Source organism: Crinia signifera, chromosome 1 (genome assembly GCF_055691185.1).
Source record: "Crinia signifera chromosome 1, ASM5569118v1, whole genome shotgun sequence".
NCBI classification, from domain to species: domain Eukaryota; kingdom Metazoa; phylum Chordata; class Amphibia; order Anura; family Myobatrachidae; genus Crinia; species Crinia signifera.
This window is the reverse complement of record NC_139217.1, coordinates 41,246,841-41,318,929: the sequence shown is the minus strand read 5'-3', so window position 1 is coordinate 41,318,929 and position 72,089 is coordinate 41,246,841. Positions and strand designations below refer to the sequence as shown.

At 48.2% G+C, this 72,089-nt stretch overlaps 1 long non-coding RNA gene across 1 annotated transcript; it reads right to left on the bottom strand.

The window, feature by feature from the left end:
* Window positions 1-55,525: 55,525 nt before the first annotated feature.
* On the bottom strand, window positions 55,526-64,955 carry LOC146025728 (uncharacterized). The gene is made up of 4 exons (XR_014454273.1): window positions 64,756-64,955; window positions 59,999-60,112; window positions 59,721-59,906; window positions 55,526-55,736 (listed from the first exon to the last, which is right to left on the bottom strand). It is a non-coding gene; the product is annotated as an uncharacterized LOC146025728 (long non-coding RNA).
* Between the last annotated feature and the right edge of the window lie 7,134 nt (window positions 64,956-72,089).

Below are 72,089 nucleotides of genomic sequence, written 5' to 3'. Positions count from 1 at the left end.
ACAATTAGGTTTTGAGGTGTGGGTACTGGTACCTCGTACAGGGACGGAGGTGGTACTGTCTCCGTGAATTGTTGTCAGTATAAGGACATCCCTCTTGTCCTTATATTTGACCAACAACATATTTTCGGTGGATTGTGCCCTGCTTTCACCCCTTCTCATTACTTGGGCAATGTGCGTTTTTGGGAGGCCTCTTTGGTTCTTGCGCACAGTACCGCAAGCTGCTGTACCTCTTGAACCAAGGGCCTTAAACAGGGGGATGCTAGTGTAAAAGTTATCCACATAGAGGTGATAACCTTTATCCAGGAAGGGGTGCACTAAATCCCAGACAATTTTTCCACTAACACCTACGAGGGAGGGGGGGCATTCTGGCGGTTCAATTCTTGAATCCTTCCCTTCATATACCCTAAACCTGTGAGTGTACCCTGAGGTGCTTTCACACAGCTTATACATTTTTATGCCATACCTTGCCCTCTTATTGGGAAGGTACTGGCGGAATTTAACCCTTCCTTTAAAATGTATAAGGGACTCGTCTATGCAAATGAATTTATCTGGGATGTACATCTCTTCAAATTTGGCACTGAAATGATCAATGACCGGCCTGACTTTGAATAGCCGGTCAAAGGTGGGATCATCTCTGGGTGGGCACTGTGCATTATCGTTGTAATGCAAAAATTTAAGGATTAACTCAAAACGAGTCCGGGTCATGGCCATACGGTAAAGTGGGGTGCTGTACAGAACATCTGTACTCCAATATTGCCTAATTTCTGGCTTTTTTACTATGCCCATATGAAACACCAGACCCCAAAACGTCATCATCTCTACTGCATCTACAGGGGTCCACCTAGCAAATGATGACGTTGGGTTTTGAGCAATAAACTGCTGGGCATATAAATTTGTTTGGTCCACCATTAAATTTATAAAATCATCAGAGAAAAATAATTTGAAAAAGTCAATTTCTCTGAGACCTGTGGAATCAAATTGGATTCCTGGGATGGCCAAAAACTCAGGAACCTGGGGCTCAAAATTGTCTGGTGGTGGGGTCCATACGAGATCAATTATTGGGGGGGGGGTCTCAGCTGCTCTACGGGGGCGTCTTTGAGGGGGTCCCTCATCACTAGAGGAGGAAGAGGAGCTTAAGATGAATCCTTCAAATTCCCCGCTTGCCTCACTGGCTGTGTCAGAGTCAGAGGCAAGCATGGCATATGCCTCCTCCGCTGAATACATTCTTCTGGATGACTGGGATGACATTTGGGATGACATTTGGGATGCCATTTTTATTTTTGTGTTTCTGGTAGTGAAATGTTTCAACACGTGTATAGTGTAGGGGGGGGTACAAACTTTATTTCAACACGGGGGGTATGTAGTGTGTAGTGTGTATGTAGTGCAGAAAAAAAAAAATACTTTATACAGGAATTTGATCCCAATAAAAAAAAAAAAAAATTGAAGGGGTTAAAAAAAAAAAAAATTGCGCCAAAAATTGAGCACAGATGTTGGTCAGTAACGTCCGTCACTGAACAACGCTCAAAGGCAACAGGAATTTGATCAAAAAAAAAAAAATAGATCAACCCTGTGCCGAAAAAGCTGATCAGTGATGTACGTCACTGATCAGCGCACAGTGGCCACAGGACACCCACAAAATCACAGTGTGTGTAAAAAAAAAAATTAAAAAAAGACCCCACAGCACCCTCAAAAAAAAAAAAATGTGATCAGTGATGCGACACTGATTACCAGTGAGGGGCAGCAGGTGCACAACCTTTGGTGCAACTGACAGTGCAACTGGCAGCAACTGACAGGTATATATATAAAAAAAAAACCTGCACCCCCAAAAAGTTGCTGATCAGCACAGATATACTGATCAGCACAAAAGGGGGGGTAGCAGACACAAAATATAGCACTCTCTATCACTCTCTGTCACTATCTCTCTCTATCTCTCTATCTCTCACTATCTATCACTATCTATCACTCTATGACACTGCAGCAGCAGCACTGACAGTTATATATATAAAAAAAAACCCTGCACCCCCAAAAAGGGGGGGTAGCAGACACAAAATATAGCACTCTCTATCACTCTCTGTCACTATCTCTCTCTATCTCTCACTATCTATCACTCTATGACACTGCAGCAGCAGCACTGACAGTTATATATATATATAAAAAAAAACTGCACCCCCAAAAAGGGGGGGTAGCAGACACAAAATATAGCACTCTCTATCACTATCTCTCTCTATCTCTCTATCTCTCACTATCTATCACTATCTATCACTCTATGACACTGCAGCAGCAGCACTGACAGTTATATATATAAAAAAAAAACCTGCACCCCCAAAAAGGGGGGGTAGCAGACACAAAATATAGCACACTCTGTCACTATCTCTCTCTATCTCTCTCTATCTCTCTATCTATAACTCTATCACACTGCAGCAGCAGCAGGAAGTCACAAGAAGTCAGATCCAGGAAGCATCCAGCACGCTACAAGCAGTGATCAGGTGATCAGGTAAGTATTTTGCAAGGATCAGGTCAGTATATCACGGCAGATAGGTACGGTGACCGCACTGCACGCAATTCCAGACCGGAATGGCGTCTGCAGTGCAGTCACCGTTAGTTTAAATCACCCTCCATGGCTGTGATTGGTCCGTCGGTCCGGCGAACCAATCACGGCCTTTGGGGGCGGGTGGGGTGAGGTGGGGTGACACCAGTGTCACCCTTACACCCCGTGGTGATTGGTGCTGTACTTTACAGCACCAATCACCACCGATCCCTGTGTCACCGGCGAACGTTATTCGCCGGTACACAGAAAACGCTGTAATTGGCTGTTCACATGTGAAGGAGAAAAAGCACCCCAAAATCTGTGCCCCAATTTCTCCCGAGTACGGCAATGCCTCACATGTGACCAAAAAATACCATTTGGGTGCATAGCAGGACTCAGAAGGGAAGGAGTGATTTTTGTATTTTGCAGCTCAGATTCTGGTGGAATTTTGGTGGGTGCTATGTCGCATTAGCAAGACCCCCAAAGCACAAATTCAGTGGAAGCCCCCCACAAGTGACCCCATTTTGCAAACTACACCCCTCAGGGAATTCATCTAGGGGTATAGTGTACATTTCAAACCCCCAGGGGTTTCACCAATTTTGATACAACTGGGCTGTGCAAATGAAAAATTGCATTTTTTTACACAAAAATGCAGTTCTGGCTCAAAATTTTTCATTTTCATAAAGTATGAAGGAGAAAAAGCACCCCAAAATCTGTGCACCAATTTCTCCCGAGTACGGCAATGCCTCACATGTGACCAAAAAATACCAGTTGGGTGCATGGCAGGACTCAGAAGGGAAGGAGTGATTTTTGTATTTTGCAGCTCAGATTCTGGTGGAATTTTGGTGGGTGCTATGTCGCATTAGCAAGACCCCCAAAGCACCAATACAGTGGAAGCCCCCAACAAGTGACCCCATTTTGCAAACTACACCCCTCAGGGAATTCATCTAGGGGTATAGTGTACATTTCAAACCCCCCGGGGTTTCACCAATTGTGGTACAACTGGGCAGTGAAAATGAAAAATTAAATTTTTTACACAAAAATGCAGTTCTGGCTCAAAATTTTTCATTTTCACAAGGAATGAAGGAGACAAAGCACCCCAAAATCTGTGCCCCAATTTCTCCCGAGTACGGCAATGCTTCATGTGTGACCAAAAAATGGCAGGACTCAGAAGGGAAGGAGTGATATTTGGATTTTGCAGCACAGATTCTGGTGGAATGTTGGTGGGTGCTATGTCGCATTAGCAAGACCCCCAAAGCACCAATACAGTGGAACCCCCCACAAGTGACCCCATTTTGCAAACTACACCCCTCAGGGAATTCATCTAGGGGTATAGTGTACATTTCAAACCCCCAGGGGTTTCACCAATTTTGATACAACTGGGCTGTGCAAATGAAAAATTACATTTTTTTACACAAAAATGCAGTTCTGGCTCAAAATTTTTCATTTTCATAAGGTATGAAGGAGAAAAAGCACCCCAAAATCTGTGCCCCAATTTCTCCCGAGTACGGCAATGCCTCACATGTGACCAAAAAATACCAGTTGGGTGCATGGCAGGACTCAGAAGGGAAGGAGTGATTTTTAGATTTTGCGGCTCAGATTCTGGTGGAATGAATGGTGGGTGCTATGTGGCATTAGCAAGACCCCCGAAGCACGGTGAAATGATGAACCTAATAATCCATAGATGTGTGGTATATTTTAAAACACTCCTTTATACATAGGCCGGGTTTGTCGGGGCAAGTGTCACACTGGAAAATAGTTTGCTTTCTTATTCCCTTTTTATAGCAAACTTTGCACCTTTTTTGTGTCCTGCCCTTTTTTCCAGTGGAGGGGATTTCATCAGGAAAATGCTGCCCTGGTACAATACGGGGGCCAGTACTAGAAGTACTGGGGCCCTCTGCCTGCTGGTTCCCAAATATTAGGCTCTTTATGACTTCCTCTTGAAAGTGCATAAATGTCCCCCTCTGGCTGGTAGAACGGAATAGCACGTAAGCGTTATACAGTGCCATCTGGATGATATACACGGCCAGCTTCTTGTACCAGATTTTTTTTTTCCGCAGGGCACTGTACGGCTTCAGTACCTGATCTGAAAGATCCACACCGCCCATGTACTTATTGTAATCCAGGATACAATTAGGTTTTGAGGTGTGGGTACTGGTACCTCGTACAGGGACGGAGGTGGTACTGTCTCCGTGAATTGTTGTCAGTATAAGGACATCCCTCTTGTCCTTATATTTGACCAACAACATATTTTCGGTGGATTGTGCCCTGCTTTCACCCCTTCTCATTACTTGGGCAATGTGCGTTTTTGGGAGGCCTCTTTGGTTCTTGCGCACAGTACCGCAAGCTGCTGTACCTCTTGAACCAAGGGCCTTAAACAGGGGGATGCTAGTGTAAAAGTTATCCACATAGAGGTGATAACCTTTATCCAGGAAGGGGTGCACTAAATCCCAGACAATTTTTCCACTAACACCTACGAGGGAGGGGGGGCATTCTGGCGGTTCAATTCTTGAATCCTTCCCTTCATATACCCTAAACCTGTGAGTGTACCCTGAGGTGCTTTCACACAGCTTATACATTTTTATGCCATACCTTGCCCTCTTATTGGGAAGGTACTGGCGGAATTTAACCCTTCCTTTAAAATGTATAAGGGACTCGTCTATGCAAATGAATTTATCTGGGATGTACATCTCTTCAAATTTGGCACTGAAATGATCAATGACCGGCCTGACTTTGAATAGCCGGTCAAAGGTGGGATCATCTCTGGGTGGGCACTGTGCATTATCGTTGTAATGCAAAAATTTAAGGATTAACTCAAAACGAGTCCGGGTCATGGCCATACGGTAAAGTGGGGTGCTGTACAGAACATCTGTACTCCAATATTGCCTAATTTCTGGCTTTTTTACTATGCCCATATGAAACACCAGACCCCAAAACGTCATCATCTCTACTGCATCTACAGGGGTCCACCTAGCAAATGATGACGTTGGGTTTTGAGCAATAAACTGCTGGGCATATAAATTTGTTTGGTCCACCATTAAATTTATAAAATCATCAGAGAAAAATAATTTGAAAAAGTCAATTTCTCTGAGACCTGTGGAATCAAATTGGATTCCTGGGATGGCCAAAAACTCAGGAACCTGGGGCTCAAAATTGTCTGGTGGTGGGGTCCATACGAGATCAATTATTGGGGGGGGGGTCTCAGCTGCTCTACGGGGGCGTCTTTGAGGGGGTCCCTCATCACTAGAGGAGGAAGAGGAGCTTAAGATGAATCCTTCAAATTCCCCGCTTGCCTCACTGGCTGTGTCAGAGTCAGAGGCAAGCATGGCATATGCCTCCTCCGCTGAATACATTCTTCTGGATGACTGGGATGACATTTGGGATGACATTTGGGATGCCATTTTTATTTTTGTGTTTCTGGTAGTGAAATGTTTCAACACGTGTATAGTGTAGGGGGGGTACAAACTTTATTTCAACACGGGGGGTATGTAGTGTGTAGTGTGTATGTAGTGCAGAAAAAAAAAATACTTTATACAGGAATTTGATCCCAATAAAAAAAAAAAAAATTGAAGGGGTTAAAAAAAAAAAAAATTGCGCCAAAAATTGAGCACAGATGTTGGTCAGTAACGTCCGTCACTGAACAACGCTCAAAGGCAACAGGAATTTGATCAAAAAAAAAAAAATAGATCAACCCTGTGCCGAAAAAGCTGATCAGTGATGTACGTCACTGATCAGCGCACAGTGGCCACAGGACACCCACAAAATCACAGTGTGTGTATAAAAAAAAATTAAAAAAAGACCCCACAGCACCCTCAAAAAAAAAAAAAATGTGATCAGTGATGCGACACTGATTACCAGTGAGGGGCAGCAGGTGCACAACCTTTGGTGCAACTGACAGTGCAACTGGCAGCAACTGACAGGTATATATATAAAAAAAAAAACCTGCACCCCCAAAAAGTTGCTGATCAGCACAGATATACTGATCAGCACAAAAGGGGGGGTAGCAGACACAAAATATAGCACTCTCTATCACTCTCTGTCACTATCTCTCTCTATCTCTCTATCTCTCACTATCTATCACTATCTATCACTCTATGACACTGCAGCAGCAGCACTGACAGTTATTTATATAAAAAAAAACCCTGCACCCCCAAAAAGGGGGGGTAGCAGACACAAAATATAGCACTCTCTATCACTCTCTGTCACTATCTCTCTCTATCTCTCACTATCTATCACTCTATGACACTGCAGCAGCAGCACTGACAGTTATATATATATATAAAAAAAACTGCACCCCCAAAAAGGGGGGGTAGCAGACACAAAATATAGCACTCTCTATCACTATCTCTCTCTATCTCTCTATCTCTCACTATCTATCACTATCTATCACTCTATGACACTGCAGCAGCAGCACTGACAGTTATATATATAAAAAAAAACCCTGCACCCCCAAAAAGGGGGGGTAGCAGACACAAAATATAGCACACTCTGTCACTATCTCTCTCTATCTCTCTCTATCTCTCTATCTATAACTCTATCACACTGCAGGAAGTCACAAGAAGTCAGATCCAGGAAGCATCCAGCACGCTACAAGCAGTGATCAGGTGATCAGGTAAGTATTTTGCAAGGATCAGGTCAGTATATCACGGCAGATAGGTACGGTGACCGCACTGCACGCAATTCCAGACCGGAATGGCGTCTGCAGTGCAGTCACCGTTAGTTTAAATCACCCTCCATGGCTGTGATTGGTCCGTCGGTCCGGCGAACCAATCACGGCCTTTGGGGGCGGGTGGGGTGAGGTGGGGTGACACCAGTGTCACCCTTACACCCCGTGGTGATTGGTGCTGTACTTTACAGCACCAATCACCACCGATCCCTGTGTCACCGGCGAACGTTATTCGCCGGTACACAGAAAACGCTGTAATTGGCTGTTCACATTTGAACAGCCAATCACAGCGATCGCCGACGGGGGGGAGGCATCGCCACCCCCCCTTGGCATGCAGGGACATGTCTGCTGTCAGGGACAGCAGACATGTTTAAACTGTCACCGTGTCTATAGACGCGGTGACAGTTAAATGGCATGACGTACATTTATGCCATGTGTCGGGAAGTACATCCCGGCCATGACGTAAATGTACGTCAAATGTCGGGAAGGGGTTAAGGGCCAGATGCACTAAGCTTCAAAAAGTGATAAAGTGGAAAGTGAACCAGCCAATCAGCTCCTATCTCTCATTTTTTAAACCCAGCCTATAACATGACAGGTACAGTAGGAGCTGATTGGCTGCTTATTTATCACTTCATTTTATCACTTTTTGTAGCATAGTATATCTGGCCTTAAGGCTACTAAACAGAAAATAAGGCGATTCAGGCCTGCTCGTTGAGCAGCGAATATGTGCAGCCTAGCAAGCAGGTCTGAATCGGGGGATGCGGGACACTTGCCCACCTTTCCAGTGGGCATTCTGAGTGGCGGGAGCCTCTCAGCCATTCCTGGAAGATAGGCAAGTATGCCTCCGCCTCCACCTCTTATAATAGGAAATACGCAATATAGGGGGAGGCTTATCAAAGCTTGAAGAGTGATATTATGGAGAGAGAGATTACCAACCAATCAGATTTGTCCATCTTCAAACCCAGCCGTTGTAATAACAGAAGCTGATTGTTTAGTACCGTAACACGCTCTACTTTATCTCTCTCAAAGCTTTGATACATCTCCCCCATAGTCTTGCATTTGGCACATAGTAAAGACAAGTATAAAAACTGGTGCTGGCCACATACCACAAGGATTACTTATAGGGTTGACCAGCGGTGCAGTCGTCATCGATGGTTGCCATCGATGGCTATTCTGCAATCAGCCATCGATAGTATTAAACTATTTGATTGATAACCATCGATAGTTTTAGCTATCGATGGTCATCCTTTATTTTTGACTGAATGGCCTGTGGGCCTATCAGAACTTGGGGGCGGAGAACATCGGTTCTCCTTTGCCATCGATATAGGGAAACCATCTGGTTTCCATCGATGGTAAAAGTATTCAACATCAGCCGTAAACCATCAATGATTTCAAATCATTGATGGTCGATGGCCATCCATAGTTACTTATTCATAACCATAGGCGTGCGCAAGGGGGGTGCCGGGGGTGCACAGGCACCTCCTAATGACCCCCAGCACAATTGCAGGCAGCATCTCCTATGACCGGCAGTGCTCCCTCCCCTGGCCGGCTAGAAGTTGCTGCGTTGGGCTGGCCTGGCTGGCTGGATTCAGCAGTTAGCACGAGTCTATTCAAAAGGGGGCGGGGCCACGGGGGTCCGTGATTAGGCCACGCCCCCTGTATTTTCCTGTGCCCGGGTGGACTCGAGCAGCAGCTGCAGGCTTAGCTGGCTCCTGGCTGAAGATGTTTGCAGAGAATGGGGACCAGTATGTAAGTGTGTGTGAGTGTGACATATATTGTGATCATAGGCGTGCGCAAGGGGGGTGCCGGGGGTGCACAGGCACCTCCTAATGACCCCCAGCACAATTGCAGGCAGCATCTCCTATGACCGGCAGTGCTCCCTCCCCTGGCCGGCTAGAAGTTGCTGCGTTGGGCTGGCCTGGCTGGCTGGATTCAGCAGTCAGCACGAGTCTATTCAAAAGGGGGCGGGGCCACGGGGGTCCGTGATTAGGCCACGCCCCCTGTATTTTCCTGTGCCCGGGTGGACTCGAGCAGCAGCTGCAGGCTTAGCTGGCTCCTGGCTGAAGATGTTTGCAGAGAATGGGGACCAGTATGTAAGTGTGTGTGAGTGTGACATATATTGTGATGGAGTGGGCTGTGTGTGAGAATGTAGTGAGGGGAACAGGGGGCCTAATTCAGGATTGCTCACTAAGCAGCAATCTTTTGCTGCTTAGCAAGCAGAACAGTGGCGTAACTATGCCTCCGCAGCCCCCGCCGTGGCGGGGAGGCGCATAGTAACTATGGGCACCGGGGGGGCTGCAGTGCTATAGTTACCCACTGCGCTGCTGCCCGGCCGCATCTGTGGTCACTGTCCCGTCACTCGCTCCCGGCGCCGGCTCCTGCTGATAATGAAAACTGACACTTAGAAAAGTGCTGCCCCCGTATTGTAGACAGTTTTGGCAGCCATTTTCTAAGAGTCACTTTTCATTGAACGGGACAGTGACCGCAGATGCGGCTCTGTCAGGTATGGGCATGGGGAGGGGCGCCGAGGGGAGGGGGGCGCCGAAACAGTTTGGCGGGGGGGCGCAAAATATATAGTTACGCCACTGAAGCAGAACACCGCCTGCCGAACCCCTGTGTAATGTGAATATGGGTCAGTATGTGCTAATATTATTCACTACGCTCTGTGTAAAGTGAATATGGGTCACTATGTGCTAATATTAGTCACTATGTGCTGTGTAATATGAATATGGGTCACTATGTGCGAATATTGGTCACTGCGCACTGTATAATGTAAATATGTGTCACTATGCGCAGTGTAATGTGAATATCGGTCACTATGTGCGAATTTTGGTCATTACATGCTGTGTAATGTGAATATCGGTGAATATCGGTCAATATTGGTCACTGCGCACTGTGTAATGTGACTATGGGCCCAAGCGCTGTGTAACGTGGCATTTACCGCTGCTCTGCCGGACCGATGATGTGGTGAGTAGAGTTAAATGGGTGAACAGTGTACAATGTGTGGGGCCCCCAGCGACATTTATGTGGTAGCATATGTAATAGCCATTACAGTGTGTGATATAATATGTAATGGGCATTATGGTGTGTGGCATAATGTGTAATGGGCATTATGGCACAATGTGTAATGGGCATCACGGTGTGAGGAGTAATGTGTAATGGACATGGCATAATGTGTAATGGGCATCACAGTGTGAGGCGTAATGGGCATCACGGTATGAGGCATAATGTGTAATGGGCATCACGGTGTGAGGCGTAATGGGCATCATGGTCTGAGTCATAATATGTAGGGGGCATCATGGTGTGAGGTGTAATGGGCATTACAGTGTGAGGTGCAACATGTAATGGGCATCACAGTGTGTGGCGCAACATGTAACGGGCATCACAGTGTGAGGTGTAAGGGGCATCACGGTGTGAGGCGTAATATGTAATGGGCTTTACAGTGTGTGGCATAATGTGTAATGGGAATTACAGTGTTTGGTATGTTTATTGGGAATTACAATGAGTGGCATAATGTGTATTGGGCATTATGGCATGTGGTATACTATGTAATGGGTGTGTGACGTGTAATAGGCATTACGTTGTAAATTTTTGGCATGCGCCTTTAGTACGCACTGTCCCTATTATCCCTATTTTACAAAAATTTGTCAACCCCTGGCATAATGTGGAATGTCCATTACTGTGTGTGGCATTATGTTTGATGGGCATTACGGTGAGTGGCATTATGTGTAATGGGCATTACAGTGTGTGGCATTATGTGTAATGGGCATTACTGTGATAGGCATTATGGTGTGTGGCATTATGTGTAATGGGCATTACGGTGAGTGGCATTATGTGTAATGGGCAGTACAGATGGTGTAATGGTTAACATTACTGCCTCACAACCCTGAGATCATGGGTTCAATTCCCACAATGGCTCTAACTGTGCGGAGTTTGTATATTCTCCCCGTACTTGCGTGGGTTTACTCCGGGTATTCTGGTTTCCTCCCACAATCCAAAAATATACTGGTAGATTAATTGGCTCCCAACAAAATTTAACCCTAGAATGTCTGTGTGTGCGTGTATATGTGTTAGGGTGTTTCTGGTGTGTCTGGTGGGAATTATTAATTCTGAAGCCCATATACATAAATAAGTCACCTTCTATTTAGTTTGCATTGGTGCCCAGTAGGCGTGATGTACACACCCCTCCAATGGTGCACCCCCTAATAAAATGGGCTGCGCACGCCTATGTTCATAACCATGTATTATATTAATAAAGAAGACCCTAGAAGTTGATGCTGCACAGGATTGTGGGCTAATAGACCACACCACTTCTTGTGAGGTCATACCCCTTTGTAGTTATGCACGGGGAGCACTGTTCCGGGAGGGCATGAGCGACTCGGGAAGCTGGCATTTAGGACAGCAGGTTTCTGGTTGGAGGTCTTGAAGGGTCTTGTCTTATGTAGGTTTACCCTCTATTAGTAAGGGATCCTGCGATATGGAAAATGCACTGTACTGTAGCTCCACATGTAAAGCCCAGGGTGACCTCTTAAGCAGACCTCTAGTGGCTGAGGAGCAATTAATGCGTATGACCTCCAGGACTTCCATACTTGGGGCAGCTACATCATGCTAGCAAGTGTCAATGTAAGTCAGACTTGTCTACCTGACGTTCTTCTTCAGGGAGAACATGCTCTGGTCCTGCCCTGGACTTCCCTGGTAATGTAGGATTGCCATCACCTGTGGTGAGCTAGGTAAAGGTGTTTCCCCACAGGTGATGCATACCTCCCAACTGTCACGATTACAGCGGGACAGTCCCGATTTTCGGGTCCTGTCCCGCTGTCCCACCCGCGGCAGGCATTGTCCCGCTGCGGGGGGTGGCAGTTGGGAGACCCCCCAATCTAATAGAATGGACGCTGTGCGCATGCGCACAGCGTCTATTCTCGTATGAAAATGAGGTTGTGACTAATTAGCATACGCCACTCCCTCATTTGCATATGCCCCACCCCCTTTTCGGACGCTCGAGTGTCCCTATTTCATCAACACAGAAGTTGGAAGGTATGGTGATGGCAATCATACATTACCAGGGAAGTCCAGGAACAGCTGGTTCTCCCGCATGGAGAGGGTCAGGTAGACAAGTAGGACTAACCTGTGAGTGCTAGAAGATAGTGTAGATGACCCTGTGACCAACATCCTGTGACATCATTACACTGCAGGACGTCTGTCACACTAGAACCACGGACCACAGATTATCTGCTACTGACCACATGAGCATGAGGTCACTGGCCACGTGTAGTCCCTGCCAACAGTAGCAGAACTTAGCGGCAAGGAATGGATGGTGTGATAAGAAATGTAGAAAGCCGCAAGAGTTGTCCTCATTACCTTCACCTCCAGTTTCCCCAGTACGGCGGCCAAAGCTAACAATAAGGTTTGCCATGATACAAGGCATAATAACGGCAATTATACACAATTGAAAACTTCTCTTCAGGAAGCGGCCAAATTAACTTTTGGATCCCTTAAGTACTTTTACGAGAAAAACAATAGGAGATGGAAGGGGGAACGGAGTACACCGCCAACAGAACATTTGTTTTGTGTTTAAGGCTGAGGTTCTGAAATAGGCAGTATTGGAAGGACGCACAGCCGCGGCTCATCCAGGAGTCCACATACAGCAACCACATATCAGCGTCTCACAGCACTGTAGGGGCTGCCGGATGCACTGCCAGTTCCAGAGCACTTTCTACAAAGTATTAAAACAGACATGGGGGCCGATTCTTGATCACTTGTAGTGAAAATAATTTGGCCCCTGCCCTTTTCTTAGCTTCAACTTTTAGAAAAATTTAAATTCCCAGTGAAGTGATTTGGGCTGTTTTTAACCAAATGTTGTCTTAATCCCAATCCCAAAATGAATCCTGGGATTGTAGCCGGTAATCCCAAAACCCCAGGATTTGTAAGGTATTTTGGGACTGGAATCCTTGCCCACGGCCCAGCAGGAATCTGGGGTAGCAGATCATCCTAAATCCCCATTGTATTTAATCGTAACTCATCAGAATGTGTGTACAGGTGGAGCAGCTCTCCTTAGCTCCTGACGATTCTATCGACATCCGCCGCTGCTGGCAATCCGCTAGAAGGGGGCGCGCGTGCACAAGAAGCACGCCTGCCCTGTTCTGCCGGAGCCTCCACCCTCCGCCGCCTCCTCGCTGCTCCCCTGAAGCTCCCCCCCCCTAACCCTGCCCGTCTCCCTGAAGCAGAGACCAGCAGGGATTCCGCCACCCGCCGCCGAGTGTAGAGGATTTGCGTGCGTGTGAGACGCTTGTGCGTCCCCCTCAGATGCAGCACCTTTACGAGCTCAGGGAATCTGTCGATACAGTAGGATTACTGATATAGATTTCAGCCAGTTCAAAAAACAAACAGTACTGTATTTAAGGGCCCCATAGTTCTGGGCCCCATCCACCCTAGTTACACCCCTGCTTGGTGCACACACACACACACACACACATCATGCTTACACACTCATTCAATAACGTGAAACAGGACCTGGCTAAATCCTACATATGTGACACCTATGGATCTGTGTTTGATAAATTATTTAATAAAAGCTCAGGACGGTCTGTTACATACAGGTTTGGAACCCCGGGCAGCTGTTCCTCATCCCAGTCTTTCTTCTTAATAAAACCGGCATCTTTATTGGTTCTCTCCTACACTTATCATCTCCGTCACCTTTATAAGACAAATACAGAACAGGTGCAGCCGCTTAAGTGTCCCCCCGAACTGTTATCTGTAACTGCAGGGTGAACGCTCTCAGAGACCGCTTCACGCCCCATCTCCCTGGCTCCAGGCGGGGTGATTAACTGAAATAACAATTGTTTAGGAAGTTCAACCTTTACTCTAACAATAACTGGAAATCTCCAGTCTTTGTTCTGCCCCATCTGGAAGCCATCAGCCCATAGTTTCAGTGGAACCAACACCATTCCACCAGAAGTCATAAATTAGTTTAACTGGAAGGGTGTCTAGAACTCGGTGATACAGTATAGTATATTGGGACACGGGTCTCCACAAGGAATAGAAGAAAAGTGGACATTTAGGAATTATAACATTGATTATGTCAGGGTGTTGTTGGTACTGGGATATGCAGATTTAGGGGGAGCAGATGCAGGCAAACATGTTCCCTGTTCAAATTCAAACAGGGAATACAAACCAACTGCCAGTGAGTCCTGGACGGTGATGTGTGGCAGTGACTGGGGTAGCAGTTGATGTGGCTCCCCAATGTGAATTTTGGACAAGCAGCAGCAGCCTTTGTTTCCCATGTACCATTTTTATACTTCTTCCCTTTGACTCAGTTTCCATAAGTATTCGATGCAGGAAACTGCGATACAATAGAACATGGGTCTCTTTTGACCTATTAGTATCTCTACGGAGACCATATTACCAACAGGGATGGTATGCAGGCAGGAGGTGGTTTGCAGGCAGGAGGTGGTATGCAGGCAGGCGGTGGTTTGCAGGCAGGGGGTGATATGCAGGCAGTAGGTGGTATGCAGGCAGGGGGTGGTATTTAGACAGGAGGAGGCATGCAGGCAGGAGGTGGTGTGCAGGCAGGAGGTGGTATTGCAGGTAGTGGTTGGTATGCAGGCAGTGGATGGTATGCAGGCAGGGTGTGGTATGCAGGCAGGGGAGGGTTTGCAGGCAGGAGGTGGTATGCAGGCAGTAGGTGGTATGCAGGCAGGGGGAGGTATGCAGGCAGGGGGTGGTATGCAGGCAAGAGGTGGTATGCAGGCAGTAGGTGGTATGCAGGCAGGGGGAGGTATGCAGGCAGGGGGTGGTATGCAGGCAAGAGGTGGTATGCAGTCAGGGGGTAGTATGCTGGCAGGAGGTGGTAGGCAGGCAGTAGGTGGTATGCAGGCACGGGGAGTATGCAAGCAGGAGGTGGTATGCAGGCAGGGGGTGATATGCAGGCAAGAGGTGGTATGCAGGCAGGGGGTAGTATGCTGGCAGTAGGTGGTATGCAGGCACGGGGAGTATGCAAGCAGGAGGTGGTATGCAGGCAAGGGGGTGGTATGAAGGCAGTAGGTGGTGTGCAGGCAGGGGGTGATATGCAGGCAGTAGGTGGTATGCAGGCAGGGGTTGGTATTTAGACAGGAGGAGGCATGCAGGCAGAAGGTGGTGTGCAGGCAGGAGGTGGTATGCAGGTAGTGGGTGGTATGCAGGCAGGGGATAGTATGCAGGTAGGAGGTGGTATGCAGGCAGTAGGTGGTATAAAGGCAGGGGAGGTATGCAGGCAGGGGGTGGTATGTAGGCAAGAGGTGGTATGCAGGCAGAATATTAAAGACTAAGCTGACCTCTTCCCACCCTCCTGCATAAAACCTGACAATCTCTCAACCTAACCTGTTTAAGCTCACTTCTTCGCCTTCTGTGTCACCCCAGTCTGTCTAACCCTCCCCTTTTAGAATGTAAGCTCTCACGAGCAGGGCCCTCTCTCCTTATGTGCCTTTCTTAGAATATATAAACCTCTGCCACCCTGATAATTGCTTCAGTGTCCTGTCCCCTGGTGCAACTATCCATATTAACCATGTACTTGTCCTAAACTGTCTTGTACTGTAATTTGTTATGTGTTTTTGATTATAACTATGCTCTGTAAAGCGCTGCAGAATCTGTGTGCGCTATATAAGAAACTGTTAATAAATAAATAAATAAATAAATGCAGGAGGAGGTGGTATGCAGGCAGCGGGTGATATGCAGGCAGGAGGTTGTATGCAGGCAGGGGGTGGTATGCAGGCAGGAGGTGGTATGCAGGCAGGGGGTGGTATGCAGGCAGGAGGTGGTAGGCAGGCAGGAGGTGGTAGGCAGGCAGTAGGTCGTATGCAGGCAGGGGGTGGTATGCAGGCAGTAGGTGGTATGCAGGCAGGGGGTGGTATGCAGGCAGTAGGTGGTATGCAGGCAGGGGGTAGTATGCAGGCAGGAGGTGGTATGCAGGCAGGGGGTGGTATGCAGGCAGTAGGTGGTATGCAGGCAGGGGGTGGTATGCAGGCAGGGGGAGGTATGCAGGCAAGAGGTGGTATGCCGGCAGGTGGTAGTATGTAATCAGGGGGTGGTATGCAGGCAGGAGGTGGTAGGCAGGCAGGAGGTGGTATGCAGGCAGAAGGTGGTATGCAGGCAGGGGGAGTATGCAAGCAGGATGTGGTATGCAGGCAGGGGGTGGTATGTAGGCAAAAGGAGGCATGAAGACAGGAGGTGGTATGCAGGCAGGGGGTGGAATGCAGACAGGGGGTGGTATGCAGGAAGGGGTGGTATGTAGGCAGGAGGAGGCATGCAGACAGGAGGTGGTATACAGGCAGGGGGTGGTATGCAGGCAGGGGGCGGTATGTAGGCAGGAGGAGGAATGCAGACAGGGGGTGGTATGCAGGCAGGGGGCGGTATGTAGGCAGAAGGAGGCATGAACACAGGAGGTGGTATGAAGACAGGGGGTGGTATGCAGGCAGGGGGTGGTATGTAGGCAGAAGGAGGCATGCAGACAGGAGATGGTATACAGGCAGGGGGTGGTATGCAGGCAGGGGGTGGTATGCAGGCAGGAGGTAGTATGTAGGCAGGGGGTGGTATGCAGGCAGGGGGTGGTATGCAGGCAGGAGGTGGTATGTAGGCAGTAGGTGGTATGCAGGCAGGGGGTGGTATGCAGGCAGGAGGTGGTATGCAGGCAGGGGGAGGTATGTAGGCAGGGGGTGGTATGCAGACAGGAGGTGGAAGGGAGGCAGTAGGTGGTATGCAGGCAGGGGGAGTATGCAAGCAGCAGGTGGTATGCAGGCAGTGGGTGGTATGCAGGAAGGGGGTGGTATGTAGGCAGAAGGAGGCATGCAGACAGGAGGAAGCATGCAGGCAGGGGTGGTATGTAGGCAGGGGTGGTATGTAGGCAGAAGGAGGCATGCAGACAGGAGGGGGTATGCAGGCAGGGGATGGTATGCAGGCAGGAGGGGGTATGAAGGCAGGAGGTGGTATGCAGGCAGGAGGTGGTGTGAAGGCAGGGGATGGTGTGAAGGCAGGAGGAGGCATGCAGGCAGGGGGTGGAATTGTAGTAGGCGGGGCTCTTGGGGGACGCAGCCTAACATTATACCACACACCGTAATGCCCATTGCACATTTTAGCAAACTTTATAATACCCATTACACATAAAGATGGGGTGGGGGGGGGGGGTTTGGTGAGTGAGGGTTGAGAGAAAGAGAGGTGGCAAGTCGGAAAGAGTAAGGAGAGAGGAGACAGCGGTAGGGGGGTGGACAGCAGGGGAGAGAGAGGGAGACTGAGCGGGTGGGAGAACAGGAGAGAGAAAAGGGAAGAGAGCGAAAAAGAGGAAAGATGGTGTGGTACAGAGTGAAGTGCCAGAGGGCGAATAAGTAAGCTAATGGAGAGGTGAAAGGGGGTTAGGTGAGAGGGGGTGAGGCGACAGGGGAGTGATAGGGAGGGTAAGGTGCTTGGGGGGGGGGTGACCAGGGGTTACTTGAGAGGGGGTGAGATAACAGGGGGCAATAGAGAGGGTGAGGTGGTGGAGGGGCTGTGATAAGGGGCAAGAGGGAGTTAGATAATTGGGATGAAATGACAGGGGAACAGAGTATGGGAGGCAAGTCTTCTCACCAGCATCTGTGGGTCTCCTGGTCCTCAGCACCAGCCACTGCTCAGCTACTGGTCCGTCCACTGGCCGCTGCTTGCCTCATTATCCCCTGCTCCCCAGTGCCAGCCCGCCGCTTGACTGGGGGGGGGGATCCGCTGCTTTGTTTAGGAGGGGGGGAGTGTCAGGCAGCGCTGCCCGCACTGTGGATGTTCCGCGTCTGCACTCTTAGCAGAGCTGCACACGCTGTGGCTTAACTGAGTGGGGTCGGGCAGCGCTGCACTCCTGGGAGCAGGGGCCAACGCAGGGTTTTCATGGGTGGGTTTCTGTACATGCACATAACTATAGATACACAGATACCCACACACATCATGTACACACACACATAGCATACACACATTATGTACACATACATACATACATAATACATACCATTCACACACACACACACACACACACACCATGTACATACACATACATGACCTACACACACACACACACACACACACACACACACACACACACATATACGATACATACCTGCACACATCATGTACACATACCATCCATTATTTACACACACAAACACACATATAGCATACATACATCATGTACACACATACCTTACATACACATCATGTACACACATTATGTACACACATAGCATAAATGTACACAAAAGACACATGCAAGCATACAGTACATACATCAGGAAAACACACACATCATGTACACACACATACCATACATACACATGCACAATATGTAAACATAGCATACACCCTCCACCCTCAAATAAACATCAGGACAACCCCTGAGCCCCCCAGCATAAACCATCCTCACGGCAGCTACTTCTCCCCTCTCCTGGCTTGCTTGCTCTCTCACAGAGCACAGCCACGGAGCACTGCCTGGGAGGAACTATAGGCTGCCTCTGTAAACAGCGCCACCTACCTTCAGCCAGCCCAGCAGCACCCTGTCACTCAATCTAACAAGACGCAGCTCCCGCCACTGGCAGCCAAACAGACTGCACGGGGCTGTGAATGGTGTCAGGCAGCGCTGCCGCTGCACTCATAGGTGAGGGGGGAGGAGTGGGGTCGGGCAGTGCAGGGAGGGAGCGGGGGAGCGGGCTGCACGGTTCCGGCGCCATTTGATGTCTCTGCGCCCGGAGCTGGTGCTCCGCCGGCTCCACCCTCCCTACACCTCTGGGCAGGGTGGTATACAGACAGGAGGTGGCATGCAGGCTAGAGGATGCATGCAGGCAGGAGGTGGTATGCAGTAAGGAGGAGGCATGCAGGCAGAGGATGGTATGCAGGCAGGAGGTGGTCTGCACGTGGGCGGGTTTCCGATTACCCAGAAACTTTTTTTTTTTGTATAAGAAGCTTTCTTGTCTCTGCAATAACTCCCATAATTCAGAGAGAAGGCAACATGATGTCTGTAGTATCATGGCAGACCAAGTAGCACTGGCTAACTGCCTCTAACAGTGGTGAGGCACGGCTAGATTAAGTCCATGTCACTTTAGACAAGGGGGGGCTCCCATTTGTGATTATTAGCCGCAAACTGCATGGGAGAATATTACACTGTCAAAACACAGAGTAAAGGCAGCATACACCTGGTCAATGGGTAACTGACAGGCTCAGAGCTGCCTCTGATTAAAAACCCTCCCACATGGTGGGAGAATAAAATAGTGTACCCGAAGCATGGCGAGTGCAGCGAGCCATGCAAGGGGAAGCGGTGGTACGTTTTGGTGTCCATGTCGACATGACATGTACCGACAGGCAGTATTTCATGCCCTACCATCCACTAGGGAGTGGTGGGAGAATTAAATATTATGCAGAGAGCAGCGAGGCCCTGAGCCTTGCGAGGTGAGTATATGTCACAGGTACCCCGCGGATTTTCTACTGGACAAGGGAACCGATCCTTCGGGCCTAGGTAGGTGAATAGAAGTATAAATGGGCCCCGGATGTACAGTAATAAAGTTTTATTTTTCAGGTGTGTTTGTGTTTTTTGGGCTATTGGTTCTGCTGTAAAACTAAGAGTCCCAGCTGGCCCATTAATGCCCTGTATGCTGGTTCTTCAAGTCCCATCATGCAGGGGAGGCTTGCTGGGTCTCATAGTTCCACAGCAGAACCCAATAGTTAATGATTGTATTATTTACACAAATGGAATCAGGCGGGTGCCCACCACCCAGTGGCACCAGTGACAGCCTCAGGCTTCAGCCCAGGCAGGGGGGAGACCCCTTCATTGGGGGAGGGGTCTCCACTCCGCTAGGGTCCTGGTCTGATGACCAGCCAGAGGTTAATGCTTTGGCTGAGGGACCTAATGTCCAAAGTTTCCACGGCTGTAGCATTAGCCTCCTGGCTGTTTGAGCAAAATATGAAACCCCTACTCCTTTTGTCCCCCATATTTTGGGAAACAGGGCCAGGCCAAGAGCTCGGTGCTCGTTTCAGAAATTCAGGTGGACCCATCTTCTTTCCCCCCCTGAATTTCTGGCACTAGGACTGGCTCTTTGAGCCAGGGGCTGGTGATGGCCGGGGGGATGCCGCATGTCAGGTTTTTTTCTTTCTTTATTTTATCTTTATTTTACACACTGAAGCCTGCACAAATCTGACTGATCCATGCAGGCTTCACCTAAGCATGCCTGGAAACTGAGGAGTATTTTCCAGGCGTATTTTTGTGACCTATACCGGCCGTATTTTACATAGGGTTGGTTAGTAAATTAGGAATCACCATTCATCAAAGCACATTGCTATCAAACATCTTTTTATTAAAGAACTTGTTGAGAACAAGTTATATACAGTGAACTATATAATAGTTAATGAGCAAAATATTGCCGATATACCCACAAAAGTACATTTTCAGAAAAAATGCTGACTGAAATATGACGAATGATGTTTTATTATTGTTACAAGAAGTTTTGGGAATGTTTGAGGTACTGTATTTTTTAACTCATAAGAGACATCTCTGAGGGGGGGTTGTTGATGTGTCGCTAAATAGGTCAACGCAACAAACTGTCTCTTAACTGAGTGTTATTTTGCATCTCATCTTCAGGGGGTGGTATGGGGACAACTGTCCCAGGACCAGCCTCTGACAGAGGGTAGGGCCCGGGCATCAGCCCACCAGCACCCCCTTCAACCCCCCTTCACTGCAGCCACCCGAGGGTCATCTGGCCACCATCCCCCACTACACAGCGGCGCGCCGTGGGTCCTCTGCAGCCCTCCGCACATACACAGTCCCCGGCACGGCCGGATCCTCCTGCTGTCTGGGGATGTTCACAGGCAGTGTAGTGGACAGCAGGAATGCTGGGAGCCCGCACAGTGCGATTATGTCACATCACGTGTGCCAGATGCAGGAGGAGGACAAGCCTGAGGAGGACAAGCCTGAGGAGCCAGTGCCACCATCCTGACGGGGCCTCTAAAGGTTTTAACTATTTATTATAATTTTAATATACCAAAGGGGAGGGGCCCGGAATTTTGTCAGTCCCGGGTCCCACAATTTCTGATGGCAGCCCTGCTCATTATGCATAATAACATCACGTCTGTGTTATTGTGCATAACTCATCATCCTTATTAAAATCACGTGTCTGAGCCATCAGAATTAAAGGTCAGGCTGATTAGACTGCAGGTGAATGTTGTTTATTTGTCTCTATAAAATAGTCTGCATATGCCAAAGCTTGTCTCTCTGTTATAGGAGCATCATAGTCCTGATGGTTGTACAGTACTTAGCTCAGGAGAGATTGATGCTGTATTTTATTGACTGTTTATCTTCTATCATCAATCTTGCAAAAACTTACTCTGGTTTGGAATCAACATATGGAGTAACCTCCTTAATTGCATCCACTATGCACCTACCGACTTGTAGGCATCTGTTAATAAATATACCTTATTGCCAGCCCCGTAGCTTATTTATAAATACACTGTAAATTGCCAATTAATTGGTCATAATTTGAAGAATGCATTTTCCATTTTGATCAATGGGAGCTTCAGAGAATATCTGTCAAAAGCATCTTCTTTACAAATACCCACCAACATGTGTGATGACCCCATGACAAGCAACTCATTTGTCAACCTTTAACAGAGCTCTGCAGCTTCGAAACTCTAATCAATTTCTGGAAATTAGTTAATCACAATTGTCAACGTTAAGGTGAAACCTGCGGAGAGATGAACACGAAAATAAACTGGGCCACATACATTACACTGATAAAGACTAGAAGAGTCATTTGTGAAGTCCATAGATGTCATTACCTAATAGCCGAGATTTAAGAGCGCAAACAGAGACATTACATCACTGTAACGATCCTCTCTCTTCCATTTGGCAGAACACTCCCGTCACCGTTTCTCTTGTCTTTTATCAGAATTAATTCCATCCTGCTCCATTGTAGCAATCATATGGAACACTTCAGGACACCTCCCGCCACCTTACTGTCATATCATACTGTACTGTATACGCAATTACGCACAGTGATGGCTAGCCAAGGAGACAAATGTATAACATATACAGTACTGTAATAAGTAGGACGCTCGCATTCCGATGCATTATTCACAGTTTGGCCCATTCCGAATTTCTATACTTTCCGAGAAATATAGCACTTGGATTTAATGTTTATAACTGGTTGGATGATCAAGCATATTGAATTAGCGGGAGGAATGACAAATCCAGAGACCACCCAGACAGTTAAAATAAGGAGGCTTGTTTTAGCCATAAAGCAATTTAGCCAAGTTAGTTGTCACAGAGAAAACCCACAAACTCATTACAGATTCTACATTCTACCTCCTGTGTACTAATGTGTAGGTCTTTGTGTATCATCTTGCCTCTCTACCCCCAAGAGGTTGCCACGCGAGTAGTTTAAATATATTTATGCGTGTGTGTGTGTATATATATATATATATATATATATATATTTGATTGTTATGATTATTTGTTATTAACAATAGAGACCTTTTACCAAGTCACGCACAGGGCATGTTTACACCGCAGACTAATTATTATTGACCTGCATCTTAGAAAGCTATAAAGCCCCGCTCGGTCACTGACTTGACTTCTTCGCACATTTTCTGTCTTAAATTTATTATTGCGTTCAAGATCTAAGGCCAGCGAAGGTTTATTTTTCTTTTGCATGAAATATTCATGCAGTAGGTTTTCGGAATTTTTACCGGAATTATCATAAGTTTTTTTTTTTTCATTTCCAGCTCCAGAACCTTTACATTAAAGAGAGTTATTTATTTGTTTGAAAAGCGGTTATTACACGCCATTTGTATTTATTTATCCGTACGGACACATCTGGCAGAAACGTGCTGCGTTGCTAATATGCATAATTGTGTCTAGATGCTCACAGATTGCGGCGTTTGCGTCTAGACAGGACAAATGATTGTTGTTTTTTATGATTTTTTTTTGTGGGGGGGGGGGGTGGTGGTTAAGACAGGATATGATATTAAATATTGTTTATTACAAAAAAATTAAGACTAAAAATTAAATACAAATAAAATAATCATGTACATTATGCCACAATGCCTCTGTTATACTGTTTCCCGGGATTCTAGCAAAACGCAACGTAATTAATGTTCAAGTTGAGCCTGGCTCTAGGATAGATGTGTTACCATTCACAGTAATCCACTTAAATACCTTCCCTACCTATACGATGGCAGTACATAGGGTGGTGGACATACCAAATACATATTTTTAAATAAATACATTGTCAGGGCGTTAGTACACCATCGCACACATCAGAAAAAATATTTAATAAAGACAAAATAAATGCAAACCCTGTGTCCTTATACAGTTGTGCTCATAAGTTTACATACCCTAGCAAAATTTGTGATTTTCTGTCCATTTGTCAGTGAATATGAATGATAACTCAAAAACTTTTCTTTCACTCATGGTTAGTGGTTGGGTGAAGCCGTTTTTGTCAAACAACTGTGTTTACTCTTTTTAAATCATAATGACAACAGAAACTACCCAAATGACCCTGATCAAAAGTTTACATACCCCAGTTCTTAATACCGTGTATTGCCCCCTTTAACATCAATGACAGCTTGAAGTCTTTTGTGGTAGTTGTGGATGAGGCTCTTTATTTTCTCAGATGGTAAAGCTGCCCATTCTTCTTGGCAAAAAGCCTCCAGTTCCTGTAAATTCTTGAGCTGTCTTGCATGAACTGCACGTTTGAGATCTCCCCAGAGTGGCTCAATGATATTGAGGTCAGGAGATTGAGATGGACACTCCAGAACCTTCACGTTATTCTGCTGTAGCCAATGTCAACTTGGCCTTGTGTTTTGGATCATTGTCATGTTGGAACGTCCAAGTATGTCCCATGCGCAGCTTCCGGGCTGATGAGTGCAAATTTTCCTACAATATTTCCTGATAACATGCTGAATTTATCTTGCCATCAATTTTGATCACGTTTCCAGTGCCTTTGTAGCTCACATGTCCCCAAAACATCAGCAATCCACTTCTGTGTTTCACAGTAGGAATGGTGTGCCTTTCACCATAGGCCTTGTTAACTCCTCTCCAAATGTAACGTTTATGGTTGTGGCCAAAAAGTTCAATTTTGGTCTCGTCTCTCCAAATGACTTTGTTCCAGAAGTTTTAAAGCTTGTTTCTGTGCTGTTTGGAGTAGTGTAAGCAGGATGCTTTGTGGCATTTGTGTAGTAATGGCTTTCTTCTGGCGACTTGACCATGCAGACCATTTTTCTTCAAATGCCTCCTTATTGTGCATCTTGAAACAACCACACCACTTTTTTTCAGAGAGTCCTGTATTTCAGCTGAAGTTACTTGTGGATTTTTCTTTGCATCCTGAACAATTTTCATGGCAATTGTGGCTGAAATTTTTGTTGGTCTACCTGACCGTGATTTGGTTTCCACAGAATCCCTCATTTTCCACTTCTTAATTATAGTTTGAACACTGCTGATTGGCATTCTCAATTGTTTGGGTATCTTTGTATATCCCTTTCCTGTTTTATACAGTTCAATTACCCTTTCCCGCAGATCCTTTGACAATTATTTGTCAGTGCAGCACTGGATGAAAGATGCAAGGGTCTTTCAGAAGACCAGAAACTCACTGACCTTTTATACACACACGCTGATTACAAGCAAACAGATCACAGGTGAGGATAGTTACCTTTAGTAGCCATTCAAACCCGTTGTGTGCATGTTATCAGGCCAAAATCTGCAGGGTATGTAAACTTTTGATCAGGGTCATATGGGTAGTTTCTGTTGTCATTATGATTCCCCGTTGTTTGACAATAAATGGCTTCACCCAACCACTAACCATGAGTGAAAGAAAAGTGTGTGAGTTATCATTCATATTCTCTGACAAATGGCCAGAAAATCACAAATTCTGCTAGGGTATGTAAACTTATGAGCACAACTGTATATATCCTAAACCTTATTCCACGGCAACACCTCTCTTTTGTCACATTCTTCACCACCATTAATGAATACTTGGCACCACCAGAGTAGTGCTCACCAGTGCCCAGTTTTGGCCCTGCCCCCATACATGTGCCATCACAGGGGTCACTGGCTGGTGAAGTGTTAAGAGCTGCCTGTATCAGCACTGAAGATGCACTACATGGCACAGAATGCCTTTCCAGACACCTGATTAGCCAGATAGAGGGCAATTGTACTAGTACTGTACTGTACTAGTCCTAGGCGAGAGCACCATTCACATATTCTTCCCTACGGCCATGGTTATCAATGTATTTTCCAGGACTCAGATAAGATTGTTTTGTGCTTGATCTGTTTCCAATCTCCAACTAGCAGAAGAAACCGTATAGAAACAGGACAAGAAAGTGAAAATAAAAAACTTTATAGAATGTACTTGTTACTGTAAGTGGTTGTGTGTCTATGATCACTTGCACAAAGAGAGTTGAAGTTGGGACAATTCCACATTTAAAGGGATATTCAATTAGCTGCGGATGCACACCGTTGCTATTTGGACCTATTCCATCATTGGGGATTGCCCCACATGTGAATCCCCGATGGGGACTTTGCCTCACAGCTTCATGAGCTGCAAGGTAAAAGTCCACAAGGAAATGGCACTATCATGGGTTCCACGTGGGGAAAATCCAATGATTCCACAGTTTAGCCGGAATCAGTGGGATTCTGCTTGGTAATTCCTAATTTTGATCTTGGGGAAAAAGGTTATTTAATTGAATGCCCTTTCCCCGTGCCATGGGGCAATTAGCCGGCAATTAACTGCACGGTAACCCCAGCGGCTGTATGAATATGTCTGTTAGAGTCTGACTTTGAGTTGGATGGATTTTGGTCTGATATATGTCTTTAGAGGCTTTTTCTCTGGTTTTCTGTACGTCTCTAGAGCCTTTTTCTATGGCTGTGCTGTATGTCTGTTTAGGCTTTTTATCTGGTTTGCTGTATGTCTCTAGAAGATTTTTCTATGGCTGTTCTGTATGTAGAGGCATGTCTCTGGTTATGCTGTATGTAGAGGCTTTTTCTATCATTGAGCTATATGTCTTTTTCTCTGAACTGTATGCTTATGGAGCCATTTTCTTTGGATGTGCTGTACAGTATATCTCTAGAGGCTTTTTATCTGTTTGAGCTTCATGTCTCTAGAGGCTTTTTCTCCAATTTTGCCGTATGGTGAGGATTTTCTATAGTTGATTTGTATTTCGAGTCTGGAGGCTTTTTTTTCTGGTTGAGTTCTATGGGCCAGATGTACTAAGCTGGAAAAGTGATAAAATGGAGAGCGATAAACAGCCAGCCAATCAGCTCCTACTTGCCATGTCTCAGGCTGTTTTTGAAAAATGACAGGTAGGAGCTGATTGGTTGGTGGTTTATCACTCTACATTTGAATACTTTTCAAGGCTTAGTACATCTCACCCTATGTCTCTAGAGCCTTTTTTCCCAGTTGTATAAACTGTATATTTCTAAATACTTTTTATTTGGTTGTGCTGTATGTCTCTAGAGCCCTGTTCTTTGATTGTGCTGTATATATGTAGAGGCTTTTTTTCTGGTTATGAATAATGTCTCTAGAGGCTTTTTCTCTGGTTGTGCTGTGTGTCTATACTGAGTCCTGTCCTCTGGTTGTGTTGCATGTCTCTGGAAGCTTTTCCCGTGGTTGAGCAGTACTGTATGTCTGTAGAGCCCTGTTCTCTGATTGTGCTGTATGTCTGTAGAGCCCTGTTCTCTGATTGAGCTGTATGTCTGTAGAGCCCTGTTCTCTGATTGTGCTGTATGTCTGTAGAGCCCTGTTCTCTGGTTGTGCTGTATGTCTCTAGAGTCCTGTTCTCTAATTGTGCTGTATGTCTATACTGAGTCCTGTCCTCTGGTTGTGTTGCATGTCTCTGGAAGCTTTTCCCGGGGTTCAGCAGTACTGTATGTCTGTAGAGCCCTGTTCTCTGATTGTGCTGTTTGTCTGTAGAGCCCTGTTCTCTGATTGTGCTGTATGTCTCTACAACCCTGTTCCTATTTGTGCTGAATGTCTCTACAGGCTTTTTCTCTAGTTGTGCTGTATGTCTATCCTGAGTCCTGTCCTCTGGTTGTGCTGTATCCTGTATGTCTATACTGAGTCCTGTCCTCTGGTTGTGCTGTATGTCTATACTGAGTCCAGTTCTCTGGTTGTGCTGTATGTCTATACTGAGTCCTGTCCTCTGGTTGTGCTGTATGTCTATACTGAGTCCTGTCCTCTGGTTGTGCTGTATGTGTCTGGAGGCTTTTCCTGCGGTTGAGCAGTACTGTATGTCTGTAGAGCCCTGCCCTCTGGTTGTGCTGTATGTCTATACTGAGTCCTGTTCTCTGGTTGTGCTCTATGGCTCTGGAGGCTTTTCCTGCGGTTGAGCAGTACTGTATGTCTGTAGAGCCCTCTCCTCTGCTTGTGCTGTATGTCTATACTGAGTCCTGTCCTCTGGTTGTGCTCTATGGCTCTGGAGGCTTTTCCTGCAGTTGAGCAGTACTGTATGTCTGTAGAGCCTTTTCCTCTGGTTGTGCTGTATGTCTATACTGAGTCCTGTCCACTGGTTGTGCTCTATGGCTCTGGAGGCTTTTCCTGCGGTTGAGCAGTACTGTATGTCTGTAGAGCCCTGTCCTCTGGTTGTGCTGTATGTCTATACTGAGTCCTGTCCTCTGGTTGTGCTCTATGGCTCTGGGTTGAGCAGTACTGTATGTCTGTAGAGCCTTTTCCTCAGGTTGTGCTGTATGTCTATACTGAGTCCTGTCCTCTGGTTGTGCTCTATGGCTCTGGAGGCTTTTCCTGCGGTTGAGCAGTACTGTATGTCTGTAGAGCCCTGTCCTCTGGTTGTGCTGTATGTCTCTAGACTAGAGTCCACACTTTATATTGAAAAGGGTACTTATGTAGTATCTGGGCTGCCGATTTTTTGATTGTATGCCTTAAGTTAAGGCATACAATTAGATGCGATGCGATTCGATATCGCATCGCATCGCATACGACCATGCGATGCGATGCGATGACCCGATTTTTCCATAGGATTCAATGTTAAAATGGACTGAGTCCATTTTAACATGGAATTCAATGGGAAAAAGGGGTCCTTTTCATACCCCTACTATCCAAGTGGGCATGGAGTTGGATATAAACCTGTGGCGAGCGTAGCAAACCACCGAGCCCGAAGTGTGGCGAGCGAAGCGAGCCCCGCGAGTGGACGGTATTCTGTGTCCCCTCGCGGGGCTCGCTACGCTCGCCACGCTTCGAGTTTGGTGGCTCGCTACGCTCGCCACAGGTTTATATCCAACTCCATGCCCACTTGGATAGTAGGGGTATGAAAAGGACCCCTTTTCCCATTGAATTCTATGTTAAAATGGACAGAGTCCATTTTAACATTGAATCCTATGGAAAAATCGGGTCCATCGCATCGCATCGCATTGCATGCGATATGGTCGGGTGCGATGCGATGCGATGGACCCGATTTCAAAATCGGCAGCCCAGTTACTACATAAGTACCTTGAAAAGCTGATTATACATTGATGAAAGTTATTTAACTTCAGTTTGTTAAAAAAAAAAATTGGCTTAGCTGACATAAGTTTACATTTACATATTGTAAATCACATTTACAGGATGCGACACTAATTGCTACAAGCTGTCAGTTCTCCGCCCATAGCCTCTAATGTTACCTCTGCAGTATATACACAATCACATACAAAAGGTGATGTTCTTAAGTGTGAATACTATGTAGAGAACACAAACAAGTATTAATATACACACACACAGGCCCTTATTCTGATTGAGTCGGACGGATGCGTATTTTCGGATGGCCACCCAGTGTTCTTAGCCCCGTCTACCGTACGGATCGATCACGCCGTCCGAATGCGGTAGGACGCCAAGCGAATGGACAGCGAGTGGATGTTTCATGTGAACACCCATTCGCTGGCCTGTGGGAACCTCCCCCATTCTCCGGTGGTCGCCGACCATCGAATGATGGACCGAGCGGTCAGACAGCTACGAGTGCTCCAGATCACTCGGGCATTTCTCCGTATAAAAGCAGGGATATGGGCGGGCAGCTGACATCCGGCTATGTCAGCTGTCCGCCTCCCACACGTGCGTCACGGCCGCATTACCATACGCACGCCCAGTGTTTTCATGGGATCGCCCATGGAACGCGGGGCATACGCATATGGTAATGAGCTCAAATAGCCCTTCACGACCCTCTCTACCCCCTGCTCGGATGGGTCTGTGTTCGGGCGTGCGAGGCGTTCGCACATGCGCAGAAGCGCCTCTACACCTGCGCACACACAAAACATCGGCCGTCCGTCCGCACACGCAGCCGCCCGACTCATTCAGAATAACCCCCATAGTAACAAACAAGGAGAAGTGTAGAATGTTAAATAAAAGTAATTTTACTTCCAAACAATAAAAGCATTCACATAGGGAATTGTGTTATAAGAATTTAACATGATGAGGGATAAGGCACAGCAACTGTCACCGTCTTCCACTTACAATATACGAGGTATTGATTAATGTTATAGGTGTATTTCATTCTCAATTAACATCATACTTGTCTACTTTAAGACTCCCCTCAGCCTTTTCTGTAAATGACATGATTCGTGGCTCTTTGGAAAGGGGGAGGTACTAAATAATGTGATTTGTGTAATTTTAGCCCCGCCCCCTCTCCAAAGACCTGCAAATGCCTGTATTTGACCTGCAGCGGAAGGGGTTGTGGGGGCTGATGCGGGGCCCCGCTAAATGCGGAAGATTTGCCCACCTGATTTTCGGAACCCTATTGTCTATCCCAGGAGGGTAGGTAAGTATGATTAACTTGTGTTCTGTGTTTTTAATGTCCTTTAGCTGGGACTTTAAATCTTTATGGTACTAGCAGAAAACAATTTAAATTCATGAAACATTCAGTAATTCATTCTGCTATTAGCCTTTCTAATATTGTGTTCTTATTTAGCACATGATAACAAATGATGAGTGCGGTGACAAGCAGACGCTATGTAAGTGGAACCTTGTCTGACATTATTCCTCCGGCCTGCTTGGTCGCTTTCTGACATCACAATAGGGATGGTGCTGGAGCTACAACATCAGTCAGCAAGCTGAGCTGTAACTGACAATCAGCGCATTACGCAGCTCACACTGAGGACAATGAGTTCCTTGTGGTCATTTAACTTTATCATGATCTAAACTTTATTTTCACCCTTTAGGAGCCAGATGTGTGCGGATACCGGCCCTGATTTGTAGAAAAATTGTTTTATTCATGTGTGAGAAAATCTAAATAACAATCTTTTCATAGGGGTGCATTTAGTGAAACAGTCTTCCTATATTAGTTATCTGGGCTGCTGGGGGACTCTCTTACTTATGTGGCTTTCTGCTGCCTTCATCCCCCTCCTTACATCAGGTCACTGCCCCTGTCACATGCAGCCCTGTCCTCACTGACACATCACTCATCTCCTGATATTCTCTGTGCTGCTGGGGACCCTGCTCCTCCCACTATATAACTCTCAGTCTGTGGCTTCCTGCTGCCTCCATTCCCCTCCTTACATCATGTCATTGCCCCTGTCACATGCAGCCCTGTCCTCACTGACACATCACTCATCTCCTGATATTCTCTGTGCTGCTGGGGACCCTGCTCCTCCCACTATATAACTCTCAGTCTGTGGCTTCCTGCTGCCTCCATTCCCCTCCTCACATCATGTCACTGCCCCTCTCACCTGCAGCCCTGTCCTCACTGACACATCACTCATCTCCTGATATACTCTGTGCTGCTGGGAACCCTGCTCCTCCCACTATATAACTCTCAGTCTGTAGCTTCCTGCTGCCTCCATTCCCCTCCTCACATCATGTCACTGCCCCTGTCACATGCAACCCTGTCCTCACTGACACATCACTCATCTCCTGATATACTCTGTGCTACTGGGGACCCTGCTCCTCCCACTATATAACTCTCAGTCTGTGGCTTCCTGCTGCCTCCATTCCCCTCCTCACATCATGTCACTGCCCCTCTCACCTGCAGCCCTGTCCTCACTGACACATCACTCATCTCCTGATATACTCTGTGCTGCTGGGAACCCTGCTCCTCCCACTATATAACTCTCAGTCTGTGGCTTCCTGCTGCCTCCATTCCCCTCCTCACATCATGTCACTGCCCCTGTCACATGCAACCCTGTCCTCACTGACACATCACTCATCTCCTGATATACTCTGTGCTGCTGGGGACCCTGCTCCTCCCACTATATAACTCTCAGTCTGTGACTTCCTGCTGCCTCCATTCCCCTCCTCACATCATGTCACTGCCCCTGTCACATGCAGCCCTGTCCTCACTGACACATCACTCATTTCCTGATATACTCTGTGCTGCTGTGGACCCTGCTCCTCCCACTATATAACTCTCAGTCTGTGGCTTCCTGCTGCCTCCATTCCCCTCCTCACATCATGTCACTGCCCCTGTCATATGCAGACCTGTCCTCACTGACACATCACTCATCTCCTGACATACTCTGTGCTGCTGGGGACCCTGCTCCTCCCACTATATAACTCTCAGTCTGCGGCTTCCTGCTGCCTCCATTCCCCTCCTCACATCATGTCACTGCCCCTCTCACCTGCAGCCCTGTCCTCACTGACACATCACTCATCTCCTGATATACTCTGTGCTGCTGGGAACCCTGCTCCTCCCACTATATAACTCTCAGTCTGTGGCTTCCTGCTGCCTCCATTCCCCTCCTCACATCATGTCACTGCCCCTGTCACATGCAACCCTGTCCTCACTGACACATCACTCATCTCCTGATATACTCTGTGCTGCTGGGGACCCTGCTCCTCCCACTATATAACTCTCAGTCTGTGACTTCCTGCTGCCTCCATTCCCCTCCTCACATCATGTCACTGCCCCTGTCACATGCAGCCCTGTCCTCACTGACACATCACTCATTTCCTGATATACTCTGTGCTGCTGTGGACCCTGCTCCTCCCACTATATAACTCTCAGTCTGTGGCTTCCTGCTGCCTCCATTCCCCTCCTCACATCATGTCACTGCCCCTGTCACATGCAGACCTGTCCTCACTGACACATCACTCATCTCCTGACATACTCTGTGCTGCTGGGGACCCTGCTCCTCCCACTATATAACTCTCAGTCTGCGGCTTCCTGCTGCCTCCATTCCCCTCCTTGCATCATGTCACTGCCCCTGTCACATGCAGCCCTGTCCTCACTGACACATCACTCATCTCCTGATATACTCTGTGCTGCTGGGGACCCTGCTCCTCCCACTATATAACTCTCAGTCTGTGGCTTCCTGCTGCCTCCATTCCCCTCCTCACATCATGTCACTGCCCCTGTCACATGCAGCCCTGTCCTCACTGACACATCACTCATCTCCTGATATACTCTGTGCTGCTGGGGACCCTGCTCCTCCCACTATATAACTCTCAGTCTGCGGCTTCCTGCTGCCTCCATTCCCCTCCTTGCATCATGTCACTGCCCCTGTCACATGCAGCCCTGTCCTCACTGACACACCCCATATCTCCTGATATACTCTGTGCTGCTGGGGACCCTGCTCCTCCCACTATATAACTCTCAGTCTGTGGCTTCCAGCTGCCTCCATTCCCATCTCAAGTCATGTCACTGACATTGTGAATGATGACTTGCCATCAGTGGCGTAACAAGAAATTTTGCTCCCCCAAGCCAAAAAAATTCTGGTGCCCCCCCCCCCCCCCCCCCAAGGTCTAAAATGAAAATCATAATACAAATAAATATATGTTATACACACGTGTGTGTGTTTGTACCACTCAATCTCTCCTTCCCTGCATCTCTCTGCCCCAGTCAACTCTCATTCCCTCCCTCCCTGCAACATGCTGTCCCCTTTACCCCTGCACCTCCCCCTGTCCCCGCTGCACTTTTCAATCATGTCTCTGCTCACTCTCTCCTTATAGCCACTTCTCAGTCCCCGTCACCCCCGCATCTCTTACTTCTTCCTCCTCCTCTGTTCCTCTCCATTCCTCTTGCACCTCTCAGTCCCCTTTCCTAACTGATGATCGCTGCCCCCGATCCCCACTGCACCTCTCCGTTTCCCTGTGCACAGCTTCATCCCCTGTCCTATCTGCCCTTGATCCGCCCTACACCTCTCCATCCTCTGTTCTACCAGAACCACTCTGCCCCCGATCTCCCTGCATCTACCCATCCCTTCATCCTCCCCTGTACCTTCTATCCCCCATCCTCCTGTCCCCCTGCACCTCTGTCCCCAATCCCCCCCCCTTCACCTCTCCATCCCCCCCTTCACCTCTGTCTCCCTGTTACCTCTTCACCTGTCTATCCCCCTGCCCTCCCTGGATTTTCATGGGGGGGTTTCCAGATGGAGACATACAGTATGTAGATAGATAGCTAAAATGCCCTTACCCCCACGACGTGGAAGGATTCAGACCGACATTCAGAATTAAAGAAAACTTATTTTAATTCTTCAGCTTTGAGTGCCAGTCTGAATCCCTCCATATAGTGGGGGTAAGTGCTCTTTGTATTTGTTATGGACCTGGTAGCATAATCGTTATTTATTGAAATGGAGGGCTGTCGGTTTCTATATTTATCCTTACGATAGGGTGCGGTTGACTACGAAAGGTTGAAAAAGAAATGTATACATTTTAAAATCATGAATTGCTGTAAGTGATTTGCCTGTCTTGGAGACATCACACTGGGCTATTATGCTTACTTTAAATACATATACACAGCATACACACACATAGTACACACACACACACACATATATGCGTACACACATATAGCATACATACATATATACACACACACACACACACATGGATTTTCACACATACACGCAAACACACATATATATATATATACATACACATAGACATACAGTATGTACACACATACTTACACACACATAGCATTAACAAAACAGCTGCCCCCATCCAAAAGCTGCCTACACAAAAAACTGCAAACCTACTTTGTTACAGCCTAATACAGCCTGTGTCCAACCTGATAACACAACACCCCCCCCCTCCCCCCCCCATGTGATCGATGCGGTACCTGTGAGAATGGACAAGACAGTCACTGTCTCACTTTCAGGTTACCCCCTTGCCGCTACCCTGCACGCAGCTCTGTGTAGTAATGCGCACCTGAGAGTCTGAGCTGCAGCTTCACCCAAATGAAGGCAGCGCTGGAGATCACGCGGGGGAGGAAGAGTCCCCGCGCCGGGGGAAGGTGGAGGCCGCATGTTGGGAATCGTGGGGGGTGGAGGGGGTCCCCGTGCTGGGAATCACGGGTGAGGAAGAGAGTTCCAGGCCCTGGGTATCGCAGGGGGAGGAGGAGTGCAGCTGATGTTCAGTGGGGCGGGCAGAGGAGGTAAAGTGCCGCGCTAGGAACGGCAGCCACAGTAAGTACAGAGCGTGTTGTGTGGAAGGGGGAGTGACAGGCAGGGAAAAAGGGGCAGGGGCTCTCTGTCTTGCTGTGTGAGAAAGCTCACTGACTCGCCCGCGGCACACCCCATGGGGCGGGTCAAAGAGCGTCCTCACCTAAAGCCAGGGACGAACAAGAACTCAACTTACTGCAGCGCAGCAGCCTCTGGCTCCGTGACCCTGCGCCCTGGTGGCGCCGGTTCCCCCCGCCATCGCTGGGGCTGCGGACCCTTAGCTACGCTACTGTTCGCCATACCACCGCACCCACGCAGACCTGAATGGCCAAAAATCTTGCAGATATTTTATCTATACTCCAACACTCAGTGACCATCTTCGTCTGCATACTCATCTCCATCATTGGCATCTAGCCTCTAGTTGTATGTTGATTGAGTCCTCACTACTTACATTTAAGCTGTAATGTGTATTGATCTGTGGCGCTCTTTATTTGTACTGTATTTTTGTTATTTATTCAATGTTATGCCAAGCTTTGTCTCCCTGTATTGTTCCTTTGTACGGCGCTGCGAAACACTTGTGGCGCCTTATAAATAAAATGATAATAATAATAATATTGACCCAAAAAAATATTTGAGCCAATATCGCTATTATTGCTCAAGAGACGTCTATTTACTGAGCCTTGGGTGAGATAAACTGGCCGGAAATAAAGTACCAGCCAATCGACCAACTGTCATTTTGACAGTGACGGGGCAGATGTATTGATCATTCACTTTAAAAAGAGATAAATGCAAGGATGATAAAAAGCGAGAAACATCCAGCCAATTGGCTCCTAACTGCCATTTTCAAGCACAGCCTATAATATGACAGTAAACAGCTCACCAGCCTTTCTCACTCTCCTCTTCATCTACAGCCAAGGCTTTAGTAAATTAACCCCTACAAGTTTTTATTTTGGGGCTTTGTGTTAAGTGGTTTCTGACTTGTGTTATTGGAATATTGAACTGAGAAGCTGTGAAGCCGGCGTCTGTTTATAGACCGAATACCCCATATGAAAGCAGCCTGATTATGTTCCTCGTGGTCACTGACGCTCGGCCTGGCATATACAAACACATCCTGCTTATAACATCCCGTTCAGAGGTAATTCCATTTACAGCTTTCCTTGTAAACAGCGCTGGGAATACGGAATGATTATTGGAAACAGTTGCTTCAAAGAATGTTGTTTAAACGAAAGTTGTTTGTGGGTCACATTCTGATAACGGATCGCTTGGGGAACGCACAAGAAGAACCGCGCAGAATACGGCGGCTGAGAACAGGCTTAATGAAAGTGGCATATGCCTGAGACAACATGGGGCGGGGTGTGTGTGTGTTTACAGTCAGAGGTTTGCTGATGTAGCAACGTATAACTCGTGATGGTTGATTGATAATTGAGAACTCCTAATATAGCTGCGGGTCTGTAATTAGTCATGAACTATCCTGCGCGCTCCGGCGTCGTTACCATTACCCGAGGCAAATGAACAGGGGGATTTTATAAAACTGAGAGTACAGGTCAATGCATGGAACACTGGAGCTGCCTAGGGTAAGTGTAACTAGCGGTAACACAACCAAGAGGACAGAGGGGCCACACACCGCATATGCTGCATCCATTTTTTCAGTACTCACTTATCCGCGGTCTGGCATCATCAGGCCAACACAGACAAAAGAGCATGGCGGCCATTTTACCAGCATAGTGGGAAATGCTATATATTACTATTCACGCTCAGGGCTCTGGGAAAATGGTGTGGCTGCATTGGGCGGGAAATGCTAGGGTCTGTTATTCATGTGTAGGGGTTATTTTCCCGGAGCCCTGCACATGAAGAGTAGATGCTAGCATAGCACTGGGGTCTACTATTGGCTTCCAGCAAGAGAGAGGAGGGGCCTAGAAGGAGTCACAGTCTAAAGCCGCTCAGACAAAATGGAAGCTTGACGTATGCGGTTTGGGGGGAGTGCCAAGGCCTGGGTTTCCGTCTTCAAAGTGGATGACACATGCTTACAAGAGGCGTCTTCTTATACCGGACACTGTCAGCAGCCAATTAGGTGACCGGTATGTTTTTTGAACCTGGAGCACTTGGGCCCTTAGTCAGATCTGTTTGCAATACAAATTTGTTTGGAAAATGGGCAAAACCATGTGCACTGCAGGTGGGACAGATGTAACATGTGCAGAGAGAGTTACATTTGGGTGGGGTGTGTTAAAATGGAAATCTAAATTGCAGTGTAAAAATAATACAGCCAGTATTTACCCTGCACAGAAACAAAATAACTCCCCCAAATCATACTCTCTCTGCACATGTTACATCTGCCCCACCTGCTGGGTACATGGTTTTGTCCATTTTCCAAACAAATTTGTACTGTGATCAGATCTGAATAAAGGCCATGGTGTGGCAGAGACAGCGTCTCCCTGCATGAGAGTAATGTGCCGGACCAGCTTTTGGAGCAGCAGCAGAAACAAGGTTGTGTGATCAGCAGCACCTGTGATCTCCTGATATAAGTGTTTCCAGGGCAGAGTGCAAATGCATGGTGGATTAGCTGCCCAAGCGATAGGCCGGGTGTGGGCTATGCTAGGGACCACTGGAGATCAAGAACTTCATTTGAATCCCGTGTGTGTTTTCCTTTTCACAATGGGGAGAACATACAAACTCCACACATACACAACTCTAGCCAGAATCAAATCCATGATCCCATTAATGTGATGCAACACTACTGTGCACATCAATCTGCTCTGAAGCCCATACCAGCTGTATTCATGCACCTTAGTCTTCACTTGCCTCTACTCGGCCCCTACACTAGCATTCCTTTATCTCTATCAAGGTCCTTCAAGTGTTTGCTGATGGATCCCATTGCCCCCCCTCCATTGCTCCTTACGTGCTAGAGCTCAGTGAAAGCTGGGATGCAGTACAGGAGGCCCAGCTTCTTCTCATTGATGTGGAAATATAATCTCACCACTCTGTGCCTGACTTTCTCCCTGTTTGCCAAGAGACGGCTCGCAGGTTGATATCATAAACGTGATTATGCTTTGTGGTTTCCATATTGCCTATAATATGTTTAGGTTCGCGGATGACTGCTCTACGTCTCGTGAAAGGACATCTGTTCTTGTTTGTTCCATCTTCAACAAACAACAATCAGCAGCTCAGATCTAAAGCAGACATCAAGAAGAAGAAGAAGAGGATCCCCTCCAGGGCAAGTCCTCCTAAAACAGAAACCCTAGCCAGTGGTGGATACCAGTCCAATTAGGCGATGGGGGCTTTGAAGAATGTTATGGCTTGTGGTTTCGATAAACCTTCGGCACTGAGGCTCCGAGGACCTGTAGGGTCTGCAGTCTCACCCTACTCTCTGATGACCTGCCAATGACGATCTGACCTGGATCTCAGCGTTACTGGTTAGAGGATGTGGCAGATGTAAAACAATTACCAGTTTATCCATATTTAGATAATCGGGTTTCTTTGGTTATAACAAAGGAAACGTGGAAACCTAGAAAGCGTGACGTATCATGGCGAGTACACATAAACACGTTTTATTTTCAAATACTGAGACGAGCTGGAATCTCCGTCTCCTGGAGGAACATTACTTTTACTCAGTGACCTTCCACCTTTGGTATATTTAGCAAACTGTTCTGTAAGTTCTGCGATTACCATGCCCGCGCGCACGGAGTGTAATGCACATGCGTGAGGCCTACCTGTGATAAAATCCAGCAGTTGGGAAGGCTCAAACAGGAGAGCTCTGGGCTGGGAGTGCATAGGTTACGGCGAATAGAAGTCAAACAACGGCCTATACTAAAGGGGGAATTTTAACCCATTGAGTGCCAAGTGCCTGTGTCAAAATAGTTGTGAAAATTGCCAAGCAACCATTTTTATTCATCACCATGACCTGTAATGTTACTTTATATAGGAAATATAATTTATTTTATTTTTTTTCCACATGTTTTAATTTGAATTTGTATAACAAATGTGAGCGACGCTTTAGCGGATATTTTGAACGAAGAAGGGTTAACAACTAGCGCTAAGATAGAAAATAAGTAAATACTGTAGCATTTCTTTTGGCCTTTACAAATGATAAAAGCAAACAGGGTGAGCGCCCCTTTAACGCAGGACCCTGCTGTATAAATAGCTCGTTGGTCACAATGGAAATGTTTCTATTCACCTTCCATGGAAGAAGTAACAGGCAACGCCGGGCCGCGCTTCCGCTACAGAAGCTGCCATTTTAATTTTAAGCACAAAGACAGACGCGGGCGACCGCAGCCAATTCTTGTTTTAAAAGGCTTAGCACCTTCTTTTCTTTGAATGCTTGATGCACTTATATTGCTGCCATCCAACACCAGATCCCCAGTTTTAAAATAAGGTTCCCTTGTTCTCCGCAGTGTGTCAGCGTCCTCAGAAGTGCGCCGACGATGAAAGTGAACTAATGACTTTCACATGAAGGAAGCAGCCACAACCAGCGACGGTTACAGGCACTACAGACCTACAGGGCCGGGCCTCAAACTGTTCCCTTTGTGCGCTGCTAATGAGAATGGACATCTGGAAGTAGCAGCGCACATAGTTATATATTGTGCATGCAGTTAGGGGGGGGGGGGTGTTGGAACGGGCCTCTCATAGCATTTGTTGAGGTTACCTTATATTACATGAGGATTTGGGCTGGTCAGAAGTTGCGGATCGCTCCACAACCACATCGTGAATGTAGTATTGATGGGGAGGGGGGGGGCATTATGGCTGAGTGATGGCACAGACAGCCGCTGTGACCCTACCTACGCCTGGCTTAGCAGCTAGGTTGCACTGTGGACAGTACGAGGGCATTGCTGTATTAAGAAAAGTACTCACACAATAGCGCTTACACAATAGTGACGTGCCATTGCCCTGTCTTGCCCCCCCCCCCCCCCCCCCTTGCAGGCCCATCATCTGCAAATATTATTGCTTTTCCAGGGCAGGTGCATATGTGTGTCTCTCTCTGTAAGTCTGTGTGTGCTTAAAGCTGCAATACGTGCGCTAGTGATTCTAGCGCAGGACGTCCTAGCAACATTTCCTTCCCTCCAGCAGATGCACACTTCCTCTAGATCCCTCACAACGACTAGGCACAGGATTGCAATTCATATGATTACACTATACCTGCTGTGGCTTGGCTCCCAACGTGCATTATGGTTGGCTGCCTGTTCTATTACAGTGCCGAAAGCTGCATTACAGAATATTACAGAATACTTAACACTGAAGTTCAGATATCTTGGTCTACTGATCTGTTCCTGGTTTCTTGAATCCCAACCTCTCTTCCCTTGCTCTCTCAATTGCTACTTGGCCTGCTGGTCATCACCTAATTTGGCTTTTTAAATCTTTAATTAAAATCGGCGGGAAGGCGCTCTCGACCATCGGTCATTTTAAGGTACAGGTGGTCACTGTGCGGTATTGCCCTCCTTTGATGGCTGGTGAGTCCTGCCTCCGCGGGGGGACGTTGGCCACTTCCTGGAAGTGTCCTCGCCATGCCATAGAAGGGGCGGTAAGTTCGTCACAGCGTTGGCTGCGCCTTAAATTGATGGGGGTGTTTCATCACCCAGGTTATAAGTTGGGGCGTTGTAGTTGCCGCCAATATTAACACCTTTTGACCGGAGATGGTCTCCAAGCGCTTTCCTGGACATCCCTTTACAATAGGGTGATACCATTTAATAACTATCCATGACCTTTTAACTTATGCAGTTGTTGTCCGTGTCATTATTTTTAGTATAAGATGTGTCCGTGTGAGTTATTTCTAGGGGAAATATAGAGTTAAGGTTAAATGTCAATCATTATAATTCAATAGGCGCCTTATCACTCTCCATTTTATCAGATTTGAAGCTTAGTGCATCTGGCCCTGGGTTAGAAAAATGACAGTTAAGAGCTGATTGGCTGGTTGTTTATCACTTTTCACTTTATCACTTTTTGAAGCTTATTACATCTGGCTCAATGACCGCAACCTCTGGCCTCTTATCCGTTTTGCCTCTTCCTAGTTACATATGGAAGTAGCGCCATTTTTATCGCTTTCCACATTATCATTATTTTATTTCTAAGCTTAGTACATCTGGCCCTAAGTGAGTGTCTGCTTTAATAATTAGCAGTGATGAAGGTTATATCTCATGTGCTGTCCTACCAAATATGGCCTCCGTGGCTCCTCTTCAGAGGATTCCTGTGTAATTCATAGAGGCCAGCAATGTTTCCCCTAATAACCAGTAGTATAAACAATATTAAATGCTTCTTTCTCCAGTGCCACAAAGCACTCCGAGACCATCATTATCCCTCTGAGGCTCTCTCTCTCATAAACACCCTCACGCGTTTCAGGCCTAAATAAAGGAGGTGCGTAATGGCTGGCAGACTCTGACAAGCTCCTGCACGCCCCGGAACGTGCCGAGATCAGGCTGATGGAGTAAAGTTCCTTAAACCTGCGGATTACAGGGATTCATAAACTATGTTCAGAACAAGGAACTCTAATTAAAGTGTAATTGCTACAGTGTCAAAAATGTACCGCTCTCAGCAGTTAATGGACTGGGGTGAGATCATCGTTGAAGCCTCCTTTAAATAGTCTCCAGAGGGACAGATATGGAAATGTTGGGCCATTAGTGCCCAAAGTGTTCTTGTCATTTCTCATGGTAGTTGAAAAACAAAAGATAAAGAGATTATGGAAAGCATCTGAGGTTGGCCTCTTCTCTCATCGCAGGGTGTTAATATAAACACCAAATATTGTTAAATACGTCTCTTCTAAATGAGAACTTCCATTCTGTTGGAACGTTGACAGTGGCCCAACGCCAACCACCTCCAACACTAGGGATTAACAGTGACTCTTCCCGTCCATGAATGGTAATATGCAAGACAAATGCCTAGCCTAGTATTATTTATTTATTTACAGTTTCTTATATAGCGCAGCAGATTCCGTATGCGCTTTACAACTAGTAGAAGGAAGGCCATTAAGGTGCCCACACACGCACCGATCCCGGCGGTGCAATGCTGTACGATGGGGTGCGCGCTCCCGCGGCACCTCATCGCACAGTACAAAAAGTATGTGCTGCACATACTCTTTTTACTAGCTTTTTCTAGCATAGCATCGCATGCACATCGTATGCACAAGGCATACGATGCAATGCTATGTGTGCTAGTTAAGCCCACAACGCACGCCAGGATCGATGCGTCTGTGGGCACCTTGACCTATACTTATTCCTAGAGGATGCATACAGTATAGGCAGGGATGCCGACAGGTCCCCCCCCGCCCCGCTAAAAATAGTCATGCCCCAGTGAATAAAAAATTGGTACTTGTTTCCTAGCACGGTGCCCGGGTACCATTAGTTAAGGTATGCGATGGGACCCGATCAGACCCGATATCGGGCTTTTAAAACGGTGTTATACAATTTTAAAATCACGTCGCATTGTATGCCATTACAATGGCATACGATGCGATGCGACGCGATTAGACCCGATTTTACATTGTACAGCCACCCTGATGGCTGATTACAATGAGAAATGCACCCACAAACCCGATTTTTAGTTGTACACCCACCCTGATGGGTAATTATGTGAAATGGCCCCCCATTGTTAACGCCACCCCACTATCAATGTGAACCCGAAGCGTGGCGAGCGCAGCGAGCCCGGTCGGGGCTCGTTGGCGTGGAGTTGATTTTAGATAGTGTGCCGAGTGCAGCGAGCCACCGAGCCCGGCGAGCGCATCGAGCCCCGCGAGGGGACGCGGAATACATGTGAAGTAATCTGCGTCCCCTCGCGGGGCTCGCCACGCTTCAGGCTCAGTGGCTCGCTATGCTCGCCACACAATATAAAATCAACTCCACGCCGACGTGGATAGTGGGGGTATGAAAAGGTCGGAGGATGCGTACCGCCGCCCCGCACGGGTACACTGCGTTTGCCACGCTTCGGGTTGCCATTAATAGTGGGGTAGCGTTAACAATGGGGGGGGGGGATTTCACATAGTAATTACCCATCAGGGTGGGTGTAGAAAAAAAAATCGGGTCTGGGGGGGCATTTAACATAGTATCAGCCATCATGGTGGTTGTACAATGAAACATTGGGTCAAATCAGGTCGCATCGCATCGCATGCAATCTGGTCGCATGCTATGCGATGCGACACGATTTCATAGACCCGATGCCATAAGATCAAAACCAGTGGCACCGTGCTAGGAAACAAGTACCAAAAAATTTAGACGGAAAGGGATGACAGGCAGCCGCTGCAGCTGCCTCTCTCCCCAGTTCAGCTCATAGAATGGAGCAGCGTGTGCTAGGCTGAAGAGAGAGGCTGTGCTGCGGCCTGGTTCCCTGCAATGGGGGAGAAGGGAGCGGTACTCAGGTTTTGTGGGTGTCATCTGCCCATTTTCTTGGAGTGTGTGTAAAAACACAGGCGTGCCCAGGTGTTCTCAGGGAGGGTCTGTGACATCCAGGGGTGGATTGGCCCACCGGGAAACCGGGCCGTTTCCCGGTGGGCCGGCATATTTTTAATTAATAGCGGCCGCCCACCCTCCCAGGCTGGGTCGCGGACCGCCGAACCGCCATCTCCGCGGTTACCGGCCGCAGCAAAATGCTCTAATCAAAGATGGCTGCGGCCGGCTTCGGCTGTGACCATATTTAAAATGCAGCAGCACCTCCCGCGGTGCTTTCAGCCCGATTCACAGAGCTGAAAGCTTCGGCTTCCTCCTAGTGCGGCTGTTCTCATGGCTGACAGCAGGGGGAGCTAGCTGCGGAGGCAGCGTGCAGCTCAGCTCCTCTCAGGCTGTACTCCTGCCAGGACACCACAGGCTGCTCCCCCTGTATAATTATACCAGGACAGTCTTGGTACAATTATACAGGGGAAGCTGCCTATGGTGTAAGGTATAATTATACAGGGGGAGCAGCCTGTGGTGTCCTGCCAGGACACCATAGACCTGTGGTGTAAGGTATAATTATACAGGGGGAGCAGCCTGTGGTGTCCTGCCAGGACACCACAGGCTGCTCCCCCTGTATAATTACACCAGGACAGTCTTGGTATAATTATACAGGGGGAGCTGCCTGTGGTGTAAGGTATAATTATACAGGGGAGCAGCCTGTGGTGTCCTGCCAGGACACCACAGGCTGCTCCCCTTGTAAAATTACACCAGGACAGTCTTGGTATAATTCTACAGGGGGAGCTGCCTGTGGTGTAAGGTATAATTATACAGGCGGAGCAGCCTGTGGTGTCCTGGTATAGTTATACAGGGAGAGCAGCCTGGTGTATCCTGTTCTTTTAATATAGGGGGTTCTTGTTATTGTGCGGGGGGAGCAGCCTGTGGTGTAACGTATAGTTATACAGGGGGAGCAGCTTGTGGTGTCCTGATATAATTATACAGAGGGAGCAGCCTGTGGTGTCCTATTCGTTTATTTTAATACTGGGGGGCAGCCTGTGGTGTCCTGATATACTGAGGAGCAGCCTGCGGTGTCCTGTTATTATACAGGGGAGCAGTCTGTGGTGTCCTGTTATTATACAGGGGAGCAGTCTGTGGTGTCCTGTTATTATACAGGGGGAGCACCCTGTGGTTTCCTGTTATTATACAGGGGGAGCAGCCTGTTGTGTCCTTATTATGTCGTTATTGGTGTCGTTATTATCTTTTTTTTCTTAATACATATTTTTTTACCGCATACCACCTCCCACTCTGCTTCCCCCCCCTCCCTACCTGAATCCTACACCACCACACATCCTATGCCACGCTGCGTCTCCCCTCTGTCACCCTATGCCACCCTGCGTTCCCCCTCCCATGCGCCTATTCTGCAGCCTGAGGGGCTGGGGACATAGCCAGCAGTTCAGAGAGCCACTAGCCATGCCCCCACAGCTGTGAAAATGGGGGCGTGGCCTTGTTGAAATAGGCCACACCCCCATACCACTAGGCCACGGCTCCCAAAAAAGCGCGACTTTGGCGCGCAACAGGTTGCCGTCTCCCTGGGGCTGCTTCAACATATTTCCCCGGGCTGCTTTTAATTCCCAATCCGCCCCTGGTGACGTCAGCTCCGGCCTCGATCAGCCTGATTCTATCAGGTCCTTGGCTACGCACAGACTGCACTGCACACTGGGAAAATCATTAGATGAGGAGTCAGTTGCGGATGATCGCAGGGCTCTGCTGAGTTGCGCTGCAGCAATCGGTCTGAATAACCCCTTATGTCACTCCAGCTCCTCTGTCATCTGTACATGCAGCTCAATCTGAGCATATTGCCAGCGACAGCTATACTCATGGATGTAGCCACTGATGGTATCTTTTGCAAGGTTACACAGTGTGTACGCACTATGGTAGGGACGTAGATCACCGATAATTGCTATTAGGGGCATTTTGGCCGTCTGCGCATGCAAAAAATGTTACTGCAGTCTCAGGGATGATAGGAGGGGTGGCGATGAAGCGGCGATGCTGAGGTGAAGATCGAGCAATACGGGGGCATGGGTCGGACAACACGGGCATATTCCCCCCCATTTGGGGAGGGCATTACCCACAGCCACTGTTACCCAAACTATGGTGACTCTGCACCTGGATTGGCAGCTAAGCTGCTCAGCCAGGGTGGTACTGGTGATATGCAAGCGCTTCGCTGTGTATCGAAGCATAAGCAAAGTAGTGATGCGATAAAATGCAGCACCTAGATAGTTACATCGCCAAACAGCCATTGTCGTTTGTACAACAATACCCTCCAACATGTGAAGGAAATTCGGAAAGGGGCGTGGCTACGGGTAAAAGTGCGTAGCCACGCCCCTCTTCCTATACTTTCAATGGACAGTTGGAGACCTAGAAAAACTAAACAAAGCCCATTTTGGCTGGTAAAGATCATAAAATATGGTACTGTACCACCTACAAGGGTACAGTGGGAGCGTATGTACTCATAGGCATGCGTACAGTGCACAGACACACCCTAATGCACATGCCCAGCACCGGCCACAAATTTTAAAAACCATGTCACACCCGCCGCTGTCACTCACATGGAGTCTGATGCTGCTACTCCGCCCAGCTGATCTCCTCAGACTGTGGCCAGGCCCCCAGCCAACGCTCCGCCCAGCTGATCTCCTGAGACTGTGGCCAGACCCCCAGCTGACGCTCCACCCATCTGATCTCCTCAGACTGTGGCCAGGCCCCCAGCCGACGCTCCGCCCAGCTGATCTCCTCAGACTGTGGCCAGGCCCCCAGCCAACGCTCTGCCCAGCTGATCTCCTCAGACTGTGGCCAAGCCCCCAGCCGACGCTCCGCCCAGCTGATCTCCTCAGACTGTGGCCAGGCCCCCAGCCGACGCTCTGCCCAGCTGATCTCCTCAGACTGTGGCCAGGCCCCCAGCCGACGCTCTGCCCAGCTGATCTCCTCAGACTGTGGCCAGGCCCCCAGCCGACGCTCCGCCCAGCTGATCTCCTCAGACTGTGGCCAGGCCCCCAGCCGACGCTCCGCCCAGCTGATCTCCTCAGACTGTGGCCAGGCCCCCAGCCGACGCTCCGCCCAGCTGATCTCCTCAGACTGTGGCCAGGCCCCCAGCCGACGCTCCGCCCAGCTGATCTCCTCAGACTGTGGCCAGCCCCCCGGCCGACGCTCTGCCCAGCTGATCTCCTCAGACTGTGGCCAGGCCCCCAGCCGACGCTCCGCCCAGCTGATCTCCTCAGACTGTGGCCAGGCCCACAGCCGACGCTCTGCCCAGCTGATCTCCTCAGACTGTGGCCAGGCCCCCAGCCGACGCTCCGCCCAGCTGATCTCCTCAGACTTTACCCACTGCGGACCTATTTCTATACTAGTCTACTAGTTATACACCACTGGTGATTTAACGAATTCTTACGTCAGCATTCATTTGCGAGACTCTATTGAGCCTTAATTGGTTATACAAACCAATCTTATATGTTTTGTGTAGTTTGTCTGTGTTTTTGTCCTATAACAGCCTTTTATCAATAAACTAGGTGATTCATCGCGCCCTACGGGCGCTCTTCACACCGTCGTAAGGGGCTGCGCCCCCTTAATTTGTGAACGTTTGTATATGAGAAATATGGTTAGAATTGTATGAAAGATGCCCTGTATTGCAACTTAGGTGTCCGCGAATCGCGGGAGGGGGGGTCGCGGAGGGTGCCGCGAATTGCAGGAGGGGGGGTCGCGGGGGGTGCCGCGAATTGCAGGAGGGGGGGTTGTGGGGGGGGTGGATGCTGCGAATCGCGGGAGGGGAGGGATTGCAGAGAATCGCGGGAGGGGGGTCGCGGGGTGGGTTGCCGCAAATCGCGGGAGGGGGGTTTCGGGGGCGGGGGTTGCGGCAAATCATGGTAGGGGGGGTCGCGGGGGATGTGCCGTGAATCACGGGAGGGGGGGTCACGGGGTGGGGTGCCGAGAATCGCGGGGGTGTGTGTGTGTGCCGTGAATCGCGGGAGTGGGGGTTGCGGGGGGTGTGACGCGAATCGCCACAAGAAAAAATCAACACAGAAAGGTCAACACATGTAAATGTTGACATAAGTGTGGCACTTCATTGGTGTCCATGTCGACACATGAGAATGAATATGAAAATATTCAAAAAATGACAAAAAAACTTCAAAAACTCATGTCAACCTTTTTCATTGTCGACCATAGCCATGTCAGTGTTTTCCATGTGCAATTTAATTCTGGAGCTGCCGCGAATCACGTGGGGGTGCCGCGAATTGCGGGAGGGGGGGTCGCGGGGGTGGGTGCCGCAAATCGCGGGAGGGCGGGGTTCACAGGGGTTCCGGTGGGGGGTTGCCGCGAATTGCGGGAGGTGGGGGGTCACGGGGGGTGCCACGAATCGCGGGAGGGGGGGTTGCGGGGGTGTGACACGAATCGCCACAAGAAAAAATCAACACAGAAAGGTCAACACATGTAAATGTTGACATAAGTGTGCCACTTCATTGGTGTCCATGTCGACACATGACAATGAATATGAAAAAATTAAAAAAATTAAAAATAAATCTTCAAAAACTCATGTCAACCTTTTTCATTGTCGACCATAGCCATGTCAGTGTTTTGCATGTGCCATTTAATCCTGGGGCTGCTGCGAATTGCGGGGGGGGGGTGCCGCGAATCGCGGGAGGGGGGTCGCAGGGGGGGTGCCGCCAATCGTGCAAGGGGGGGTCGCTGGGGGGTCCTTTTTGCCGCGAATCGCGGGAGGGAGGTCGCGGGGGGGGGGGTGTTTCCGCGAATCGGGGGGGGGGGGGGTCACGGGGGAGGGTTTGCCGCGATTCGCGGGAGGGGGGGGGGCGCGGGGTGGTGGTTATGCCGCGAATTGCAGGAGGGGTCGTGGGGGGGTTCTTTTTGCAGCGAATCGCGGGAGGGGGGGGTCGCGGGGGTGTTTTTGCTGCGAATCGCGGTAGGGGGGGTCGCGGGGGAGCGGGTATTTTTGCCGCAAATCGCGGGAGGGGGGGGGGGGGGGCGGAGGTTTTGCCGCAAATCGCGGGAGGGGGGCGCTCACCTGGTGGCTGTGGAGTAGCAGTGCTGGGCAACATGGGAAGGCAGTGGGTGTCTGGCACTGTCTGTGGGCTCACTGGGCTGGTTCTCTGTCACATACCTCCCAACATGACCCTCTCCAGGAGGGACACAATGCTCTGTTTCTAGACTTCCCCTTAATGTATGATTGCCATCACCTGTTTTAAACAGGTTAATTTCTCAGAAAGGTGTTCAGCACAGATGAAGGCAATCACACATTAAGGGGAAAGTCCAGGAACAGAGCGTTATAGACACAGACACCCACTTTGAGTGACAGATGTAGCCAAATATATAGGAGATATTAAAAGCTACGTTTTAAATTCTACTACCATTACTTAAAAGTTTTTTCTACATAAGCGTGCCCCCAAACAAAGGAGAGTACTTTTTCTCCCCCCTCTTTTCCTATACTCCTCAGACTGTGGCCAGGCCCCCAGCTGACGCTCCGCCCAACTGATCTCCTCAGATTGTGGCCAGGCCCCCAGCCGACACTCCGCCCAGCTGATCTCCTGAGACTGTGGCCAGACCCCCAGCTGACGCTCCGCCCATCTGATCTCCTCAGACTGTGGCCAGGCCCCAGGGGACACTCCACCCATCTGATCTCCTCAGACTGTGGCCAGGCCCCCAGCCGACGCTCCACCCAGCTGATTTCCTCAGACTGTGGCCAGGCCCCAAGCTGACGCTTTGCCCATCTGATCTCCTCAGACTGTGGCCAGGCCCCCAGCCGACGCTCCACCCAGCTGATCTCCTCAGACTGTGGCCAGGCCCCCAGGGGACACTCCGCCCAGCTGATCTCCTCAGACTGTGGCCAGGCCCCAAGCTGACGCTTTGCCCATCTGATCTCCTCAGACTGTGGCCAGGCCCCCAGCCAACGCTCCACCCAGCTGATCTCCTCAGACTGTGGCAGGCCCCCAGGGGACGCTCCGCCCAGCTGATCTCCTCAGACTGTGGCAGGCCCCCAGGGGACGCTCCGCCCAGCTGATCTTCTCAGACTGTGGCCAGGCCCTCAGCCGATGCTCCGCCCAGCTGATCTCCTCAGACTGTGGCCAGGCCCCCAGCCGACGCTCTGCCCAGCTGATCTCCTCAGACTGTGGCCAGGCCCCCAGCCGACGCTCTGCCCAGCTGAACAGACTAAACAGCATTCCCTGAGTCCTGTGATGAGCATCAGCTGGCTGTGACTATGCAATTACTAGCCTGAGCATGATATATTTTTCAGAAGCCATCAGTGCTGACACAGTCTACGGTATTCCTGTAGTTACACCCTGTGCGAATGATCTGTTCGCACGTCCTACTTTTGGCTTCACATTTTTTGCGACTGGAACGCCCGCGGAACACTCACTACATGCAGGAATTGCATGCCCGTCTTATGGACATGCCTCCACCACTCCTTCTCCTTGTTATGAAATAGGTTCGCTCTTGATATAGAAAATAATGCGATCGTAAATACTGTGGGCCAGGTGTATCAAGCTTCAAAAAGGGATAAAATGGAGAGTGATAAATAACCAGCCAATCAACTCCTACCTGTCATGTTACAATCTGGGTTTGAAAAATGACAGGTAGGAGCTGATAGGCTGGTTGTTATCGCTTTCCATTGTATCACTTTTTCAAGCTTGATACATCTGGCCCTGTATCTGTAATGTATCACCTACGGTTGATTATAGGGATGGCCATCGTTGCCATTGCCATCAATGGTTGCCATTGATGGCAATTCTGCAACTTGCCATCGATAGTGCTTAACTATGCAATGAAATGACAATCAATATTTTGACATATCGATGGTAATCCATTGTATTTGATTGATTGGCCTGTGGGCCAATAAAAAAAGGGAGGGGGGGCTTCGTGAGTGTCAGGGGGTGGAGCTATGCTCCGTGTCCCGGCACTTTGAAAAAAAAAAAAAGCAAAACATTGTTTTGCTGTTCCATCGATGGAGGATAACCATCTGGTTCTCCCCCATCGATGGCAAAGGTATTCGACATCGGCCATGAACCATCAATGATTTTGAATCATCGATGGTCGATGGCCATCCCTAGTTGATTAGCGTCTAGCTTATCCTCAGGCCCAGTATGACCTTTTTACTTTTACTGTGCAGTTTTTTCAAGTGTGTGCAAACCCTCCTTTAATGGTGTTTCCAATTCTCCCCGATGTTGTAGCAATTCATCAGCAATGGCGGAAATAGTTTAGAAACCATTTATCGTCAGCATTGGAAGGTACCAGTTACTATTATTGTTTCTATGCTCTCATTAGATACCAATGCAGCTCTCTGAGGGCTCCATCCGCTGTGTGCCAGTTCCCCTTTGTTCTCTGACACCCTGGGAGCCGCTCCGTCATCTGCTTCCGCTCATCTCATGCCTGTCACGTAGCCACAAATGTGCGTGCGCCAGCTTGTAGTGTTTACATGGTGGCTCTATGCCAGCCAGACTTTGTGCCAACCTGTGCCATGGCTGTAGTGATAGATTAACAAAGCCAACAAATAATCGCTTTAGTTATACCTGCATGCTTATTAAGTGACATCTTGTAAAATAGCCACTTCAATACCTAATCCGCTGCGTTAATATGAGCTTCTATGCCAACATCTCTACTGCAGGAAACAATACAGTGAGATTCATGTATCAGCACCGATGCCAAGCAGCCCAGGAGGTCAATGCAATGACGTCATTTACTCGCAAAAAGCCATGACATCATATCAGTGGGAGGCTTCAGGAGGAGACACATTTCTGATCTAGCTCTGAGGATTATAGACATACATTAGGCTAACTAATCCTAAGGAAAAGTTGGTACCGACTTCCCCTGAGCTCCCCCGGCAGCTCCCCGGAGAGGATTTGGCACTTTATGATTTATCACATGTAACCAGGGGGAGCTGCAGGCGGGGTAGTGGCAGGAGAGCAGGGTCCGGGGTAGTGGCAGGTGGGGAGCGGGGACCGGAGAGCAGGGAGAATAGAGAAAAAAAATCTATTCAAAAGGCTGGGCGACCGCTGGCTGAGCTCTCATCGTTGCTACCCTGGACCCTGCTCTCCTGCCGCTACCCCACCTGCTACCGCGCCCAACCCTGCTCTCCGGTCCCTGCCAGCCGCACCAAGGCCCCGAGCCCTCGGACCTTCGGGTCTGATCCGATGAGCACAGGGCAATGCATCGGATCAGATCGGATGTCATACACTATTTGGGCGATTTCACCCGTTTTCTCGGCCAGATCCTCCAGAATCGGGTGAAATCGGGCACCAAATCGGGTAGTATATGGGGGCCTTTAGAAGATGATTGACTGGCGCATATTTCAGTGGCTAACGCGCTCATACATTTTACAGTAGTAACACACTTTCTTGTATAAGGACCACCAGGAAGGTGCAAATCATGACTTCTGATTGCAGGTATTATCTTCTCTTTGGCCGTATCTAAACAAGGAATTCCTCCTTAAATGCATATCTGGGGGAATCTATGGAGTTTGCGCATATTTAGGACAGTGGAGACTGGCCAGCTGTCACTACTGGCAAATGCCATCAGGGCATGTACCCGGATGGGGTGGTCCGACCACACAAAGAGATTGGCCGGCCAAAGACAAGTCTTTCTACTCTTTGCTCGCCCTCCGTCCATTCGTCATTACTATCATATGATGATTTTTCACATTTCCCTTGGTTTTGTAAACGTACAGTTGACTGTGGCGTATGCCTGCGTGTGCTGCTTAATGTATCCCTTACTGCAATGCGATCCTGGCTGGTAATATGTCCCCCGGATTGCATTGTATATGCGATCCATCATAAATGGGACCCTGAGGGTTTTCCAAATAATCTCTATGACAGTGAGAAACACCACATTGGGATTACGGCTGATGATGACACTAGGCAGGTGAGCTGACGCAGAACCGTTAAGTCATAACATAAAAGACAGCGCAAAAAAAATTATAAAAAAAGACCATTGAAAATAATAATAATAACAGTATCAGAAACCAAAATATAACTGTGGAAATTAGCGCTGACGTGTAATACGGACCGTCCAAGAGCGGCTATACACAGTGCCGCACAACCTACAGAGTATTAGTCAGACCACAAAATGAGTTACAAGCTTGACAATGTCTTGTAAATGATGGCAGTCTTCTCAAGCGATTCTCTAAGCTATGCGGATCCTGAAACACTATCCATTGGTTAGCCTGCCAGTAGTTCCCGTAATTACAGGATCAATGTCCCAGTGCTAATTGTATCTCTGTATGATTATTCCTTACCACAGAGTTTGGAGAATTAGGCACAGTGTTGAAGTGATGCCCACAACCTATAATATCTCTTCAGAATAAAATAGAACTAAAAGACTCAAGTAGAAATACATTCCTGTGGTATTAGAGACGGTCCCAACCCTTTCCAGCCAATTCGTATATATCATATTCATCTACCAGTATGTGGGTCCTGGGGGTAACGGAGCAGGAGTAGAGCTGCCCAGTTATAATAATCAGTAGATGCATTATCAAGTGCTGAGTTATGGAAAATAATTCATTTATATTCTGGCACATTAGGATATGTTACTGTCATGGAGGTCCCATTTGTGTGATATTTATTGGAAAACATGGCACCAGAGGCGTAACTATTAAATATGCGCCCCTTGCCGCGAATTTTGGCAGCGACCACACCCCCAGTAGGGTTAACAACCACCCAAACCCCTTACCCCTCCGCATCATGCCGATACCTCCTGACGCATCTGTCTGCGGCCCTGGCTCTCCCAGCTCCTGCTGCTGATGAAAAGTGACACTCAGAAAATGGGTGCCCCCATACAGCAGACCGTTTTTAAGGATGCTAGAGGAGGCTGCCGCCTCCTTTAGCATCCTGAAAAACTGTCTACAGTACGGGGGCAGCCATTTTTTTTTATTAGCAGAAGGAGCCGGGAGAGTCATGACCGCAGAAGATGCGCCAACGGCAGGTCCCGGCAGACGGCAGTGGGTAACAATAGCCCTGCAGACCCCCCCGGTGCCCTCACTTTCTCAATGCCTTCCCGCCACCACGGGAGCTGTGGGGCTATAGTTACGACACTGCATGGCACCTTAGAATAAAGTGGGACAGCAAATATGTCAAAGATCTGAAGACTGACGCGTTTTGTAATAATGTAAATAACTTCTTCAGGGTAACCTAAGAACCTGCTCATATAAGCACCATTCATCACCACCGTTAATATTCATGAAAAACTTACAGGCAGCTAAAACATTCACTAATGAAGGCTGTGAAGCAGCATAGACTAATGACAACTGTAACACATAAGCCACACAAACCACAGTAAGATAATATCACCTCAGTTGTTGCGATATAGAGTTCCGATTGAGTTCCCCAAGTCCCCTCCTCCTACCCGCAGAGTACCAGCCTGTTACAGAGAGCTTATGCCCTCCTCAGTATCGTACCTGGTGTAAAGTGTAGGGATGGCCCTGATTTAGCATCTAGCCCTTTGTGTTACCTTCTGCCCCCATCAGTGCTGGGAGATCACTCTTCACATGCTCCAGCATTGTTCACAATATATATATATATATTTATAAAAGGGACTTGACCATGTGCCCTTTAAAGGTTAGCCAAGCCCCTGTGTTGGCTAGCCAGCCCTCCACTGGTGGCTGACCACACCGTTAAGCATAGGCCCCTAGCACAATAGCTCCCAACTTTAGGAGGTTGTAAGTCAGGACATGCCTAAACAGAGGCCGTGGCTATAAAGGGTGTGGGGCCTTGTTTGGAGGGGTAGGGCATTTGACTAAAGGGTGTGACCTCATGACTTAACCCCATTTCATAATTTTGGACGCATGCCCTGCGCCCCCTCCATGCACGTGTTAGATGTTTAGTGATCATCGGCTCCCTACCTGACCCCCAGGTGGGACAGCAGGACAGTATCCCGTTGGAATCAGGGCAGTTGGGAGGTAGGCCTTCCACTGCTTACCTTTGGTGGACCCTTCATGTCAAAGCCCTGTGCAGGTACGGAAGTTTATAACCACGAAAACAATGAACCCCCTTCCCCATATTCTGATATGTGCCCTTTGACCTGTTGCTGGGGCACGCTGTGTCGGCACTACATCATAGCACCAGCCGACTTGTTTTTACAAGATACCATTACACATTGCTCAGAAATCCGCCAGAATTACTGGGTCCTGACCAAACAGAGAAAAAGAAAACCTCACCGGTTTCCTGAGTCACCACTGGGAACATGGCCGCTTTTGTCACAGATTCCAAACTATTTCTAAGCCCGGTGATGTTCTTGGGAAGGCCGAGAAGCTTTGGGTTTGGTTTCACAAGAAACATAACTTGGCAGAAGAGGGGCATTTTTCTCAAGTGTGCAAAACAAATCTTGCTGCCCAGGGAATATGACAAGTGTCTTAATATAGTACTAGTTTGTTTTTCCTTAGTGAAAATAAAGAAATGTTTTGTCATAGGCTATTATTATGCTTTCTGCGTATGGTGCCAACACATTATTCAGTGCGGTTCAGTCACAGAGTGTTTTCTTCGGCCCTTGCCCTACAGTAGAATCTCTCTGTCGCAGGCGTACAAACAGGCACTGGGGCCGATTTAGTGAAGTACGATAACTTTCCGATCATTATTTAGACCACAAGTGGGAATTGGAGCAGTAGATGCAACCCTGTGCAGGCCCAACGACTGTGGTCGTCAAAGGGGACACATGTACTGAACCCCAGGCTTCAGAGGTGCCCCAAGAATCTACACACCCAAAGGGCCGCCCACTACACACCCAAAGGGCCACACCCACTGCTCTATGAATCTACACACCCAAACGACCATACCCACTGCCCAAAGGGCCCTGGCAGGAGGGTAAAGCAAGGCTCAAGCATGGTCCCACCTTCTACACCCCCCTTATAATCCACTCTTATATACCAGCCTTATAATGCAGCTGAGTTATACATAGAATTGGCAGCTATTTTGAGGTCTGTATTAGCAGCGTTGCCTAGGAAATCCCAAGGAAATGGCGCCATTGCTAAGAATGGAGCCTCCCAATACAGTAGCAGCCAGACACATCACTTTGTGCTTTGCTTGTGCGGCTGGGTACTTGCACATTAATTGCTTGAATACTAATGTATTTTTGTTTTTCCCACATAATGGCTGCATCTGTGGTAGATAGACAACAGGTGCCGTTGCATGTCATGGGCCTGATTTGCTCATGCCCTTGAGTGTTTTTTTTTTGCCACTGTGTGCGACCTAAAATCCATAAAAACGTTTACAGAGTGTACAATTTTCGTACCTCGACAACAGGTCCTACCTTCTGACGTCAGATGAAAGACTCAGATGTTCCCAAAATCACGCTGGCCTGAACAAAACAAAAATTAGAGTGTTTCCACTCTAAAAAACCTTCACCGGTTGAATGAATGGTCACCATCGGCATGAAGCCTCTGTCACCCAGTTTTCACTGATGCAGCACACGCATGCTGAGGTTAGGTGACCTCCCACAGCCATGTGAGGTCCACCAGGCCGGTACTTACGGCCAGATGTATCAAGCTTCAAAAGTGATAAAATGGAGAGTGTCCACCATCAATGGTCATAAACCATTGATGGACGATGGCCATCCAAAGACCCTCGTTGGTAACTTATATAATAGCAATAGGACAGAATGATGAAGTTCTTTGCTCCTCATGTTGTGGTTGTTGTTTATCTGCAACTCTCAGCCCGGTGGGACATACAATAGAATATTCAGTTCCCCACATTGGAAGAAAACAAGTATCTCCACCAAACTACACTGAACCGCTCTGCTTGCGGCCTCATCATCTCTCATTAATATCTGAGTCAAACAGTCCGTGCCTTGATCCGACTTGCGAGCACACAGATGTTACGGGCAACAAACCTGTAGGAGCAAACAAATCATATCATGTCATGTTGTTTTATAACAATTAGAAGAACAGAGGACAAGCAATGAATTATCATTGAGAGCTGGAAGCTAAAATTATGGCTTGAAGTACATTCAAAATCAGCAGACGTTTGGCAGAAAGCTAGTGCAACTATACAAACACAACAATAATAGTTCCTTTCTTCTGCAGTAATGAGCTGGCTCCGCAGACGGATCTCATGCGGCTTCTGCTAGATAGAGTTAGCAGGAGGTCATGTTGGAGGACTGCACAGCTATAGGGTGCGGGTCAGTAACAGCTTCGTCATTTCAGAACCATGTTTCATATTTACTGTTTTCTGGATGATCCAGACTCAGGGTCGACACAGGACCTATGCTGCTTCCCAGGCCGTATGTGGTGTCCAGTTCTGGTGCTGTGACCGCAGAGACGTCAGTGGCCGACACAGGATCTATGCTGCTTCCCGGGTCGTATGTGATGTCCAGGTCTTGTACTGTCACAACAGAGACGTCAGTGGCCGACACAGGACCTATGCTGCTTCCCGGCTGTATGTGATCATGTCCAGGTGTGGTGCTGAGAGCACAGTGACGTCAGTGGCCAACACAGGACCTATGCTGCTTCCCGGGCCATATGTGATGTCCAGGTCTGGTGCTGTGACCGCAGTGACATCAGTGGATGACACAGGAACTACAGTATGCTGCTTCCCGGGCCGTATGTGATGTCCAGGTCTGGTGCTGAAGCAACAGGCGGGGGGTGAGCATGTCTCGCCCCTCCTACTGTGCCCAGCAGCCTCCTGCTCAGACATCTGCAGGGGCTGACAGGCTCCGCCTCCTCCCTGCACCCGGGAGAGGTGCAGGGAGGAGGAGGTCATTGGTCTAGGCAGCACAGCTGGATGCTGCCCAGACAGAGGTGAGGGGGGGGGGGGGTGGTGCAGATCGGTGGGGGTCTCGCTGGGTGGCAGGGGATGTGAAACAAAGACCATAGGCTTCTATGGGGTTATGCCAGCTAGAGCTGGTGTAACCCCTGCAGCGAAGCCCCAGTGGTGGGGATTTACTGCATATGGAAATGTGGTTAAACACCCCCCCCCCACCCAAAACTTGTTTTTTACCGCTTTTTTTTGTTTAGTGCATCCTGCCCCAGGTCTTGTGTTGTGACCACAGTGACGTCAGTGGCCGACACAGGACTTATTATATATATATATATATATATATATATATATATATATATATATATATATATATCATATCCCCTCTTAGATCCCTTTTTTTTATGTAAACGTACCTAACTTGGCTGGCCTTTCCTCATAACCCAATGATTCTAAATCCTTCATTAGTTTTGTTGCTCTTATCTGAACCTTTTGAAGTTCCAATATGTCCTTTTTAAAAAGTGGTGACCAGAACTGAACATTACATTCTAGATGAGGCCGTACCAATAACTTTTACAGTGGAATGATTACATGGTCTTCCTTCGCCTCTATGCCCCTTTTTATGCATGATAATACCTTATTAAACTTAGCTGCTGCTCCTTGTCATTGAGATATTTTTGCAAGCTTGTAGATCAGAGGTTCCCAACGTGGGGGTACACTGGGGGTACACTGCAAACTGATTGGGGGTACTGTGGATATTTTAAAGTGAGAAGAGGGGTACTCATAAATGAAAAGCCTAATCAAGGGGTACAGGAGAGAAAAAAGGTTGGGAACCGCTGTTCATGGATCATAGATCTCTTTCAACCCTTGTTAGGAATACTTGGCTACAGTATTAACATTTACCATATTAACATACTTTAACATATTAATTTTCTCTTCTCAGTTTATGCAAAACAGAATATTCTGTCTCTTGTAAGTCCACATCTCAATTTAAATTTACTTGCCGTCCACTCCATTCCATTGTCTATACTGCCCTTGGGCCTCTCATCTACTTGCAGTGCAAATTATAGGTACTGTAACTTCAATTCCATTTTTGAGCTACAGTATATAGTTTTAGGTTCAGGGTTTACACATTTCAAGCAGTTCTCAAATGGACTTGTCCTACAACATTAAGATACGTTCAATGGTTCTTTGGGTTCACCAGTTATTATAGACAATTCATCTAAGGGTTCTCCACCAAGCAGAATGGTGTCCTGAAGCCATTTCAGCCTTCCAACAACTCAAACAAGCCTTCACCTCCACTCCTGTTTTTCATCAACTGGATACTAACATGTGAAGTACATATAACATTTAAGTATGCAGACAATACATTACAGTACATGTACAAAGATGTGCTACAGTGCAACTGATATAGCTAGCATACATTACTGACTAAACAGGCTCAGGGTGACACAGTTTAAGTTATAAACATAAAAATGTATAAGCTGCTAATATATTCGCAATCACTCTCCATCAAATGATTGTCATAGTGTGTGCAGTGGGCGAGTATCCCAGAACTTACTCGGTGGCTACAAAGAAACTGGCCAAATAGGGATGGAGCTGACATCAGAGGTCGTTCCTGGTAATGGCTGGACCAGCCTGTGTTTTTCCTTGACACTCCCTGTAAATGACCAGGTGCCACCCCCGAACGCCAGTCTTTCATTCACCCTGCGCACGACCAGTGATGAAAAGCCGAGAAAAAATGGGAGAACAAGTTTCAGCAGACACCAGGTGGTACAATGGAGGTTCACTCCACAAAGGTCTGACTCTAGTACAACACTATCCTTCAGCTTGTCTGCAGCAGTGTCCTGAACTCCTTTCAGCTGTTCTGAATCAGCTCCAGTCCGGTCAATCCAGTTACTCCTCCGGAATTATTTCTTCATCTCTTCAGCTCCAGTCCGCTCAATCTGGTTATTCCGCTTGAACTATTTTTTCATGCTTCAGCTCCAGACTGTTCAATCCGATTATTTTTCTGGGAATAACATTCTTCAGTCGCATTAGCGTTATTCGGACTTGCATTTCTATTCAGTTTGGCCATCTTCGACAGTTCATCCCAGTGGCCAGTTAGAGAACCAGACAGGGGCCACGACCTGCATGTCAGGTCCCGCAAGAGTCCATACTTTCTTGCTGGAGTTCCATGGCGTGTTAAAAGTCTGTGCCCCTTTACTGGGTCACGCCCATCTCTTTACTGGTTCCTTTCACTTCCTCCATTTATACACAAGCAATATATTAAACATGGTAAATTACAACTTCCAAGTTCCAATACATTGAGTGCTCAAGACCTCCAGTCGGGCCCACAACCGCTCACTTCCGTGACTGGGGAGGGAAGGGGTAATGTGCAGGTTGTGGGGGGTTTAGGTGGTAGGAGAGAGGGCATCTCGCCGCACAGTAAGTATACTTATACCACACAGTAAGTATAGTAAGATGATGTCAGCGGTCTTCTATTCACTACCATCCCGCCCGCCAGTCACACAAACTGAATCCCAAAAAAAAAGGGTTGCCTAGGCAACTGACTGGGCTCTTATATGGGTCACAGAGCAGCTACTTGGAAGGGAAAAGCAATCCCTCAAAAACAAAGAAATAAGAAAAGAGAAAAAGTAGCACTGTACACCAATGAGAAAATGAAAATAAGTAATATTTAATAGGTACTTCTTTACTTTCACGGCGCCAGCATGGCGCCGCGCGTCAGAGTCCCCTTGCGGGGCTCGCTTCGCTCGCCCACGCTGCGGGCTCGGTGGCTCGCCACGCTAATTAAAATCAACTCCATGCCAACATGGATAGTGGAGGTATGAACTATCCATGTTGGCATGGCGTTAACTTAGTTTATTTTACTTAATTAGTGGCGAGCGTAACCCGGAAGTACGCGCGGCGCCATGCTGGCGCCGTGAAAGTAAAGAAGTACCATTTAATATTATAAAAACAACAATAAAATAATGTACTTTTACGGGCACAAGACGCCTTTGACAATTCACGATAAATTTGTAGGATCCGTTCCTATGAATGCTGCCAAAAATGAAGTTCACACATGCAAAGTAAGTCTCCAATAAATAAGTCTCTCTAAAAAAATGGTAGATATAATTACCGCAGTTCGACCCCTTGGGGAATTAATCCAGTTTGGAGGCATAGCAGCAGTATCCTCCATTTTGGTGGTATTGGAGAGAGTTAAGTTCATCTGGAGTCACACGTTTATAAAGCAGACCTTGGTCCGGATCCAAGGAAAGGTGCAAAGTGAAGATCAGTCAGTGTCCAGATTCCCTGACGCGTTTCGCTGTATCCAAATACAGTTTTAAAAAAGCACACTCATTATTTTAAAGTATTGTTCCGTATCCTTTACCTAAATTATATGGGGGAAGGTCTCACCCATGGGTTCGCTTCTGTGCTGATGTGGTCTATAATGAAGCTCGGCAGAGATATATTTCCACAGAGGCCGAGTAAAGTACTAGCACTACTACACTGAACATTGGTGGGCAGAATCTGTGTGATGAGAAAGCAAACGTTATAAACTGATATAAATTCATGTATAGACGCCAATTGGGAAACACTGTAGGTGTAAGTATGTAACGGTAGTTTGTCTTTTTGACGCCAAAGTTCTAATTTTAAGTGTAACCATGGTAACAGCAGGTGGACACAAACAGTGTTATAGCTGAGAAATGGGACAGAGAAGTGCACCCAATGTGATCACATCAGACCATACTCTGAAGTGGATTATCTACTACTCCATAGAGTACATTGCTACAGTGCCCCACAGCTCCACACAGTGGTTGGCCTCCCCCGTAATCATATCACCCAAAGGTCCCAAATTTGGTCCATTGAGTTCGACCTATCTGACTTGTAACTACTTCCTACCTCATATCTATAGGATTCCCTTAGTAACCAGAAAGGTATCCAATTTTGATTTAACTTATATTCACTAACAGTAGTTGCTGTAACCACACCACCGGCAATGCGTTCCAGAATGTTACTGCTCTAATGGTGAAGAATCCTCTTCTTAAATCAGTACGGAATTTATTTTCTTCAAGCCTCAGTACATGCCCCCGTGTCCTAAGTATAGGCCTGTTAGTGACCAATCATCTCCCAGTTCCATATGATTCCCAATTCTGTATGTGAACATACTAATCATATCACCTCTCAGCCTCCGTTTCTCCAGTGAAAACATAATCAGCCTGATTAACCTATCTTTGTATTCTAGTGATTCGAGACCTTTTACTAGCTTAGTCGCCCCTTCTCTGTACCTGTTCCAATTCATTTATGTCCTTTTTAAGGCGCGGTGCCCAGAACTGAACACAATATTCCAAGTGTGGTCCCACCAATGCCTTGTAAAGAGGCACTATCACACTGGCATCCCTTGAATCCATTCCCCTTTTAATGCATGTCAGTGTCCGGTTTGCTTTTGCTGCTGCACATGAGCAGTGTACACTATTACCCAAGTTTTCCTGTATGATGACCCCCAAGTCCTTCTCTACAGCAGACTTCCCTATAATAACTCAATTTAGCCTATAAGTAGCTTGTTCATTTTTGTACCCATAATAAATTACTTTACATTTATCAACCACCTTTCCAGTTTAATTACAGTAAGTCACAGTCAGTAGTGTATCCACATCCTCTCCTGAGTTAATTTCCTTACTCAATATTGTGTCGTCCGCAAATATTGCAATTTTACTCTCTATGTCACTTCCTATATCATTAATGAATATATTAAACGTAGTAGTACAGTAGGACATTTAAACATATATTAATTGTAGTGGGGGAAAAGAATGTCCGCACCTAATTCAGTATGAATTGCTAATCACCGATTTCCCAATTAGGACGATTATCGAGTGACTACAATTGCACATGTGTGGCTGCAATTAGCGATAAAATTCCTGGTTGCTAAGTAGTCAAAGTTTGATTGGCAGGAAGCCGGTGTTTCTGGGCGTAAACCTGCTGTTTTCTGGGTGTGTTTCAAAAGCCACAGGCTCTCAAAGGTGATAAAATGGAGAGACATAACAACCAGCCAATCAGCTCCTACCTGTCATGTTACAGGCTGGGTTTGAAAAATGACAGGTAGGAGCTGATTGGTTGGTGGCTAATCACTCTCCATTTTATCATTTTTGAAGGTTTATTACATCTTGCCCTCTGTCTCAGTGGTGGTTTTCTACTGGCATTCGACAGCGACTTCTCTAATTAATGATCCACGCTCAATTAGTCCCTATTAGCACTGTGCACCCCTCGCTACCCACTGTACCTCCCAAATGTATGTTTTGTGTGATAATCCAATGAAATATTTACACATGTATTTGTGAATGATAGCAGTCATTCAGTTACACAGCCAGCTTCAAATATCAGGTTTAACGATCCTTTAAATCCAAGCGTATTCCATACAGTACGGAACCTTAAACAATGCAGCACTGATAACTTTACTGTGTTTACGGCCCCTCAGGAACAATAGTTCTGCGCAATAGTTTAAACAGGTCCCTACTACAAGTGGTGTATTACAGTGTTTTATGGCCCCGGCATGGAAACACTGAGGTGTTTTATGTTGTGCATCTATTTTCGGCCGAGACAAAAACAGGAATTTTTTCCCATTGAGCACAGAAGTAGGAGCTATTTCACAGTGTGACAAGTTTATATTCGGCGGGCCTGTTGCAGAGCCCATTAGAGCCTTACCATGTATGGATGATAATATCTGCATTTCGGGTGTTCCCGTCACCTAAAATGTTACTTATAAATGCATTTAGCTAATTGCACATTTTATATCCCTACCCTCAAGTAAGAACTGTCCCACAGAACCCTCGGCCAGAGAAGGTGGATCTCCGCCGTCTCCTGAATCAAAGACGTATTGTTCCGAAGTGGCTTCTTTTTAAAGAAAGTTTCTTAAACCCAATGCTACAATATGACCCTTAATGAGGTGGCTGGATCAAGTTCTGCTGCCAAGTTGGATACTTGGGGACAATGAATGAGTCCAGTTTCCAGGGTGTACTGTACATCTGAGAAAGGGGTGAGTGGAGGGGAGGGGGGGGGGATGAGAAGCACCGCTCTACGCTCTGTAATCCTGCCCCAGATGGCTTGCCGAGAGCGCGGAAAGAGAAGGTACGGAAAATCCATTGACTTATTCAACATGGGTGGGACCCCAAGCTAAATAAAACGTGTGAAAACAAGATTTCTGTGTCCTGTGATGCACATTTGTATATACGTTATCATCATTATTATTGCTTTCTTGCGAGCGGGTCACTGTTCTGTCACATCGCATTTCCCAGATGAGAGATTGTAGTTCTCCGTCCCGTACACATCACTGCTACATGATGCTTGGAGTTATGGGACCTGAGGGGAATGAATAAAAGGAAAGTATCTCAAGTTTCCCATTTGTACAGTACTGGAAGCCATCGCAACTGGAACTCCCAGCTCCCGAGGAGTTGCGTTGGGTGGGACAGTCATAGTGTGCAAGTGTTTTTTTCATTACTGGAGGATTATGAGAACGTGATCACCCAAATGACGTGGAAGAGGGCGAGGCGGCTGCTGGGGATGCTTCTCTCTGACTGGGGGGTTTTGCACGGCCATTTAGGGTATAAAAATGGGACAACTTTCTTGCACAGAGCACAAAGGTCACAAACGGTGATGCTATACAGGGGACTTGTACAAACAAATCAAACGAAGATGTTAACAACAACATCTCATTTTGCGGACTGTGGAGCCCATTTTTATAAGCGTTTTAGCTATTTAAAACTCATTGCATATGACAAATGGTGCTCCAGCCAATTAGCTCCCAACCGTCATCTTTCAAACATGTGACAATTAGGAGCTGGTTACCGGAGCACCATTTACCATATTCAAGGAGTTTCAAATAGCTAATTGATAATGGGCGTTTAAAAAAAAAAGACAGTTGGGAGTAGATTAATTGGGGATTTATTTATATCCACTTTCTCTCTCCCCAGGATTTGATATAAACCCCCAATTACTTTCATATATAAAAACTAAAGAAACATTTTTATTATCTATTTCTATGTTTTTATTTTTTTACTGTGATTCCATTGATTTATAGAAATGACAGGCCATGGGTCTGATTCAGTCCTGTTCGCTGGGTGCGAATGTACAGCCCAAGCGAGTATGAAAATACTGCGCATGCGCACCGATTGTACTGCTCAGGCACAAGGACTCCCTGCGGTGCAAGCCAGCGCCTTACGCACGGTGATTGACAGGCGGCTGGCGTTTTGGGTGGCAACCTGTCCTTTAATGGGAGGGTCAGGACAAAACACATGTGTGGACAGGCAGAGAGGCCCCCCGACATCAGCTCTGGCCCCATCTGCCTGTTTAACTGCAGCCGCCGAGTACGTCCAGGGCTATTCAGTCTCTGCACTTAAGGCCTGATTCAGACCTGTGATACGTACGCTTACACATCCACTCCCATGCGGCCGCAGGAAGGAAAAATCATCCGATGGCTGATCACCATCGAATGATTTTTCCTACGTTTGTAATGAAAGGTCAGTCAGGGCTGAGCGGTGTCTCTGGCACCAAGAGGTCTCCGCCAGTGGCGTAACTATAGCACCGCAGCCCCCACGACCGCGGGGGGGGGGGCGCTATGCATGTGCGGGCGCCGGGGGCTGCAGTGCTATAGTTACACCCCGCCGCCCGCCTCACCAACCCCCGCAAACCCCCCCATCCCCAGTCTTTACCTGTGTTCAGTAATCAGTACGTACGCGCTGGTCCCGGCTCCCTTCTTCTTCTATGAGGACCACCACAAAATGTCTGCCCCCATTTAGCAGACAGTTCTCTGAAACTGTCTGCTGTATGGGGGCGGACATTTTGTGGTGGTCCTCATAGCAGAAGAAGGGAGCCGGGACCAGCGCGTACGTACTGAACACAGGTAAAGACTGGGGATGGGGGGGGTTTGCGGGGATTGGTGCAGCGTGCGGCAGGCGGAGGGGCGGGTGGGTGGCTGGGCGCCCTCCCTTTAACGGCAGGGGGGGGGCGCCCAAAATGTAGTTACGCCGCTGGTCTTCGCTCTCACTACGCTGCCTGTGCAGGGTGAGCTGCACCGGAGTACCAGCTTTGTAGGAGCGAGGTAGGGTATGTGTGTATGTGTGTGAATCGATTTGTGTCAAATGTACGTAATAATTAATAAATACTATTCTCATACTTACCTACCGGCTCCCGACTTCTGCATGAGCCTCCCGCTGCCCCGCAATCCCCCTCCTTCCTCCCGGTTTTTGGTAATCCCCCCAGTGAATTTTGGACTGCGCATGCGCGCGTCTGTAACTGGCGGGGCCTGTATAGGGAAGTTACAGCCGGGCACCGCAGGGTTGAGGGGAGCGGTTGCCGAGCTGCTGCTGCTGCTGTCACTGTGCACGAGACCGGAAGCAAGTCTGTGCATTGAGAGGAGAGCTAGCAGCCGGGGCTTCACTGAGGCTGACCCCGCCCATCACAGGCTCCGTGTGTCAGCCCTGCTCTCACAGCTCCTCTGCCTGTGCTGTGCAGTGTGCTGACTTCCTGCACGTCCCTGGAAGGAAGAACACAGGCATGTGAGATGCTGTGGGTACTGAGGGGGGGCTGTATATAATGTGTATATGTATTATAGTGTGTGTGTGTGTACTCACTGGTTGTAATATGGGGGGAGGGGGGGGGGGTCTCTGTATAATTTACTTTTGTGTTGTGTGCAATGTGCTGTTTGTATTGAGTGTAATATGGGGGTAGGGTCTGTGTATAATTTACAAGTGTGCAATGTGCTGTGTGTAATATGGGGCTGTATATAATGTCATACCCTCCAACATTTGAAGAGTACAAATCGGTACAACCGCAGAAAAGGGGCGTGGTCACGAGTAAAGGGGGCATGGCCACGACCCCTAAACTAAAAAAAAAAAAAAAAAAAAACACTGCATCTGTATGAGGTGAGTAGGCTGCCCAGTGCCTACCTGTGTCCATCAGGCTGAGAGTAGTCAGCGGCAGTTGGTGTGCAGGGGCTGAGAGTGTATTCATGCAGGTGGCCTGAGACGAAGTAGGGGGAGAGAGGTGGTAGAGGGAGAGAAATGCTGCTGCTTACTGGACACACGGCACATAGGAGGAGGGTGGGGGTGGCTCTGTCATTAACAGTCAGAGAGAGGGTGAGACGCTCTTCCAACTGTCTCCTGCACTGCACTATCCTGTCATATACTGTGACAGGCTCAGCGCAGCCAGTAGCAGCAGCGGCGGGGCACAGCAGCAGTCGGCACTTGGCAGGGCAGGCGCAAACTGGCTCGCGTCGTGATAGGGTGTGTGACATGGCACCCTAAGCCCTCTGGGAGTTGTAGTTTGGTCGGCCACTCCCCCTCCCTGAAGAGCAGCCGGCTGTGAAAGAATGAAACTACAAACATATGCATGCCAGTTTGCCGGAAGCCAGAGGAGGAGCCAGTTATAAAAAAAAACCGGTACATTCGGTACACTTTGATTTAGCCGGTACAGACCGTTAAAAAACGGTACTGTACCGGCTAAATCGGTACAGTTGGAGGGTATGTAATGTACTATGGTGTGTGTGTGTGTGTGTGTGTGAATCTACTGGGTGCAATATGGGGGGTTGTATATTGTATTGTGTGCTCTGTGTATACTGGGTATTATAATGTACTATGGTGTTGTGTAATATGGGGGGCAGACTTGCCTCCCACTTTTAGCCCAAGACCCCCGCTGCCCTGCAAATTGAAAGGAAATTGGCTTGAAAGGAAGGATGTAGTCCCGTGGGAACAACCGAGCATGTGGCCTCGTCCCAAGTAGCGTGTAACCCCGCCTCAAGCAGCGCATCACCCCACCCCAAGCTGTGTGTCTGTTACCAGGCTTACATACAGCTCTATCTTGCTCAACATCCCCCTCCCCCATCCACGGCACCCCTGACCCCCCCCCCCCCATCCACGGCACCCCTGACCCCCCCTCCCTCACAGGTGCCCCTCTCCTACTAACTTTTCCTCACACGACCCGCTTCTCTCTACTCCTGACACTCTCTATCTATCTATCTATCTATCTATCTATCTATCTATCTATCTATCTATCTATCCTATATATTTGGCTACATCTGTCACTCAAAGTGGGTGTCTGTGTCTATAACGCTCTGTTCCTGGACTTTCCTCTTAATGTGTGATTGCCTTCATCTGTGCTGAACACCTTTCTGAGAAATTAACCTGTTTAAAACAGGTGATGGCAATCATACATTAAGGGGAAGCCTAGAAACAGAGCATTGTGTCCCTCCTGGAGAGGGTCATGTTGGGAGGTATGTGACAGAGAACCAGCCCAGTGAGCCCACACCCACTGCCTTCCCATGTTGCCCAGCACTGCTACTCCACAGCCACCAGGTGAGCGCCCCCCTCCCGCGATTTGCGGCAAAACCTCCCCCCCCCCCCGCACGCCCCCCCCCCTCTCGCGATTTGCGGCAAAAATACCCGCTCCCCCGCGACCCCCCCTACCGCGAATCGCTGTAAACCCTCCCCCCTGACCCCCCCCCGATTCGCGGAAAAAACACCCCCCCACGACCTCCCTCCCACGATTCGCGGCAAAAAGGACCCCCCCGCGACCCCCCCTTGCACGATTGGTGGCACCCCCCCTGCGACCCCCCTCCCGCGATTCGCGGCACCCCCCCCCCCTGCAATTCGCAGCAGCCCCAGGATTAAATGGCACATGCAAAACACTGACATGGCTATGGTCGACAATGAAAAAGGTTGACATGAGTTTTTGAAGATTTATTTTTAATTTTTTCATATTCATTGTCATGTGTCGACATGGACACCAATGAAGTGGCACACTTATGTCAACATTTACATGTGTTGACCTTTCTGTGTTGATTTTTTCTTGTGGCGATTCGCGTCACACCCCCCGCAACCCCCCCTCCCGCGATTCGCGGCACCCCCCGTGACCCCCCACCTCCCGCAATTCGCGGCAACCCCCCACCGGAACCCCTGTGAACCCCGCCCTCCCGCGATTCGCGGCACCCACCCCCGCGACCCCCCCTCCCGCAATTCACGGCACCCCCCCGTGATTCGCGGCAGCTCCAGAATTAAATTGCACATGGAAAACACTGACATGGCTATGGTCGACAATGAAAAAGGTTGACATGAGTTTTTGAAGTTTTTTTGTCATTTTTTGAATATTTTCATATTCATTCTCATGTGTCGACATGGACACCAATGAAGTGCCACACTTATGTCAACATTTACATGTGTTGACCTTTCTGTGTTGATTTTTTTCTTGTGGCGATTCGCGTCACACCCCCCGCAACCCCCCCTCCGGCGATTCGCGGCACCCCGGCACCCCCCCCGCGACCCCCCCCCTCCCGCAATTCGCGGCAACCCCCCACCGGAACCCCCATGAACCCCGCTCTCCCGCGATTCGCGGCACCCACCCCCCGCAACCCCCCCCTCCCGCAAATCGCGGCACCCCCCGCGATTCGCGGCAGCCCCAGGATTAAATGGCACATGCAAAACACTGGCACGGCTATGGTCGACAATGAAAAAGGTTGACATGAGTTTTTGAAGATTTATTTCATTTTTTGAATGTTTTCATACTCATTGTCATGTGTCAACATGGACACCAATGAAGTGGCACAGTTATGTCAACATTTACATGTGTTGACCTTTCTGTGTTGAGTTTTTCTTGTGGCGATTCGCGTCACACCCCCCGCAAACCCCCCTCCCGCGATTCGCGGCACCCCCCGTGACCCCCCACCTCCCGCAATTCGCGGCAACCCCCCACCGGAACCCCTGTGAACCCCGCCCTCCCGCGATTCGCGGCACCCAACCCCGCGACCCCCCCCTCCCTCAATTCGCGGCACCCCCCGTGATTCGCGGCAGCTCCAGAATTAAATTGCACATGGAAAACACTGACATGGCTATGGTCGACAATGAAAAAGGTTGACATGAGTTTTTGAAGTTTTTTTTTTCATTTTTTGATTGTTTTCATATTCATTCTCATGTGTCGACATGGACACCAATGAAGTGCCACACTTATGTCAACATTTACATGTGTTGACCTTTCTGTGTTGATTTTTTCTTGTGGCGATTCGCGTCACACCCCCCCGAAACCCCCACTCCCGCGATTCACGGCACACACACACCCCCCCGCGATTCTCGGCACCCCACCCCGTGACCCCCCCTCCCGTGATTCACGGCACATCCCCCGCGACCCCCCCTACCATGATTCGCCACAACACCCGCCCCCGTAACCCCCCTCCCGCGATTTGCGGCAACCCACCCCGCGACCCCCCCTCCCGCGATTCTCTGCAATCCCTCCCGCGATTCGCAGCATCCACCCCCCCACAACCCCCCCCTCCTGCAATTCGCGGCACCCCCCGCGACCCCCCTCCTGCAATTCGCGGCACCCTCCGCGACCCCCCCTCCCGCGATTCGCGGACACCTAAGTTGCAATACAGGGCATCTTTCATACAATTCTAACCATATTTCTCATATACAAACGTTCACAAATTAAGGGGGCGCAGCCCCTTACGACGGTGTGAGGAGCGCCCGTAGGGCGCGATGAATCACCTAGTATATATATATATATATTTAAAATGGAGGAGGCGCACACCGTAAGCATATATGTCAGTGGTTCCCATAAACTCCACACAGACATAGGCATTCATCCACACTCACGCTACTTATCTAAGAAATAAAGACGCGTACAACTGAATGGGCTTAAAGGGGACGGCTTATTTATTTTGAGCAGGGGCGGCCTATTTGAATCTAACTCAAATTTATGTCCCTGCTCTAACTAAGGTGGCGGGCAAAGAACGGCATGCAAGATAAATAACATTGCTGGAAAATAACAAAGTAATAAAAATAACAAACTCCGGATCTAAGGGTCTCCTGCCCTTAATTGCCAAGGACCGGCCACCTGCCAGCGTCCAAGACAACGGCACAATTTGTAAGCGGACTTTTCAAAAGGGGGCCAATTGCCCTTAAGGTCAGGGGGTTGACCTTCTGCTTCTGCCCCTGACCTCGCAATATCACTTAAGGCAGAGCTCACCACTCTGCCCGAGTCCTCAAAAAATTGGGCCACCTGCCCTAACTTACAAATGTCCGCAACAATTTACCCTATCCGAAGTAGATGATCGTTAAGGTCCAGATGTGGGCCCACCTGGATCGGTGATGCCCACATCTCGACATCAACCACCAGCTAAGTGTAGATACAGCTCTAATTTAAACTACCGTTCTTTCCGCCAAGACAAAAATAAGCCGACAACAACTAAACGAATAAATGCGCTCGACTTCTCAAAACGAATTCTAACCAACAATTGGGGCGGGAGGGAGGGCAACGTTTCCTGAAGCAAGAGGCAGAATCTTCTGGAAGCAAGAACATCACCCCATCAATCTCCACCTCTGACCTCAAGCAGCCTATCCTGGACCGTCATTCAAATCAGCCGGCCCGTCAATCAAGATAAGCCGAACCCCCGGACCCAGATCCAGTGTGTGAGCTAAGGATTCCTGCCAATAGCCAGGTGAGTTTATGCTGTTTTCAGCCAGACAAGCTGGCTTCTACAGTCTTAAACTCCACACAGACATAGGCATTCATCCACACTCACGCTACTTATCTAAGAAATAAAGACGCGTACAACTGAATGGGCTTAAAGGGGACGGCTTATTTATTTTGAGCAGGGGCGGCCTATTTGAATCTAACTCAAATTTATGTCCCTGCTCTAACTAAGGTGGCGGGCAAAGAACGGCATGCAAGATAAATAACATTGCTGGAAAATAACAAAGTAATAAAAATAACAAACTCCGGATCTAAGGGTCTCCTGCCCTTAATTGCCAAGGACCGGCCACCTGCCAGCGTCCAAGACAACGGCACAATTTGTAAGCGGACTTTTCAAAAGGGGGCCAATTGCCCTTAAGGTCAGGGGGTTGACCTTCTGCTTCTGCCCCTGACCTCGCAATATCACTTAAGGCAGAGCTCACCACTCTGCCCGAGTCCTCAAAAAATTGGGCCACCTGCCCTAACTTACAAATGTCCGCAACAATTTACCCTATCCGAAGTAGATGATCGTTAAGGTCCAGATGTGGGCCCACCTGGATCGGTGATGCCCACATCTCGACATCAACCACCAGCTAAGTGTAGATACAGCTCTAATTTAAACTACCGTTCTCTCCGCCATATCAGTTCAAACTTGAACTGACCCGCCACCAACCTAATGACAAAAATTCCCTCAACTAAACCTCTAAACTTCTCAATGCGTCTATCAAATTCTGAAAAAAACAAGTCCATGCCGCCTATAGAGAGATGCACCCCATCCGGCCTGTACAGGGTCTCGTCTCTAAAGGATATGGCCTTGTGCCTGACGACCACTCCGCCCTCCGATACTATCGCCCTGCCGACTACAGAATTTATCCGCCTCCGTACCAAATCGATGGCACCCGGATTGAGTGCATCTCTCCAAACCCTTCTAGGTATAATCTCTGAACAAAAGAAACGGCAAAATCGCCATTCTCTGGTCAGATCCAGCAATAAATTCCTAATCTCAATTCGTCTATTGAGACCGGAACTATGCGTTAGGTCGTTGCCCCCCAGGTGAGTGATGACAAAAAGTGGGTAACCAAATGACCCAACCGACTCATCCAAAAGACCCCTCAACGCGGACCACCTCATACCTCTATGCCCCAGCCAACGGATAAATCGCGTTTCAGGGAAACGTTCCGTATCCGTGGTTACCTGGGACAGGGACAACCAATACATAAATGAATGCCCCACCATCCAAATCATATAGGTGTCCAAGCGTTGACCTGTAAGTCGAAATGATAGATACTGTTAGAAAATTGAAATAAAGGCAAACATCTGGCAAAATTTTAAAGGGGGGCCCGGGAGATTCCCTTACAGGTGATTTTGGAGTTCTATATTAAATTGTTGATAACTAATAGGACTGTGATTTGGGTGATCTATTTAAAACTAATTGATTATTTGACCCACTTAAATTATGTATAATCATACCTGTTGCTTCTCACTCTATGGGAAAAAAGGGGGGGGGGGGGGGTCACCCGATTTGACTTGAGGCAAAAAACACAAATCTTCCACCAGTTGGCTAGAGCCTAATTTAAGACTGGTGATAACACAAAAAATTCCTCAAGGCCCCTCAAACACTAAAGCGTGTTTGGGCGAGCGGCTACTCCTCAAATGGGCTCACTGGACTATGTCGGCCTGATGTATCGCTTAAATGCACCAGACCGCCATCTTCCGAGTGCTCGTATGTCGACCTGAGAGCAACCCGCCGCAGCGGCTGCCGAAGCGGCGCCGATACGGAAAGAGTGTGTCCCAAAGTCGCTGGAGAAAGACCCTGATGCAATATACAGTGCCTGAAAACCGACCTAAACTGGAAGTTAGTAAGGGGGGACCCGTCGATGTGCATCAGCCAGGCCCCGGGCAATTGGGGCCGCAACTCCACAAAAGCCAGAGCCGCCGCCACCGGACAGATCCGGCGGTCGCCACTCCGACCCAAATGGACCCACTGCCCCCTGCCCGCTACATCAGTCTTTGA